The 60,063-nt window shown below is 32.5% G+C and overlaps 2 protein-coding genes and 12 non-coding genes across 19 annotated transcripts; 2 read left to right on the top strand and 12 right to left on the bottom strand.

The window, feature by feature from the left end:
• The first annotated feature begins 227 nt into the window (after nucleotides 1–227).
• Nucleotides 228–9,620, top strand: LOC138324738 (uncharacterized). Its single transcript, XM_069269849.1, has 12 exons — nucleotides 228–328; nucleotides 1,358–1,390; nucleotides 1,744–2,198; nucleotides 2,473–2,856; nucleotides 3,104–3,514; nucleotides 3,769–3,875; nucleotides 4,197–4,534; nucleotides 4,855–5,704; nucleotides 5,997–6,018; nucleotides 6,624–6,956; nucleotides 7,265–7,540; nucleotides 7,905–9,620. Coding segments are annotated over exons 2-12 (3,204 nt in total). The 5' UTR covers nucleotides 228–328; nucleotides 1,358–1,388; the 3' UTR covers nucleotides 7,931–9,620.
• Nucleotides 9,621–11,861: 2,241 nt separating this feature from the next.
• LOC138324739 (calcyphosin-like protein) lies at nucleotides 11,862–31,274 on the bottom strand. 6 transcript variants are annotated; one of them, XM_069269851.1, is made up of 6 exons: nucleotides 31,156–31,274; nucleotides 30,915–31,062; nucleotides 29,808–29,985; nucleotides 28,788–28,997; nucleotides 19,943–20,068; nucleotides 11,862–14,090 (listed from the first exon to the last, which is right to left on the bottom strand). In XM_069269851.1, the coding sequence occupies exons 2-5, from the start codon at nucleotides 31,046–31,048 to the stop codon at nucleotides 19,967–19,969; spliced, it is 624 nt and encodes a 207-aa protein (XP_069125952.1). In that variant the 5' UTR covers nucleotides 31,049–31,062; nucleotides 31,156–31,274; the 3' UTR covers nucleotides 11,862–14,090; nucleotides 19,943–19,966. The 6 variants fall into 6 exon arrangements, with proteins under 6 accessions (XP_069125952.1, XP_069125953.1, XP_069125954.1 ...); XM_069269852.1 differs by having other exon boundaries at nucleotides 11,862–13,277; XM_069269853.1 differs by lacking the exon at nucleotides 19,943–20,068.
• A 1,778-nt stretch (nucleotides 31,275–33,052) lies between these two features.
• Nucleotides 33,053–33,126, top strand: Trnat-agu (transfer RNA threonine (anticodon AGU)). Its single transcript has one exon. It is a non-coding gene; the product is annotated as a tRNA-Thr (tRNA).
• Nucleotides 33,127–37,029: 3,903 nt separating this feature from the next.
• Nucleotides 37,030–37,103, bottom strand: Trnat-agu (transfer RNA threonine (anticodon AGU)). The gene has a single exon. It is a non-coding gene; the product is annotated as a tRNA-Thr (tRNA).
• A 779-nt stretch (nucleotides 37,104–37,882) lies between these two features.
• On the bottom strand, nucleotides 37,883–37,956 carry Trnat-agu (transfer RNA threonine (anticodon AGU)). The gene has a single exon. It is a non-coding gene; the product is annotated as a tRNA-Thr (tRNA).
• A 2,137-nt stretch (nucleotides 37,957–40,093) lies between these two features.
• Nucleotides 40,094–40,174, bottom strand: Trnat-agu (transfer RNA threonine (anticodon AGU)). Its single transcript has one exon. It is a non-coding gene; the product is annotated as a tRNA-Thr (tRNA).
• Nucleotides 40,175–41,477: 1,303 nt separating this feature from the next.
• Trnat-agu (transfer RNA threonine (anticodon AGU)) lies at nucleotides 41,478–41,551 on the bottom strand. Its single transcript has one exon. It is a non-coding gene; the product is annotated as a tRNA-Thr (tRNA).
• Nucleotides 41,552–42,330: 779 nt separating this feature from the next.
• On the bottom strand, nucleotides 42,331–42,404 carry Trnat-agu (transfer RNA threonine (anticodon AGU)). Its single transcript has one exon. It is a non-coding gene; the product is annotated as a tRNA-Thr (tRNA).
• A 2,136-nt stretch (nucleotides 42,405–44,540) lies between these two features.
• Nucleotides 44,541–44,614, bottom strand: Trnat-ugu (transfer RNA threonine (anticodon UGU)). Its single transcript has one exon. It is a non-coding gene; the product is annotated as a tRNA-Thr (tRNA).
• Nucleotides 44,615–45,366: 752 nt separating this feature from the next.
• Nucleotides 45,367–45,440, bottom strand: Trnat-agu (transfer RNA threonine (anticodon AGU)). Its single transcript has one exon. It is a non-coding gene; the product is annotated as a tRNA-Thr (tRNA).
• A 2,373-nt stretch (nucleotides 45,441–47,813) lies between these two features.
• On the bottom strand, nucleotides 47,814–47,887 carry Trnat-agu (transfer RNA threonine (anticodon AGU)). The gene has a single exon. It is a non-coding gene; the product is annotated as a tRNA-Thr (tRNA).
• A 2,989-nt stretch (nucleotides 47,888–50,876) lies between these two features.
• Nucleotides 50,877–50,947, bottom strand: Trnat-ugu (transfer RNA threonine (anticodon UGU)). The gene has a single exon. It is a non-coding gene; the product is annotated as a tRNA-Thr (tRNA).
• A 744-nt stretch (nucleotides 50,948–51,691) lies between these two features.
• On the bottom strand, nucleotides 51,692–51,765 carry Trnat-agu (transfer RNA threonine (anticodon AGU)). Its single transcript has one exon. It is a non-coding gene; the product is annotated as a tRNA-Thr (tRNA).
• A 2,380-nt stretch (nucleotides 51,766–54,145) lies between these two features.
• Trnat-agu (transfer RNA threonine (anticodon AGU)) lies at nucleotides 54,146–54,219 on the bottom strand. The gene has a single exon. It is a non-coding gene; the product is annotated as a tRNA-Thr (tRNA).
• Between the last annotated feature and the right edge of the window lie 5,844 nt (nucleotides 54,220–60,063).

Below are 60,063 nucleotides of genomic sequence, written 5' to 3'. Positions count from 1 at the left end.
TGGTCTTTTCTTTTGGCAAAGGAGTTTGGCGTTTTGTCAATAATATATAGTATACATATATAAAAAAATACCCCTATATATTATATATATAGTATATAGGGGTATCTTTTATATATGTATGCTGTACTATATATATTAACAGAACGTCAAACTCCTGTGCTTTTGGGTCCACATCCGTCATGTTATCGCAGGTACCCGTCTTTATACGGGTGTTTCGGATTCCGAGTTGCCTCCCCTGTCGTATAGATTTTATCGATTGGACAATGCATGCAATAACATGAATAATGTAGATTGGACAGAATGGACTGGTTAGGCTGACCATATGTTGGTAAGTTTATTTACATTACTATTGGCTGGGTGCAGAGTGTAATACTGGTACTAGTTATGTAATTACGGTCATATTGATGTATCATCCATGTATACTACATGAAGTTATTATTTCTATAACATTCCTGCTTTCATTCTTATATATAAACAATGGCTTGCGACATATCAGAGATCCATGATATGTCTATCTATATCTGTTCCTATATTGTTAGGTTGACATGGAGTAAGATCGCAATATGCAAACAAAAACTTTTAATCTGATCGTGTCAAATTATTTACAGAATATACGAGGAATCTACCTATAAGTAGTAAGAGGTTTTCTTTGGTGTAGGGGGACGGTAACGTTATTAAAAATTCTCTACCGTTTATGCAACAGAGAGTAATACCACCTTCCTTAAAATAAAACTACCCCTGTATTGATTCAATATTTGATGCATGCTAATAGCGAATAAAATCGATCCATACATAACGGTTTTTGAAAATCAGGTAACACTATACACATATGAAGTCTTTAAGATTTTCGGTGTATCGCACACAAGTACACGGATATAGTTTACTAGATCTATATTACTTGTGGTATGTCAACAGTTGGTAGATTTAAATACCTATATGTGTATGTCTGGTCCTGCCTGAGTGAGTATTACCTCAGACAGGTATATGTGTCTTTGTATAAGCACCAGTTATATGTGGTACCCGGTATTCACGGGTAGCTTTAATTTACCATAAATACTTTTATTTGTAGGCACCTAATGACAGAACATGTCAACAGGTTTCGTCTTTCTCAGAGATCTTATTTATTTGTCGATGAAAAGACTTTTATATTCAAATTGACATGCCTATGCATACACTATATAAGTAAAGTAAAATAATAAAGGGATTTGGAAATAAATCAGCATTTTTCAAGAAGGATACACAACAAGAATTTGAATTGTAATTAAGAGAAAAAAAGCCAAAAATCCCAATTAATCAAAATGCTGGTTTAGAATGATTGTATTGTATTATCATTCAGTATCTTTTGTTTTTGTTTTAGATTCAAAGATAACCTCAACGCCATCTTTAACATGTGAGTGCTTTTGAAACACAGCCTATATTGAATATATCCAAGTCGCGACATATCCAAACGGCGTGTATTCGGTCGTTCTATTGTCTGTATACCATGTCTTTATTGTTCATCGACTCAAGACTGAATAAAATAAATATAGATTATACCAAAAGTACGATAGAATTACACAATAATTCGGACTAGACGTAAAAGTAACTTCCGGCAGTAATACGATAAACAAATACGGCTGGACTACAATTTTGCTTATTTAAGTCCAAATACTGACTCTGTAACGTTTTTGACCATGGAAGGCATGTGTCTGCTCTCAATAAATTCTCTTCTAAATTTTCAAATTTCATTTTCTTTCCATTTAGGGCCAATGAAAATTATGCAAGCTCCCTTCTGACGTACCAAGAACTATGGGATGCTGTCCGGTTCCGTGATATGACGAAAATAGACACATGGGTCAGTGAAGGTCGTGACCTGTACGATGACCGCCAGATGACCATCTATCACATTGCATCACAGTGCGGGAGCGTCGACTTTATAGAGGAGCTTGTCCGGAGACATCCGTCCACCACGCACCTGATCACGCGCGGCAGTAAAGATGGTGCCGTGACCAGTCTCCATTGGTGCTGTTGTGTGACCGCCAATGAGAAGGACGACAGTAGCTATAGTGTAGGCATCCTGGACGCTCTCTGTAGGGCCGCCGGCCCGGGGGTCGCGCTCTACGGTACAGGGAATGAAGATGTGATAACATGGACGGATTGGGCAAACGATGACGAAAAGCTGAAGGAATATATCACATGGCGAAGAAATAATACTACTGGTGCGTTATTTACAATAATTGACACCATTTTAATCTCATTGAGACATAGTAGAAATATTAAATTGTTTCGTTGCATTTAGATACTTTATTTTGTATCGTTCCACAAAGAATTTACAGCGTACTTTTTTGAAACAGCGATACAATAGACCTACATGTCAGCATCTGCCTACTCCTCTTCGCCTTTGCTAGCAAATATGAGCTTCCAAAATCACGAAATGATCCTTTAGTTCTGTAACTCAATCATTGTGTTTTACCAAATTACATTTTTGTGCAGGTCTGCCTCCAGAGATCAGACGACTGGACAACAGGTCGATCCACCAGTACATACAGACATTCGGTAACATGGGCAGTAAGTCTGTCGAGAGATACAAAGAGGCCATCCAGGGCCAAACAGAAACTTCCTACTGTATACGACTGGTCTTCCTGGGACACGAAGGTGTTGGTAAGACAACACTTATGTTACGGATGACTGACCAAGATCTAAGTAAACTAAAACCCACCAATCAGCTCGATGTCCTCCTCAATCTGCTGATCATTGACCGTATCACCAAGCAACGAAGACTGCTGCAGCCAGGGATGGAACAGGAAGTTACCCGCCAGAGGCTCAAAGATGTCATTGCAGACTCGTTTCTCACAGAAGACTCATCAAAGACAGAAAGTATGAAGTGTTCTAATTATTCAGTTTTATTACTTTTCTGTGCTGTATTTTTTTATTATACTTTAAAAACTGCTTTGTAACACGATGACATTTCAATGTTATATACTTTATTCCTGGATCATGTTTTATGACATTAGTGGACTATCTCTTCATTTTCTTAAAATGAAATAGATGAAAATACAATGTCCATTTTGTATTGTGTAATACATGCATATACACTTTTACTATACATTTTTACACATTGCAGCACCGAATGACGCTACAGAAGCTACCAAGTCACAAGACAGCCCACTGAGTGTCCTTATACCCGACCAGAGTACCGCCACCACCGCCAACAGAAGTGCGAGATCCGTCCCTTTGACACCAGTCACTCCTTCAGATGTCAACTTTTCTCTAGCCTCGCCTGTAACACCGGGTGGAATAGTCCTAACCATGCCACCTACACCCACCGCAGCTGTTCACACAGAAGCCGCTGTTGTCATGACAACCGGACCAACTGAAGATTTTGGACAACGAGGACACAAAGCTTACGTCAGTGTCTTTGACTTTGGCGGGGAAATGATGTTTTCTTCTTTCCAGCACATTTTTTTAAACACGAATGCTGTAATACTTCTCTGCTTCAGTCTTCACGATTGCTTCCATAACGACGCCATTTTAGGTAAGCATAATAGTCCAAAGCTGCTGATTAAATCTAAAATAAGGAAATTGATTCGTGGCTTCGAAATAAATCTTTGTCTTTCAATTCATGAACACGAGTAAAAAGGTTGATGTATAACGCAGCATACAATGAACTTTCAATCAATGTCTGTAAAGCAAGGCATCCTGCGACTCCAGGTTATAGGGTTCCGGTAGCAAATCACTCTTCATTTGACCGAATTAACACAGATATTAGTTTTACATTAATGATTGCAGAACGAGTGTATTTCTGGCTGAAGTACCTATCTACTTTTTCTGATGCCAACACCAGATACCAACCTCCAGTGATCCTTGTAGGAACCCACCTCGACCTAGTGGAGGAGGTTAGGACCATTTCTAAATGTCTTCTTCATTTTGAAGGTTACGGTTGATAAATTTTCGGTCACAGTTACAAAACAATGTTAAAATATTTCACATTGTTTTCACAACTAGTTTCTGGATTTACATAGTTTGGTCCTTGATAATGCACATTTCTCAGTCGATTGAAAACGTTTTCATTTGATGGTGTTATAACTTATACCGATTAATAAAATTGAATTCGAAAGTTTAAACAATTCAAAATAGGTGGCAAGATACCAGAGGTAAACGAAATGTATTTTAATATTTATAATGTATTAATCTCATTTCTTAAACTGTGTCTTCAGAGTCAAAGAACATCCATAAGACAAGTGGTCCGAAGAAAAATCAAGAGTGATCCCAAAGTTGCTCGAGCTTTTGACCGACACGTTGTAGAGTTTGTGGTCGTTGATAACACGATTGGTGCGCTGTCAACGTACGATAGACTCTGGAACCTTGTGATGGAGGCTGCCGCTTACCAATCACAATGGGGCCAGCTTCTTCCCGCCTCGTGGATCACGCTCGAACGTGACCTGATGCTTCTTAAAGGTCAAGGGATAAAAGTCATAACTTTAAAAGAGGTCGAGGTCAGAGCTAAAAACCTTGTGGTGCCATTGGATGAACGTGATGTTCTTGCAATGCTCGAGTAAGTAGTGTGATATTTGTATTATAATGTTTTATACAGTTTTTACAGTTAAGGAAAGGAAGATATGATTTTTTTAAATAATCATTCATGGGAATATAACTGTTATTGATACGTCAATAATATTTAAAGTCTTGAAGTTATATTGGTTTCATTAAGTCAGTTTTCTTTTTAGTCATTGTTCGGTCGGTATTTGAATAAATGACACCCTGTCAATTTCGTGGAGGCTTAGCGTTTCCTATGTCATTTTGTAATTATTTGTTTTCGCTGTTTACCCTTTCATTTAAGATTTTAACTAACAAAGCTTTTCATTATTCTTCAAGATATCTTCATGTAATACGAAGCATTTTAAGTTTCCAACTGGAGAATCCGGAATCCCGGATAGTGTTGGATCCCCAGTGGCTGATCAAGGCGTTCAGACTGATTGTCACTACTGTGAAGTTCCGACAGGAAGGATGGGATCCAGTCCTCATCGCGGAATATGACAGTACCAGGAGACTGACCATACCGTTCGTCGATATGGTATGGACAAAGGGCAGTGTGGACGGATTCATGGAATTCAGAGACACCATCTTGTTTTATCTTGACCGTCTAGAGTTGATAGTGAAGCCGCTACCAAAAGAGGATGAATCGTCAGTGGATTACTATATTGTGCCGTGCTTACTAGATGATCCAAGCCCGGATCAAATCAGACCATTATTGGAACAGAACGGAACAATCAAGTCCTCAACGCTTTGTTTCGAGTTCCGTGGTCGCTTCATTCCTCCTGCATTGTACAACAAAATTTTAGCTTCTTGCATACATCGTTTCGAGGTGATGCGAATGTCTGACCAGGAGGACAAACTGTATCTACAGCAAGGACTGGCTTGTTTTGCTGTTACTGCTCGTCTGAACATGGTTATTCATTGTAAAGACTCCCAAATGAAGATAACACTATTTTCTAATGTCATAAAAAAGATAGAAGAGGGAGATGGATACATGGTTCGAATAATTTTGGAGACTATCGTCCAAGGCACAATGAAGCTATCCCAACAAGGCCACCTTACGTTTGATTACTATATGAGTAAGGACTTCCAGGTAAAAAATTCCGAGAATATGATTAAGGTGATGATCACAAAATCCAAGTCTCGATTTTCTTCAGAGACGGCTGTTTGGTTCACAGAACGGAAAAAGGTAAGGGATCGTTTGAAATGAATGTAAAATTTCTTGGCGTTGTTACTTCAACTTAGGCTATTTTACATGTTTCATATTAATAATGCTATTGATATTGTTTTCATTTTTGTTTAGAAAACGCTGTGTGTCACGACAGACATAAGTGAAAATCAGGAGTCAGAGGCAAATTAGTAGCTTTTGGCGAAATGCAATCATAAAGTTGTTAGCCTTTCCTTCAAAGAAAAGTGTAAATATATAGCATACCAACAACTTTTTATCTTTATCAATTTTATACTTATTTTTCTGTTAACAGGTCGCAAAGCCTTCCTTATCAGGTATGGGATATCTTTCTTGCCTTGTTATCAAATCTTTGTTTACTGTATATCAACTTATTTAGCGGAGACTTATTTTCGTGTTTTTCTGTCGTATGACCTCTTCATGACGACCCTTATTTCGCTATTTAGACTTCTCTGGTTCTACTTTACTGGTATTTGAACCATTTTCGCGAAGATTTATTTTTGCGATGTCGTATCGTCCGCAAAATACATGAAGATAAATCGCAAGCAAATATAAGTTGGTATAAAGTAAAAAAATTCTGTCACATACGTCCGTCTTTTCAGTAGTAAATATAGCAGTATGATGAATGTATTTATGTAAGGGGGGAATGATTAACAAATAAGTTGATTTTTATCATTAAATGATATCAGAATTTTACGAATAAAATACCAAACATACATGTAAATCCATTGCAAAATTTAGTTTTCACAAAGTACAGGCTGTAAAGTTGTTTATTCATACTGCACTTTGTCCTATTTTATGGTCATTTTTCTTAAATCGTTACAAGAAATGTAAATGAGGTAATATATAATTACTGGTGATTAATTGGTCCTCTTTTTCTAATTCCAACGTTAGAATAACAATTAATCTATTATTTTTCCAGTTCCGCAAGCAGAGCGTGCTCTTCTCAGAAGATGTCCTTTGCCGAGGGAGATCATTAGAATTGCCAAGTATGTCGGAAATACGTATACCTTGTTCTTTGGTATGCTGGGTATGAATGAGGTCAGAGTTCAACAGCTGCGAGAACAATTTGAGACTGGACAGCGACTTGACTTTCTTTCTGTGATTGCCAGGATAACATTCGCATGGAAAGACGAATTTGGAGACAAAGCAAACTTTATGCAAGTAAAAAATGCGTTTGAGTTTTGTGGACTTGACTTAACCGGAATGTTTGAAGAAATAGAGCAGCTTAAAACTGAGATAATATCTCCTAAAGGTATACATTTTGTTTTAAAAAGATTGAGTTTATTGAGTCATAGACAAAAACGGCAGAACATTCTTTAGACAAATTAACAGAAAGACATTCTTCATATAACTCGAATTTCTAACCAATAGAAATTAGTGCAACATATGAAATCAAATTATTAAGGTATATTATGATTTTCATTTTTCGTTTTTACAAAATTGATATAGGTTAAAAGGAAATTAACTATTCTTTTTCTTATCCCTACCGAGAATAAGCATAGCTCAGTTTCGAAGAAAGATTTTGATAGAAATACCTCAAAATCTTGTTTTCTGTTTCAGATCTGGAAATTCCTGTCCGTGTTCTTCATTCATGTCCAGTTGAAGATGAATTGTCGAGTATCTCAATGATCATTCTAAAGGGATATTTCATTGTCTTTGTGGAATTAAATGTAACCATAGACACAATAGAATTGGCCGAAATGGATAACAATAAGGCTATGGATTTAATACGATATCTTCTGGAATATTGGATGGAAACATTGGGCGATGAAGCTACAATTTTGAAACTTTATTTTGCTCTGAAGGAATGTAAAAGAAACTACACTAAACTTATTGGTAAGTTGTCAGGTTAAAAATACTACTTCTTTCTTTTAAAATCACAAAGCAAATCTACATACTTTGTTCATATTTTTCTATAAAACAATGTATACATTTACTTAACAATGTCTCAAGCAATCTTTTAGACATGGATATTGCCATGATATAAATATTTCGATTAACCATCCAAATATTTTTTTTATTTCATTTTAAACTGCAGTAGTCCACACACAACCTGTATCAATGTAGCATAAGAACTTATATTTGGCTGTAAATTTATCATTACATGTAGTTTATTGAAAGGTTTTTCAAAATGCCAAGAAATTCACCATTCAACTCGATATTGTGCAAGTAATGTTGTGATTCTATATTTCATTTGCAGATTTGATGAAAAAAAGAATACTTTGAAAAAGAAAGGAAAATATCCATACCCCTGTCGAATTATAGAGGGATCGCTTTCTACAATGTGTGATTTCATTGACTAAAAGAGAATAAGTGAATAACTTTTCCTCGATATTCCTGTCAGGTTTGTCGCGTTCAATGCTGCAAGTAGGCTTCTCTGCAGACTTATATTTTGTTCTGCCTGTGCTCTGTTCAAAGTCATATCTTATTTCATTAGTCTGGCTTTGATCGTTTTACCAAAAAGCTGTTTTGTTATGTCAAAATGCTGACTATTGACTCCATTTTGAAATGAATTATTCAAGACCTGTACATATCCAATTAACATGGGAAGATGGTGTGATAACACCATATAGCCGATTATTTTCGCAATTTCTAGGGATTGGTGTGATTATGAAAATTTCATCCATGACATATTTAGAAATAAACTTACACAAATCGTGAAAATACATAGCCGCTAAAATTCCATTATCTTACTTGTACTTTAAATCGCGTAAATAACCGGTTATACGTTAGTAGCTTTAACTTACGAGGTACTTTACTGTACTAGTATATACTAGATAAAGTAAGGATACATAGTCATTGTTTTGTTATTCTGAGGAAAGTCTAAATAAGGTTGTGAAATAAATAAAAATTGGAGCAAATTCAACGATATCACAATTTTTAATGTCAATTAATGAGAAATAAACTTTGGTAAGGGTTCACATACTCGGCGATAGGAAACACTATAACAAACAACTGGAATTACGAAAATAATACATATACATGTAACATTTACTTCGACAATGGACATACAGACACAAACTGGGACTACGAAAATATCACATTCGCCATTTAATTGAAATATACATCTACCACTATTTACTTAACACGTTATGTAAATTATCGAACATGATACAATATCACCCAATAGAAAATTATAGTAATAAACAGTGACAAAATGATTGATGCCGCTTCTGATATCACAATTTTTATGTTTGGCTTTCTGAACTTCCGTCGCACTCGAGACAAAACATATTTGGCTTCCTGAACTTTAGTCGCACTCGAGGAAAACTTTGTTTGGCCTTTTGAAATTGCGCCTCATTCAAATATATAGCTCTCGTATTTGAACAAGGTTTTTGTGTTATTGTGAAAATCTGCATAATAGTGCTCAGAATTTCTGATGTTGGACACTAACATTCCCGTTGTCATCCAATTATTTGAGATTGTAAGTACTCCGCATCATCAAGTCGAAATAGGCATCGCTGTCAATGGAAGCGCTAACTCCGGCGTAATACGAAGTGAATTCACGCCTTGTTATCTGTAAAACAAAAATTGCATATATGTCAAATTATAAAAACAAACAATTGGGTGTTTGATTTCTAGAGTGTACAACAATAAAAAAAGAAACAGTCCATCTGTACATTTTTGTCACTAACGATTCAATATAGATCTTACTATCCACTATTGAATGTCATGCCTCGATGGAACTCTGGTTAGGTCACACCAATTATTATCAGCTGCTGATGGTGCACAAAGTAGACAACAAAGTTCAACACAAAAAGAAACCCAAAGAAGAAAATAAACATTAACCAAACAATCAAAGAAGATCTAAAAAAAAACTTTTTAAAAATATATAGTATTATACTTTTATTGTTTCTGTACCGATATGAAAGTGGTGATTGGTGGTCGTAGGGCACCAGGTGTTCCTAATGCAATAGCATTTTCAACACCTGTCACTCAAATCTTGATCATAAATGGGCCAGATCACGACCCTAAATGAGAACACAATCTTTCTTCATTAATGTCATCTGCCGAACCCATGTGTTGGTATATATAGGAGGTCAACGTCGATTCGTTCATTCTAGACTGAATTTTTATTATCAGACTATGCCTGTTCATGCACGTGTATGTTGTTCATTTTGAGGACAAGCATTAGGATTTCTCGTGAAATCAATTAATATCTCCATAGAAAAAAGAGAAGTAATAGAAATATGTCAGGTAAATATCACATCGTTATAATCGTTAAATTTCAATTAAATAAAATCTTATGTCGACCGTATAAAAAGTTTAGACTTTATAACACTTGAATAAATAAGATTAAGTTTCAAATCTAAAAAAATATAAAAAGAAAACGATTTTCCCCAAAATGTCTCTAAGTTTAGCACTATGATGTAGAGCTTTTAATATCATTTAGTCGTATAACCACAAAACTATAGTAAGTGGAGATTTTTAAACAATTTACCCACTTACTCAAAACGATTCCATGTAAAATGAGACGTCACTTCCTTTCACATCCTTTACACTCTATGGGTTACTATCACTCTCGTTATATCTACCCTTGTACTGATAGAATGAAAGGTATTTCAGACAAAATGCCAATTACAAGTCAAGAGAGCATTCTTTGCAAATTACAAAGGAGCGACGCCTAGATTTAAAGCCAATTTGGTCCCTGATGATGAACACCAAAGTACATTATCTCATACATAAGTTGTCGCATAAAGAGCCTTCAGGTTTACTATCGCATAGTCCAGTAGTGGATATGACAACAGTGATACAGATAGTAACCCCTGAAATATCAAGGATGTACTATTGAAGATTATACATTATTCTAAGCATCTAAAGGACCTCTCCTCGATATCATTTACAATATGAAACGTAAAATAAACTTGTGATATAGGTGAATAAGACAGAAAATAAAAGATACTTACACTAACTGTCAGTGAACAACTCCACAACCTTCCCCACATCATGCGGTGACTGCTCCAATACAATGATGGTTTTAAATGTGAAATAACGAAATCAAAAGTGAGAAATGAACATTTACTGCATGCTGTGAATAAGGTATCATTACAATACTCCTTCTGACAAGGATCTTCTAAAGCCATGTCGTGAACTCGTCCATTCTAGGACCTACTACAGTGTAACCTGTCTAAACCGGATGGCATAAATCGTCGGTATATACAGACAGATGTCCAGATTGGATAGGTTTCAAATACTAACAATTTAGAAGAAAATGTCAAACAATGTTTAGACAAGTTATACCGTAAAACCACGTGGTCATGAAATCTTCCATGCATATTTTGAGCAATATCAAGCTAGGACCTCTTTAAACCATGCTATCCTGGAGTCTTCTGTTTACTTTTGATACGTATTTGTTGCGTTTTCTACACAACAGTCCCACTTAAGTGTAGCTTTCTAAAGAAGTTAAAGATGCTCACGTATTTACGATAAAGTTACACATGCATGTTTTAACCGACTAAAACTAAGCATTATATATATTCCAGATGAAGGTTTTTTATTATCTCCATGTCGATTATAAACTTCTACCTAGTATAAGTTATATTTGTTTAATTTCAATTTTGCTCGTAATATCCGAGAAAATTTAACGTAGTGTTATTTTAACTTTGTGTAATTCACTTAAACATAGCACATACTTTAATAAATCGATTTTTCGAACGTATTAATATATGTATCAAATACATCGCATGCAGTCGTTATTACAATATATATATTATCCAATATAAGACATTGGTCGTAATGAACTGAGTAAGTTATAATAGTTCGGGTTTCAAGGAACGGAATTTATTTTATATAAAGGATCTGGGAAGAAAACTTGAAGTGTTAAAATTAGAATTCTGAACACGGAAAGAAACTACGGAAGAGTATCAGGCTCGTGTAGGAACACTTTTCAGGATATAAAAATGTTTTCTTTGTCTGTCGCCATGCAATTACAAAATTATAGAAATATTATATGGCAACCGCCACTTAATCGTTCTATAATTGATATGGCGGCCGCCAAAACATTTTCGTTTTCCTGAAAATATGATCCTATGTGAACCTAAAGCGCTGCCGTACAGTATTGCAAAGTGATATGCGCCAGTTCAGATAAGGATTTTACGCAAGTTTGTTTCACTTGTATAAATACAGTTTTATAGAAAAAAACAACAAACAAATTACAACAAATTTCATATTTTAATCATAAATAGAAATTCTAAGACATTAATTATCCATAAAACTAATTTACATCTTTAAAGGTAGATTATTAAAAATAAATGTTCGGGAAAAATTGTAAGATCAAAATGATAAACCTAAAACTACTGGTCCCAAATTATTAAAATTACAAACTGACGACATCGGTAAAAGATCTCGCCGAGAAACTAGAAGATAATGTTTTCATCACAGAAGACTACGAACATAATCTCTATTACTAAAAATATAAATATATAACATCTCATGGCTATTGTAGATATACTCAAATACCATTTTCTATAGGATTATTATCATATGGAATGATGTTTTGAAAGCTTTAGTCCGAAAACCGCCCAAAATTGCCATTGAATTGAAAATTGGGAAATCAAAGTATGCCTCCTATTTTATAAATAGATTAGTTGTTAATCTCAAACAAGGTACAATAAAATAGCTTCTTAATCAACAACATTTTGATATCAGTATATAGATATAAACAATATAAATTAGAAATACATCCACATGCATCTATAAGTGCAATAAACGTCTTTTCTTTTCATTCAAAGTGAAATCACATACATTGTACACTAATGAAAATCCTATCACGAATCATGATATGCTTTAGATCCCTGAACAAATTCCCAGAAAACAATATACAACATATCATTTCCATGCCACAGTGCATAGCCAGCTCACACATTCCCATCATGCAATTCGAATAATGATAAATCTCGTATAAACTATAATTTTGTAATAAAGTTCACATCATCTTATAATGAAAGCAACTCACATTATGTACTTAAGCATCTCTTAACATAGTATACTACATTAAAATCGTGTGCGAAGTAACGCTAATTGTCCATGTTATTGTCATGAAATGATGTGACCATGAAGTGAAGCTCGCGTGTTATTGACATATGATACTTTGAAAACTATTTCCCATGCAATTATATTATTGAACATGAACAAAAACCATCTTATTGGTTTTTGTGTTACAAGTCCATAGCTTAAAACAGAATCATGTCACGATTTGTATCGCTGCTTTTGATTGGCTAAGAAATAAGATGCTGGGTCTATGTGACTGTGCTGTACAATAGGCAGTATATATATATATATAAATTATAATCTAACTATGAAACTATATCTATAGAAGACTTGACAAAGAGACTTAGCATCATGTAGATGAACATTGAATCCATCCACATCGCAGAACATAAAAATGGGTTCAGCTTTCCGGTATTCAGATCATATTTCCTACACTTGATGTCTATATAATAATGTGTGTTTTTCGGAACATGTCATTTTTTCACACGCCCCATGAATTTTTCATCATCAAAGCGAAATACATGTCATTGTCAATAGACGCGCTAACTCCGCTGTAGTAATTGATCCACTCGTCCTGTGTTATCTGTAACCAACATAAACAATCACTTTATCGTATTAGTCTGACACAACGTAATGAACTAGTCCAATCTATTCAAAACCTAGGTCACACACACTCTATAGCACTGCAAGTGCATTATAACACTCGTTAGCCAAACATCATTATCATCATCCTCATATATGCTTAATGTGAATAGTCTTTACATTCAAAAATAGAAACAGTTCACAATATGTAACATGAATCGTGAAGAATGCACACAACAGTTTGTGATAGATGTAAGTGGTTCTGCATGGTGATAATTCTTCTTCCGGTGGACGTCGGTCTTCTGCGTCCATGGTCTTTGTGAGAGAAGTGTGAATCACTCGGGGTTGCGTGCAAAATGTGTAAAGTATTGAGCTAATAGAAGTCTTTCATGAAGACAATATCTGAGGGAAATATCTTGTGCAAAGAAAAAGAGCTTATCTTTGGCAGTGAAAACAGCAAATTTCAAGAAAAAAATCTAGATGGACAACAGGAGAGGTTTGCTTTAGAAGTGAATATATGAATTATAATCAGCACTACTTGACAGTTGATGTCTTTAGGAAGGGAAGGTCTTCAAGGAAACTATAGAATACTACAAAGACAACCAAAGTTAGGGTCAAAAGACTGTTCTTCGATGTGAGAACAATGTTAAACAAACATTTCGAATTGATGATTTTTTTAAAATGGATACTAATTGTTAATTAATAGAGGTATTCAAATTTTCCATGCGTTTTTCATCATTAACGTGAAATATGCATCTGAATCGATAGAGGCGCTAACTCCTGAGTAGTAATTCACAAACTCATCTTGTGTGATCTACAACAAATAACGAATCTGGATATCAGTGTCACGTGAAAACAGTGTATAATGTAAACAATTATCACAGTTAATGGCTAGACATCAGTCTAACGTGGGAACAATATATAATGTATATATCTATCACAGTTAATGACTGGAGACCAGTGTAACGTGGGAACAATATATAATGTATATATCTATCACAGTTAATGACCGGAGACCAGTCTAACGTGGGAACAATATATAATGTATATATCTATCACAGTTAATGACCGGAGACCAGTGTAACGTGGGAACAATATATAAATGTATATATCTATCACAGTTAATGACCGGAGACCAGTGTAACGTGGGAACAATATATAATGTATATATCTATCACAGTTAATGACCGGAGACCAGTGTAACGTGGGAACAATATATAATGTATATATCTATCACAGTTAATGACCGGAGACCAGTGTAACGTGGGAACAATATATAATGTATATATCTATCACAGTTAATGACCGGAGACCAGTGTAACGTGGGAACAATATATAATGTATATATCTATCACAGTTAATGACCGGAGACCAGTCTAACGTGGGAACAATATATAATGTATATATCTATCACAGTTAATGACCGGAGACCAGTGTAACGTGGGAACAATATATAATGTATATATCTATCACAGTTAATGACCGGAGACCAGTGTAACGTGGGAACAATATATAATGTATATATCTATCACAGTTAATGACCTGAGACCAGTGTAACGTGGGAACAATATATAATGTATATATCTATCACAGTTAATGACCGAAGACCAGTGTAAACGTGGGAACAATATATAATGTATATATCTATCACAGTTAATGACCTGAGACCAGTGTGACGTGGGAACAATATATAATGTATATATCTATCACAGTTAATGACCGGAGACCAGTGTAACGTGGGAACAATATATAATGTATATATCTATCACAGTTAATGACCGGATACCAGTGTAACGTGGGAACAATATATAATGTATATATCTATCACAGTTAATGACCGGAGACCAGTGTAACGTGGGAACAATATATAATGTATATATCTATCACAGTTAATGACCGGAGACCAGTGTAACGTGGGAACAATATATAATGTATATATCTATCACAGTTAATGACCGGAGACCAGTCTAACGTGGGAACAATATATAATGTATATATCTATCACAGTTAATGACCGGAGACCAGTCTAACGTGGGAACAATATATAATGTATATATCTATCACAGTTAATGACCGGAGACCAGTCTAACGTGGGAACAATATATAATGTATATATCTATCACAGTTAATGACCGGAGACCAGTCTAACGTGGGAACAATATATAATGTATATATCTATCACAGTTAATGACCGGAGACCAGTGTAACGTGGGAACAATATATAATGTATATATCTATCACAGTTAATGACCGGAGACCAGTGTAACGTGGGAACAATATATAATGTATATATCTATCACAGTTAATGACCGGAGACCAGTGTAACGTGGGAACAATATATAATGTATATATCTATCACAGTTAATGACCGGAGACCAGTGTAACGTGGGAACAATATATAATGTATATATATCTATCACAGTTAATGACCGGAGACCAGTGTAACGTGGGAACAATATATAATGTATATATCTATCACAGTTAATGACCGGAGACCAGTGTAACGTGGGAACAATATATAATGTATATATCTATCACAGTTAATGACCGGATACCAGTGTAACGTGGGAACAATATATAATGTATATATCTATCACAGTTAATGACTGGAGACCAGTCTAACGTGGGAACAATATATAATGTATATATCTATCACAGTTAATGGCTGGACATCAGTCTAACGTGGGAACAATATATAATGTATATATCTATCACAGTTAATGACCGGAGACCAGTGTAACGTGGGAACAATATATAATGTATATATCTATCACAGTTAATGACCGGAGACCAGTGTAACGTGGGAACAATATATAATGTATATATCTATCACAGTTAATGACCGGAGACCAGTGTAACGTGGGAACAATATATAATGTATATATCTATCACAGTTAATGACCGGAGACCAGTGTAACGTGGGAACAATATATAATGTATATATCTATCACAGTTAATGACTGGAGACCAGTCTAACGTGGGAACAATATATAATGTATATATCTATCACAGTTAATGACCGGAGACCAGTGTAACGTGGGAACAATATATAATGTATATATCTATCACAGTTAATGACCGGAGACCAGTGTAACGTGGGAACAATATATAATGTATATATCTATCACAGTTAATGACCGGAGACCAGTGTAACGTGGGAACAATATATAATGTATATATCTATCACAGTTAATGACCGGAGACCAGTGTAACGTGGGAACAATATATAATGTATATATCTATCACAGTTAATGACCGGAGACCAGTGTAACGTGGGAACAATATATAATGTATATATCTATCACAGTTAATGACCGGAGACCAGTGTAACGTGGGAACAATATATAATGTATATATCTATCACAGTTAATGGCTGGACATCAGTCTAACGTGGGAACAATATATAATGTATATATCTATCACAGTTAATGACCGGAGACCAGTGTAACGTGGGAACAATATATAATGTATATATCTATCACAGTTAATGACCGGATACCAGTGTAACGTGGGAACAATATATAATGTATATATCTATCACAGTTAATGACCGGAGACCAGTGTAACGTGGGAACAATATATAATGTATATATCTCTATCACAGTTAATGACCGGAGACCAGTGTAACGTGGGAACAATATATAATGTATATATCTATCACAGTTAATGACCGGAGACCAGTGTAACGTGGGAACAATATATAATGTATATATCTATCACAGTTAATGACCGGAGACCAGTGTAACGTGGGAACAATATATAATGTATATATCTATCACAGTTAATGACCGGAGACCAGTGTAACGTGGGAACAATATATAATGTATATATCTATCACAGTTAATGACCGGAGACCAGTGTAACGTGGGAACAATATATAATGTATATATCTATCACAGTTAATGACCGGAGACCAGTGTAACGTGGGAACAATATATAATGTATATATCTATCACAGTTAATGACCGGAGACCAGTGTAACGTGGGAACAATATATAATGTATATATCTATCACAGTTAATGACCGGAGACCAGTGTAACGTGGGAACAATATATATAATGTATATATCTATCACAGTTAATGACCGGAGACCAGTCTAACGTGGGAACAATATATAATGTATATATATCTATCACAGTTAATGACCGGAGACCAGTGTAACGTGGGAACAATATATAATGTATATATCTATCACAGTTAATGACCGGAGACCAGTGTAACGTGGGAACAATATATAATGTATATATCTATCACAGTTAATGACCGGAGACCAGTGTAACGTGGGAACAATATATAATGTATATATCTATCACAGTTAATGACCGGAGACCAGTGTAACGTGGGAACAATATATAATGTATATATCTATCACAGTTAATGACCGGAGACCAGTGTAACGTGGGAACAATATATAATGTATATATCTATCACAGTTAATGACCGGAGACCAGTGTAACGTGGGAACAATATATAATGTATATATCTATCACAGTTAATGACCGGAGACCAGTGTAACGTGGGAACAATATATAATGTATATATCTATCACAGTTAATGACCGGAGACCAGTGTAACGTGGGAACAATATATAATGTATATATCTATCACAGTTAATGACCGGAGACCAGTGTAACGTGGGAACAATATATAATGTATATATCTATCACAGTTAATGGCGGAACAGTGTAACGTGGGAACAATATATAATGTATATATCTATCACAGTTAATGACGGAGACAGTGTAACGTGGGAACAATATATAATGTATATATCTATCACAGTTAATGACCGGAGACCAGTGTAACGTGGGAACAATATATAATGTATATATCTATCACAGTTAATGACCGGAGACCAGTGTAACGTGGGAACAATATATAATGTATATATCTATCACAGTTAATGGCTGGACATCAGTCTAACGTGGGAACAATATATAATGTATATATCTATCACAGTTAATGACCGGAGACCAGTCTAACGTGGGAACAATATATAATGTATATATCTATCACAGTTAATGACCGGAGACCAGTGTAACGTGGGAACAATATATAATGTATATATCTATCACAGTTAATGACCGGAGACCAGTGTAACGTGGGAACAATATATAATGTATATATCTATCACAGTTAATGACCGGAGACCAGTGTAACGTGGGAACAATATATAATGTATATATCTATCACAGTTAATGACCGGAGACCAGTCTAACGTGGGAACAATATATAATGTATATATCTATCACAGTTATTGTACTATTAAAAATTCATCTTGAAAAGTAAAATTGCATATTTCATTACATAATTTACTTGTGAATTTAAAAGCATGTTATTAGTGATTATAATATGAATAATTGAATAATGTTGTTACCGATCACGATATATCACAAATGTGCTATTGTTTTCAAGCAATGAACTTCTTGGTTATATTTCTAGCAAAACTAAATAAATATCAAAAGAAGGAAAACGACAATATTGCTTTTAAGAGGGAATATCACAATATTGCTCAAATTGGTGATTACATAGGATTTGACACTGAAGCGGAACAATTGATAACAATTAAAAGGAAAACATGCAACATTAAGTGGTTAAAATCAGATTCATTCAAACTCTTAGTCTGAAATCTTGTCCTGTTAGTTAAACAACGAACAAAATATTAGATCAAACAATTGTATTTGTAAGAAGTATTGAAAAGTTAGTTCAAATAATGAAAAGGTTTTAGATTTACTATCATTCATTTTAAGACGTCTTGAAAATTAGTTTAAATGGTTAAAAGGTTTCAGATTTGCCAAAAATCCTTGTTAGAAGCCTTGAAACATTACTTCAAATTACGAACATGTGAATATGAAAAAAAATGGAAAATGTTCAAGTATGAAAACACTACAAAAACAGATATGCAGATAACAACGGTTGAATCCATTAATTTACGATGTTTTGAATGTCTGTCAACATGCATGTTCTTCATGCAAATTACGAATAATCCAATTATTGCATTCATGGGATATACTTGATTCCAGCATTTTGTTGTGCAAGAGTAATTGTCTTCCGTGTTCTGTACATGAGTGATTCATCATGTATACGCCATTTTGTTATTTGAACATACAAAATAGCAAATCGTTGACCACAAAGAACTTATATGAAAGTTGGCGTTAATCTTTACACGTGTAAAGCAACTGTATTTATGCATAACTGGCAAAACAAACAGAAACATTGTTGACGTCATATTGGCGAAGGGACCCAAAGCCCTGTTCATTATTCAGTGTGTGTGTTTTTGTTTTTATTTTAGCGGTTGAACATCATTTGGAATATCTAGGATCATGCATGAATGTGTTGTATGACCTACTTGACAGTTTGGTTGTTTGCTTGGGTTTTGTTAACATAAATCTATGGGACAACACAGTAAGAACAAATTAAGCATCAGCATGATTGATTTGAGTCATGCCATCAGTCAAACAAAGATGTCAAACCTAGAAAGCCAAAATATTTTCAAGCATTAATATGTTGATTACGTTTCAAAGATACCAAATACGATTAAAGGTTCACCGCATTTAACCCGTGGTTATAATTAGCCAAGTAGAGTACTTGGAAGCAGCACGATTGTTATATCAGATAAATAAACGGTAAAAAAACCGCAAGCAATATCAAACGTTTCACCGTACGTCTTGGCCGCGCTATTCGCCAGATTATAAGTTCCATGCATTTGTCATCATCAGTGAAAAATAAGCATCGTTATCTACAGATGCGCTGACCCCAGAGTAATAGTTCATAAATTCGTCCTGTGTAACCTGTGTGTGAAAAAGATATATACTCTTTGATTGAAGAAAATTACAATACCATTAAAGGCCCACTACCTTTCTTAATTTGACTTTTGATTTTTTAAATGGGAACGTAAAAAGAGAATTATTAACTTAACGTTGATACTACACTTATCAACTCCTAACCAATTAAATTAAAATTAATTAAATGTTAATTTTCAAAACGCGGGCCGTATTCTGTTTTCTTATTGCCACACGATAGTTGATTATTACTGAACCAGACGGAAAAACACGAAATGAATCTTCGCTGTAAACATTGACTACGCGGGGAAACATTTGTTTGGTGTTGTAACCTTATCTTAGGCCATCAATATATATGTTATGTTATTATTGTTGCTAAGGAACTTTTATTTTTTGTTTTGGAACGGTAATGGACCTTTAAGGTGTTCTATTGATATTCACGTTTTCACGAATTAAACGTAAAGCATACAAGCATGAATAGATTACATATTTCTTTGATTTCTACTTTCCTATTTTCCTTTTTTATTAAATGCGCTTTCGGCCTGGTTTTCAATTTGATAATATCTATTTACTAAGTAAAATTTATCGTGATGAATATAAGTTGAAAATAATCATTACAAATTATAGCACAAATCATCAGTTCTGTACACATTATTTCAATTCAAATCTTTGCGAAATTATTGTGAAAAAGTCATTCTTCGTCAAGTAAAATAAAATTTTGATAGTTTAATAGTAGATAAATTTATATTGAGCAACAATCCACTTAATGACACCGAAATTGGAAAACACCATACAATACCTGACGTATTATATTGAGAGAAAAAAAAAGAAAGTTTTCATGGAAAGCGTCAGAAGTATATATACATAAGCACATTGAGATTAAAATGTTTGAAGATCATAATATGTTAAACTGTAGTTTAAAACTTAACACATTATTACTTGGAAATCCAGAGGATACTATTTGCTTTCTCAATCTGCAATGTTCACATTCCAACCCCATTTACTTCTTCATCTATTCCTTTCTATTTTACTACATAACAGTTTTATTTGTTCCATGAACGAGTAAATTCGATCATTGAAGTATTCGTGAAGATACAATTTTAAAGATATAGGTATTCAAAAGTTTTAAAAACAAAACTTAACACGATTTCAGCTACTGCTTTGTTATTTAATACCATCAATTAAAATGCTTAACTAAAACAAAATAACTTAAATAAGCTTATATTAGATATATATTATTTCTAACGAGTTACAATGACTATCGAATGAATTCATAAAACATATGACAGCAATGATTTCTATCATGAAAAATAAAACTTTCAATTATAACATTGTTGGCCTTTTTACAAAATCTCGCTACCATTTTTTAAGACAGCACACATGTGATCTACGCTGAAGCTCACGGACTATATATCTGTTGTTCTACAGATTTTTACTTTGTGGCATACATGTTTTTCAGTCTTTGTTTCACTGTTATAAAATGGAATAATCCAGCTAGACTCCCCACGAGTTTTTCATCACCAGACAAAAGTAAGCATCATTGTCTACTGAAGCGCTGACTCCACTGTAGTAATTCATAAATTCATCTTCAGTGATCTGTTGGAAACACAGTAAATTGCAGGCAGTGTTTGATAATGTTCTAACTATTATCTTGTTTTAAAATCATTCAAATTTCCTTTGACAAATTTGAAGGAATTGACAGACCCTTGTATAAATTCTAATAATAAAAATAAATAATATTTTTTTAATAATTTACTTAATTTAATTATTTTGGCAAGAATCTACAATGTTGTTAATTATCAAAATGTAATATAAAAAGTAGAAGGTTATATAAATTATATTAATAAAAAAACATTTTTAAAACACTCATATATATATAATAATAATTTATGACAAATTATAAATAAAATGTTGTTACTGGAAAAATAGAATGTTAACTACTGGAAAAAAATATTAGCTCAGAAAATAAAATAAATACTGTTATATACTTTTCATACTAAAGCTAATCAAATGTAATGGTAGGACAGTTGGTTTTTTTATTGATTTTATCAAAATTAGGAAATATAAATGGTGCCATAACATACTTAGTTCAGTAAAACACCAATAATATAGAACAAAAGGAGTATACTATTTATAGAAAATTAAACTTTGTTACAGAAAGAAAGGTTAATATCGCTCATCAGGATCAAAAAATGCAATTTATTTATTTATGGGATTTAAATGGAGGATATTTCGTAACATCATCTTCATTATCTGTGACAAAATGATGGTCTATGTTATAATGTATTATGATTCTTGATTATGGAAAATATTCTTAGTTATCAACTCATCTATATTTTTCTCCTGTGTCAAGAGATAATACCCAATTATGTACAAAGGGTGTGACGACGAACATGACAACAGTATTACGATTTAACCCAAAATTTGTTTGAAGTATGTACATGTGTTTTAATGCTTAGGTAATAAAGTACAATGTACTATGTTTTAGAAACGATTGAAAATGTCCGCACGAACACCAATTTATATGAAAGTATCTTTGATTATGTTTAAAAACATTGTTAAAATGCAACCCAGTCTAATGAAGATTAAAAACTAGATAATTGTAGTATCTGCAATTATACACAAACAAGAATGAGTTTTTGTACATATGTACATTTTTTATTTTATAAATAGGTAATATATATTTAAAAGAGTAAAAATTAATGGCAAACTGAAATATGTACATCTTTGCTGCATTATAGGACATGTATTTTTTTTTGTAAATATATATATAGGGATAAACCTGCTCAATGTGTATTAGGATGTAGACTAAAGACTAACTCTAGTGAAGAAAGCAATATATATGATATCTTGAGATATTCTAAGATCAAACAAGTCAATATTTTGAAACTCCAATCCACGATGCAGGTATGTGCAATAAAACTGCTATTTCTATCGAATGAAACTTGAGTAACTGCAAATGATCAGCATCGCTTTCTCTTTGTTAAAACAAGGCAAAGACATATGTTATCTTCTACATTATGATATACTAGACTTATCTCCCTTTTGTTTTACTCTGTCAGTACTACATGAGTGATTTAAAGGGAAGTAACCCAGGTAGATGAATTCCTAATGCTACCCTACTAACAACTTAGTGTTTTTCTCCGTCATTTATCATCTTGTTCTGGTCCACTAAACCAGTGTTTTTACCAATTGGCTATCACAGTTACCTTGAAATACTCATCACTTGGAATTATTTTACCCTGAACACATTGGCACACAATTTATATAAATATGTTCACTAAATTAACTTTAATCTGTAAAACATGAGTTTGAATTTTTTATATCCTTACAATAAAATAACAAAATAGTTTTTTGTGTAAAACTGGAACAGTTTAATGGTTAGTTTCTGAAATGCCTAACATCTTCAGCTAATGTCATTACACCACAATGAACCCCCCTCCTCTTTTTGAATCAAGGATTTACACCAAAATGGACCCTCATTTTTGGCATCCATCTGCCGTCCTATCTATTACAGACAGAATTACGTCACACGGACACCCCTCTTTTGGAATCAAGGATTTACACCAAAATGAACCCCCATTTTTGGCATTCATCTACAGTCCTATCTGTCAAATGACCAAATTATGCCACGCGGACCCCCCTCTTTTGGTATCGATCTGCGCTCCCATCCAAGTTCCAGGCATTGTTCATCATAAGTGTAAAGTAGACATCGCTGTCAATACTGGCACTGACTCCAGAATAGTAGTTTACAAACTCATCTTGTGTGACCTGTAAAGGGGAGGGAAAGCAGGTTAGCAAGGAAGTAAGTCAAGTGATGATGATGATGATAATTATGATGACAATGATGATGATGATGACAATGATGATGATGGTGACAATGATGATGATGGTGATAATGATGGTGACAATGATGATAATGATGATAATGATGATGACAATGATGATGATGGTGACAATGATGATAATGATGATAATGATGGGTGGAATAAGGATCTGTATTCAAGTTAGATTGAAAACATCTGCTTTTCCTTTAAATACATTTATCACAGAATGTTTTACTTTGAAAATGTGAAAACAAAAAACTATGATTTAAAATGCAGAAATTACAACTTTCATTAGGCTTTCCAACATTTCTGTCAAGTGAATTATGTATTCGTGTAAAATTTAAACTATTCATAAGAATTATAAAAAAAATAATGATGCCATTCTTCGGATAAATACAGGGTTCTAGATTAGCCGTTCTAAACTTTATATGTACATGCTATAGTTATGATATATAATACATGCAATAACATTCATCATGGTACCAATCTATTGCTGGAAAGGCTTATAATGGTAATCTTCTAGCCATACTTTCAATGGGACTAAGTCATGTACCACATGATCCCCGATAACATATGTGTGGGAATAGTATCTCCAGTGGTGATGGAATGTAACTCTTTGTAATTTTCCAGCTGAAATGTTTTCTTTAAGCGTCATTCCATCACCAATAGAAACAATAGTCCCACACAAATGTTATCGGGTATCATGTAGCGTGTAATTATAATTATGGCAGTATCCAAGGTAAAAATTGGAACAAATGTACTTTGTATTTGGTAAATATTGATTAAAAACTTCAAAATTTACTTATCTTGTAAACTTTTCAACTAATCTTTTTTATTGATTTGTGAATTGACAATAAAAAATAATTGAACTCCATGTTAGACTAATTTCACATCTTGCTTTGTGTACCTTCCTGTGGGAAAGGTTGGGTGCAAAGGCCTAGAACTATCTATGAGGATAACTGACTACATACTAGCTGAACATGCTTGACGACCTAATGCATTCACCCCTAGAACACATTTGAACTCTTCTGATTCAAAGACTCCGGGAAAGTTCATTATGACTTTTCAGGGGTGAATGAGTTTAATAGGTTACTTATACATGTATATTTCAAATGTAATACCCTTATTTGTTTATTTCTTTGGGAAAACACAAACACATAACATGTTTGCATATATAGTATCAACGATTCAACATTGCTTGAAATAATGACTGAATATTCTACTTACCGTATGCATATAGTTCTTGGTGATGAGAAGACCATGTTTAACTCTGCATCTTGTTAGACTCATGAAATTGGATATCCAGTGGTATACTTCGTGAAATATGTTAGCGTGAGCTGCTACATGGGCTACTATTATTGCAATAAGTATTTGTACATATGATGACTGTACATGTTCTTTGTTCTACTTGTCTCCCAATCAATTTGGAGTGATGCGTTAGTCATGTTTCTAATATTTTAACCAGGTCAGGCAAAATATTAAGGTTGGGTGATAAAGGTGGCAGTATACATATATAATATGGTTATATTCTAAGTAACATAACCGCATGCAATTTTTCTCCTATTATATCTATCTACAGTTGTTAATATTGCTCTTATGTCCTCAAGCTGACAATCAATTCCATGGCCTATCCATTAAAGAGCCACTATCTTTCCGAAACGCCTTAGATTTTTAAAATGAGAACGTAAAACGAGATTGATAATTTTGTAGTCTCAACAGTTATTAACTTAACGTTCATACTACACATATCATCATTTTCTGAACATTTTTATCAAAATAAATCAAATATTAATTTTCATAACGCGGGTCGTATTATGTTTACCGCTGTCGTCCTAATTACTGTGTGTTAGTCAATTATCACTGTGCTAGACAGCGAAACAGCGAGATGAATTTTCACTGTTAACATATATTACACAAGGAAACTTTGTTTTGTGTTGTATATTCATCTTCGACAATCGATATAATATTTCTTACATTGTTTTTAAGAAACTTTATTTTTTGTTTTGGAAAGGTAGTGGATTTCCATATAAACGACTTCTTCTCTGAAACCAAGCATGGGATAGCACCCATAATGCAATGGTAGCATCCTTATAGGGTGGGGATTCAAAATTGTACAAATGATGGGGCTGACCCCCGGGGGCCTGAGGGGCGGGGTCAAATGGGTCAATTTGCACTCATAATGCAATGGTAGTATCGTTATAGGGTAGGGATTAAAAATTGTACAAATGATGTGGCTGACCCCCCGGGGGCCTGAGGGCGGGGTCAAATGGGGTCAATTTGGCTATTTCCATATAAACACTTTTCTCTGAAACCAAGCATTGGATAGCACCCATAATGCAATGGTAGCTTCCTTATAGGGTGGGGATTCAAAATTGTAACAAATGATGGGGCTGACCCCCGGGGGCCTGAGGGCGGTCACACAAAATTATTAACTTTCCGTTAATACTACATTTATCATCACCTTTTGAACGATTTTATTAAAATAAATAAAATGTTTATTTTCATAACGCGGGTCGTATTATGTTTCCCGCCGTCGTCCTAAATACCGGGCGGTAGTTGACTATCACTGCGCCAGACGGCAAAACAGCGAATTGACTCTCCACTGTTTTCATATATTACGCAGGAAATCTTGCATATGTTTGGTGTCGTAACCTTATTTTAGGTCATCGGTACGCATTTTTCTGATGTTATTAATGTTTTTAAGAAACTTTTATATTTTGCTCCGGAAAGGTAATGGGCCTTTAAGGAAAACGCCATGTCGTAACCTATCACGGTTTTCTGATTATTTAAAGGCCCACTACCTTTCCGAAACGGCCTTTAAATTTTTAAAATGGGAATGTAAAACAAGATCGATAATGTTGTAGAGTCACAAAAATTATTAACTTTCCGTTAATACTACATTTATCATCACCTTCTGAACGATTTTATTAAAATAAAATAAAATGTTTATTTTCATAACGCGGGTCGTATTATGTTTCCCGCCGTCGTCCTAAATACCGGGCGGTAGTTGACTATCACTGCGCCAGACGGCAAAACAGCGAATTGACTCTCCACTGTTTTCATATATTACGCAGGAAATCTTGCATATGTTTGGTGTCGTAACCTTATTTTAGGTCATCGGTACGCATTTTTCTGATGTTATTAATGTTTTTAAGAAACTTTTATATTTTGCTCCGGAAAGGTAATGGGCCTTTAAGATAAACTATAAACTTTATTTATTTTACATCGTTTGCAAAACATGTTATATAGCTTATACAAATCATTTTTTATGGTCCGGATGTAAGCGCACGAAGGGTCTTAGAGCGGGAGAAAACCGGAGTTCCATGGATAAAATCATGTGATTAGGAAGTGACCCTGACCTCTTGATGTTCGTGCCAGGGATTGAACCATTGCCACTTTGGTAAAAGGCAACTACCTGGTACATTACCCGATCACATTAAAATTACATGGTATATTTTAATGATATTTTGGTCACAAAAAAACCCACAGGTAAATCATGTAAATGTATGTGAACTTATACAGAGTTGCTTCCCTTTAATGTACCAGTTATCTCCCTTCCTTCCATACACCACTTTCTTTTCTCGTTAAGAGTGTGTTATTAGCTTTTAAGTATTTTTCTAGACACATGGGTACTACTAATGTTACCACTATCTAGCAACTGGTTTAAAAAATAACATGAAATTAAAGCTTAACATCTTATATATCATAGATAAGACACTCTTGGTAGATTCAGTAATTTTTAGTTAATTTTTGACATTAAAGTAATTAATGAAATAAAGTGAAACCAAAACACATTTATGTTATTAACAAGATAAACTTTTTCCTAAATATAAATGTGACTATTAATTTTTTTAATATGCTATAATGTCGTTAATTTTGCTGTTGAAAAAATCTTTGGTTTTAATTTCATTAAAATAAGGAGAAATTTTTTTTAATCGTAATTTTGTTATACAACTTGTTTATTATACTTAGATTTATAATTAATCTGGGTTTTTTTGCTCATTAGATTGAATAGGGAGAAAGTACTCACTAGTCAGTCGTTATTGTTTTTATTTCTTATAAATATATATATATGCCTTGAAAATTGACAATTTTTTCCCCATACAATTTTGAAACATTTCATATAAATATAAATATAAACTTTGTTTATTTTACGTCAATTATGAAACAAATTATATAACAAATGCAAATCACTCTCGATGGCCCGGATGTAAGCACGTGAGGGATATTAGGGTGGGAGGAAACGAGAGTGCCCGGAGAAAACCCAAGTGATCGGGCAGATGACCCCTAACCTTTCACATCCGTTCTGGGGATCGAACCCCGGCCAACTACACCATCTGATCACCCTAAACATTTTATAACAATGTACAAAATATAATTTGTACACCTCTAACATCAAATCATATTTCAGCACAGACAAAAGTTTTTACCATATTTCGCAGATTATTTAAATAGACCTTAGTGATGAGCTGCTGGAAGTATTATGGTTCAGAATACCTCACATGTGTTTGGCTTAATACCATATTAACAGCCATTAAGGTAGTGCCAGGTTCAGAAGATGGAGGAAAGCCAAAGTACCCAGACAAAACCACCAAACTGTGGTCAGCGGAAGTGGTCAGTACCTGGAAACTGACCCACATGAGATTTAAACTTAAAACCCAAAAATAGAGGGCTTGTGGTAATATGTTAGTAAATCTTAACCACACGGCCGCTGCAGCCCTCCTCTGAAAGAAATAGGTTCTGTATACCTAACATATCATTAAGACTTTATGATGAGCCTCTGAAAGGAATATATTCAGTAGATCTACAAGACTACAGATTAGTGCTATGGGATAAGCAAGGGATTTGGGTTCAAAGCCATGCAGTAAGGTAAATACACAGAGACGAAAAAGAAAACATACCGTTCCATCCTTATCGTCCGGGGAGTCAAATGAATCCAGAAATTTGCGTAGAATTTGATCCTCTGTCCATTCACCGTTTATGTACTTGGGATGTTTCTTACAATTGTAAACACCTTTGAGATCCTCAATTGTGATGACACCATCTCCAGTTTTATCCAATTTACGAAATGCTTGTTTAATCAAACCTCTCCTTGTGGCGTTCATGGGAGGCTATCAAAAGCAAAGAATAGATCATTTATTTTGAAAAAACATGTGTTATCTAATTTCCATTAATAAAAATCATGTGTTTTGTTCCTTATTTTCTACTGATAAACATCATGTTTTTTATTTCCTCTGTCAATAAGCATCATATTGTAGTAAAATATTCTATTGAAATATGAAATCAATTAAATGGTGGGTTTTTTAAACATATTTTTTTTTTAAATCATATTGATATTACAAATGATCATCATAATTATTATTATTCAATATAATGTAATTTAATATGTTTTTTTCTGCATTCAAATTTTCACACATATATCCATGCATGCATGTGAACATACCGGTATGTATATACATACATACATACATACTTATATTTACATGATTACCTACCAATTAAATGTTCTTTATTTTACAGTTAACATTGAAAATGATTATAATTACAGTTGAAACAATATAGAAATAATGACTGTCATATATTTTTACATTGCGGATTCACAACATCAAATCATACAAAAAATCTTATCATTGGCACTCTTAAATACTGTGAAATCATTATACTTCATGGCAGTATAATTTTTGTGGTTTTCGGTATTTTATCTGAAGCAACGAAAATATGACCCTGCGAAATCTTATCTATTTAAAAAGGACATGCATGAACATACACTATGACACAGGTTACAGTGTTAGCTTAGTTAAACAATTGGAACATACATATTTTCAAAATCATACCGGGTATCATATATTTTAATTGAAGCAAAGTTTGATGTTAAAGTAATGTAGGTTATTATATAAAATTAAGCAGTTCATAAACCATACCCGTAATGCTGCTAAGAACTCGTCGAAGTCAAGTACGCCAGAATTGTCCTTGTCTAACAATGAAAATACCTCTTCCACTTCGCTTTTAGACATATCAACCCCAAAGTCATTGATGCCTTTGGCGAATTCTTTTTTATCAAGCGATCGACTATTGTCATCATCCATGATTTTGAATTGCCTGTATTGAAAAGAAACATTGCACAAAATACATTTGTTTGTGTAACTTAATGCAATGGCATAAGCTTTCCTAATAGAGCTTTTATATAATTAAACTTGATTAAATTTAAAATTCCTGTTAGGAAAATTTTTAAAAAGAGACAATTTTATCTCATGTTTGACAACCTAAAGATTCTTTTTCCTTGGGTTTAGTTTAAACCATAGTCACATTGCATGTTTGCTTGAAGCCAATGTCATTGTTTAAATGTATTTTCAAAACAGTTTGCCTAAGAAAATTTTATATAAAAGTCTGTCAAGAAAGTCTGGATATCTCTTCCTGTGTTATGAATTGGAGTGGGTCAGTAGGACGGTTGCTGTGTGCTTACCAGCTAAAAGGTTCACGAAATAACCAAGCATTTGTACAAATAATTTTACATTGTACTCTTGAAGTTGAATCATGGGTATGTAGAGAGGGGATGGGATGGGGATTCAATACACCCCCAACCTTAAACATGATAATTTTCTTTGAAAATAAAGTATACATAACCACTCAAAGAAATTTTGAAACCCTAAGGATTGCTCTCTGAATCCGCTTCTGCATTGTTATTACATCAAATACGGTATCGACAGACTGTCATCAGTAGCGTTCTATTCTTATTAACGATCGCAAACATCATTAATAATTCATCGATCTAGCAATGTCAGAAGGGATTTGATTCGTGAATGTTATACCATATCTCATATGGCCATTCCTTAGCAATCGTGTCATATACATGATGTATCATTCAGCTATACAAATCATCCGAAGTAAAAATTAAGTAAAGTTCTATAATTCATGATCAGACTTGCCGTTTATACAACTCCGTCTGTTTACATTTAAAAATAGCAAAGTGCTGTCAGTGTTTATACGTCTGTTTCTGTAACGTATCTGACATTACAAGACATACTCACCTTCCGATTCCTTTTATTCCCGATGCTCCGCGAGACAAACATTTTAAGCGTAACCTTTCAACGGGATCTGTACAAGTTTGAAGGGCCGCCTTGGATTTTTGCTGCAATTCTCGGTTTCCTCGCGCTGTGGCCATGTTTGCTGTTTAAGCTACAAAGTACAAATGAAGCATTCAAATAAAAGCTGTTTCAATTAAATCAAGTTCATTCGCTTACTGATTTTAGTTCTCTCAAGTGGTCTTACTTTTATAGAAGTACTATGAAGAATGTTTAAACTCCTTAGGTCTGGCGCGGACAGATCGAAACGTGTTTATGTGTGTCCGGAGTACTTCCGCCAATACTTGCGTGGTCTGTATGTTATGCTGTTGCTATAGGAACCAGGGGAGCAGTTGTTATTTCAATTAAGATAAACACCAATTAGCACCTTTGTACGGAATAGATGTTGGTTTAATTCACTGAGCTTTATCTAAGTGACTAGTGTTAACTTCATGTGTAAGCTACAGGTGTCAGATTGTTCTTGATTATTAGGAATATCCGTTAGCAAGCTAATTACTTTTGTACACTACTAATTAGTTCACTATTACATCATGTAATTTCATTAATTCATATTAGGTTTTACATGATTATTGGCGTAATATACAAACTTTATATTCATTTTTCAATAATGACTCAATATAACTTTGTCATACATTGTATATGAATTTGTATATTGTTTTAAATTACATAATACTACACTGAACATATTATTCTACATTGTACATGTACATGCAATGTAAAAAATACATTGTATATATACAACATTTTATATGTTCAATATTGTAGAAATAAGTTTTTTAAAAAAAAGACAGGTACTGCCTCTCTTATCTTTTTTATATTAGTCTACTTAAAATACGTACTTGTATTTTGAATCGAAAAGAAGTTATCGAGAGAAAGAGAAACAGTTGTCTCTCTTTCTTCAGTATTGTAGTTAAAATACTATTTTTGGCTTCCTATAATGAAAATGTGCGATGAAATTGTTGACGTTTTGTGTTTTCGTTTAGGTGTAGACTACATACACTTAATTTAGTTTAAGTAAAAATAATTAAAACTTATGTATTTGCCAAATTCGTGTAAGCATATCTAGAATAACACATGAAATTATTTCTCAATTGTAAATTACGGCGCTGCAATATTTCCTTTGAAAAGACCTTCATATGTATATGTAAAAAAAGTCTCGCTCTTAATTCAAAATTCTATACGGTTCAGTTTTATTGCCTAGTAGGTAAGCGATATAAAACAAGTACGATAAAATGCATACACACGTTTTAATAATGGTTTGAAGTAGTTCTAAAGACAACATCATTTTCTGTCAAAACGTCTTTTGAGCTACAATATTGCAGCTAAAACCCCGGCTGATTCTATAGACCAGTACTTTTTTCAATAGACCCATGACACATGGCACTTCCAGAATCTTACAGAAGACTCCAGAAGGAGTCGAACCCTCGACCTCCAGTTTACTAGACTGGCGCTCTAACCTATAAAGAGGCGGTACTCTAACAAATGAGATGGATTAGCTTCATCATATGATTAGTGAAATTTCCATTTTTCATTTACTGCAAAATTTGTGATTATATCTTCACTGAAGTCAGCAAGCAGATAAAGAATGAAGTTCTTAAGAATTTTGTAAAATTTGTTTTACTAGAAAATTATTTTATCTCAATTTCAAAATTGTAGTTAAATTGTGGTTAGCCTAATCACCTTTTGGATAACTTGGCTCAGGAGATTAGCAATGTATTATCGTTTTAAATATATTATTGGGTTAAATTAATTGATGACTACATTTGTTTATAAATGGATTCATTGGGACGCGTTTGTTACGCCATCTTGATACTATAAGAATAACTATCCAGTGCATGCTTCAATAATATTTCTCTATGGACATTTTATTTCTGATAGTACATATATATCTGTATCTTAGAAGAGAATAAATCGAGTAGACGAAATTCACATTATAAGAGTATAAACATGTCTGTAACCCGATTTATGTTCCTAAAATATATATTTGGTAAAACCCTACATACATGTCCCTATATATAAATAAGATAACAACAAGGAAGTAAATATTGATGATATATAAAGATATTTCAACAAATAGATATGTCGGCTCCATAGCTCAGTTGGTTAGAGCGCCAGTCTAGTAAACTGGAGGTCGAGGGTTCGACTCCCTCTGGAGCCTTATTTTATACCAGTATCCGTTTTGTTCCCAGGAAATCAGGACAATCGATACATAATTAAATTTCATAATTATGTTACATTCATTTCTATTAATAAGAAGTTTGAGGTTATTTTCCCAAATACCGAAAGAATTGTACATCGTGTATTATGACGTCATACACGAAGAAAGTGTTAAAAGCGACACAGCAAGGATTTATAAGTGAAACTCATATACGTCCTTGGACACAGTCATTGTACAGTCATTGGTCAAAGATTGGCTAAGATATCAATGCACCCAAAATCAATTTGTTTTTATTGTTAAAATTAAATAAAAATACGCTTATCAATGCCTAATTAGTACCGCTATCGAGTTTCCTCCCACTCTATGAGCCCTCGCGCGCTTTCATCCGGACCATCGAAACAAAGTGATTTGTATATCCACATAGTTTTCATTTCTCAGTTAGAGTGCCATTCTAGTAAACTGGGGGTCGAGGGTTTGACAAAGAAACCTGTGGATAAAAGGGGGTACAGTCAAACCTCGATGTTTCGAAGTTCAAGTGACCGATATATAAATAATTTACATATAAATAACTTCGAAACATCGAGGATTGACTGTACCTCCTATCAACAGACCGATGGATAGAGAGGTTTCGTTTTCAAACCCTCGACCCCCAGTTTACTAGAATCATTCATGCCAGACATTATATTAGTGTTTTCTTGACCACAGCTTATTCTTAATGGTCCATGAAAAATGTTCGATACATTGAAAGCTTCGAGTTACAAAATTTCGACTCATACATAATAATGCAGTTTGTTAGTAGGAACCAGGCAAAAGCCAACACTGTAGGAAATTCGAAGTTCGAATCATACAGGTTTGACTAAACTAAACGTTCACTGTCAAATACACTGTATGATATAAATGAAAAAATGAAAGATATACCGGCGTTAACCACCTGAGTAATGGCGTTTAATAGATATTACAATAGAATGAAACACATGTAAGAATCAATTGCAAAACATCAGGCAGGATCCAAGTATGAACTAAAGCCTATGGCAAGCCAAGTTGCCATTTACTTACAGAGCATGATAGATCCCAAATAAATGCAAATGATTGGATCAACAGTGTTCCACAATGAATCCACATATACAAGGCAACCCAACATTCCATAACAAAACACACACGCACAAAGTCCCTTGACGAACTTTGCAAACAATCAGAGTAAAACTGATCATGGACCAATATCGACTACAGGTACGAGTTGGCAGGGATTTAATTTACCAGGAACTTTGAATTACTTACAGGGATGATGGGAATCGCGGTCAAACGAATGGACAGTACTGAACTTCAATACAGGGCATTTAGGTAATGGTAAAAATGCTTTACAGAGCTAAGTATAACTAGTAACTCAGTTACACAATATTTACTCTCAGTCTTGCAAAATGTTTTACTGTAGTAGCAGATAATTCATTCATTTCCTTCCTGCTTTTGTGATAATACAGTCCCTAACCCATTGTCACGAGTATCAGTATCCAAACATCTCCATCTGCCGTTGTTTTATAATTTCTCGATATGCCATATGCTATTGAAGAAATTGACACAACAAGGTACAACATCTATCATGACGGACTTCTTTTAAATCTGTTTCAACAGGATTATTTTCATCACCTCCTAACTCCATCCTTTTCTACATCTTTTCTCTTCCCCACGTCCTTGTGTGTGTAAGTGAGTGCATGTATAGAAGAACTAGTTATGTCTGTTCGAGAATGTCGATTGGTTTTTTTGGAAAGATTATGGAAATTAAATAATGATATGACGATATTGCTTAGCAATTTTTTTAATTTTTCGGTTTGAATCCATTTTATTAGCTGTGAGCTTTTGTTATTTCTCACCAGTTTCTCATCAGTCCAACATAAATGGAAGACCTAAAAGGCTTGTAGCAATATATTGAAGTATTTAGATTATTAGATATAGATGACCTTGTTGAATCTTAAATTCATTCGGTAACATAGTTCAGATATCGACTGTGTTGCGTTATGGATCCTACTTATTGCCCCCCCCCCTGCAACAATGAGAATTTTCACCGACCACAAAATTTCTTTCAGATCTTCTAAATGACCATTAAAGAAGTGAACGGTATGTAAATTAACAAGGCTTCAAAGAATATAAGAAAGACCTATCTGAAGGTAAGCGTATTCACATTCATTTGAAAAATGAAATTTTAACTGAATTATAATGCGATTGTGTAAACTCAATATTTCTTTACCATACATCTGTAATCTATTAAGAAAATTAATCTATACGTTTCTAAAAAGAAGGCTCCAGAGGGAGTCGAACCCTCGACCTCCAGTTTACTAGACTGGCGCTCTTTTTTATCTTAAAAATATGATTTTAATTTCCCAGACATAGGGTCGCAGGGGTTGGGGCCCCTGGGGTTCCTCACATTGCAAGCACTACAATCTATTCAACATAAGATTAATACAGGCATCAACAAGATAAAATATCAATATTAAAATATCACAGTTGTGACATCATATGTCAGTAAGCTAAATATCACAGACATTGTACAAACAATGAAATCATTGAAAAACTAGACTGGCGCTCTAACCAACTGAGCTATGGAGCCGATGTGAAAAGCTGTATGTCCAGCGTAACTGATCCCATCCGTATCTATCAGTGTTACGATATTTAATGAAAAATAATTGATGTCATGTAATTTTATGTATTTTTAAATCTTTTTTTTCATCATCTCCAAAATCTATTTAGCATCATCCTCGATATTCCATTACGTATTAGTATCACTACCGTTGTGGATATAACGACAGTGATAGTAACCCCTGCAGTATCTGGGATGGTTTTGTATTAGAAAATATATTTATAAAGATATGGCATCTTTGATGAAATGTTTTCGAATATGACTTATATATGTTACAACAATGTAATATAGTGGAAGTGTCATTAACATGTGTCTGTTTCTCTACCGCTTTCCTTATATTTTCAGAAATATTTCTGAATTCTTTAAAATACAGTTTGCTGAATATGAAGTATCAGTGGATGTTGTCGATGAATCAGAGGACGCCTGATTTTCTGAAACCACTGGTTCTAGTCCACATGTCCTTTTCAATGAGTTTCCTATATACACAAATATGTATCAACATTTCATACATGTATTTTCTTTCCTTTTTTGTTCAAATATAACCGATCATTGTCATTTAAGGTACATTCGACGAAGAACAACCTATATCCTTTTCCATCACATATGCTATTCGATATCCGGCGATGTCTACGACTTGTGAAACATATGTCACCTTCTCACGTGCCATTTACGATGTACGAGGTTGTACTGTTGAATTTTGTTATCATTGTCTTAGTTTGTTGTTGGTAATATGTTCAATTTAGAACGATAAATATATATTTTGATTCTTGACACTTCAATGAGAAAGCAAACGGTAGATTAGTCAAACGTTAGTAAGAAAACTAACTATTATTTGTTTTCCGATATTTTGAATGCCCAATTAAGAGTTAGAAATTTTGAGAACACGTTATAAGAAACGTTAGAAATGTCCGACTAAAAATCGTTCTTAGTTATCAATTTTATTTTCAAACAATTTGATTGGTCGGTTTTGGTTATCAGGTTTATTTTTAATCCATTTGTGTAGCTATGCATATCATATAGTTCATTTATTTATAAAAGTTTCTACAAAGGCGAAGATCAGCTCTTTATACTGTTTATCGAAGCGTTTTAAATATTTTCTTACTGATTATTATCATAATCTATTGAGTTTGTAGGACACATTGTGCTTGATATCAAATTATAAGTAATATGTAAAAATATTGACATAAATATGTGAAGCAAGGGTTTACATAAGTCGTTCACATATGTCTTGGACATTCTATGTCATTTAAAAATGAACCAGTTTGGAAACAAGGCTCCAGAGGGAGTCGAACCCTCGACCTCCAGTTTACTAGACTGGCGCTCTAACCAACTGAGCTATGGAGCCGATGTATGTAGTGATATATAATTTCATATTATCCTTATCTGATGAATGTTAACACTTCAGTAACCTTAGGGAAATTCAATAAGTAGTAATGTATAGCAATTATGCAATACAATTTAATGTATTTATTTATCTTGTAATAATACATTATGTTTCCTTATTTATATTCGTTATATGAATGATAAAAAATCAAGACTGATTACATCAACAATTACCTTCAGTTTCTTGTCATTAGTTTAATGGGCACTTTTGTCTTAAGCCTTATCCTTCACAACCCTCGGAGGTTTTCAATTAGTCAGGTAACATCAGTGTGTATTCCAAGCGATTTTGTGTAATTTCCTTTTTCATTTTCTCAACACAAGTCCTAATTTTCACTTATGATATGTCAGTTGATTATTAACGATTGTGTCATATATATTCTGGAGGTTTTGTACAAATATGTTGATGATATTTTGTAGAATGGAATATTTACTGACCATTTTCTTCGAAGATAACATGATTGCAGCATACAAAGTAAAATGTTTAAGGGCATTTAAACATATTTTTTTTATTTAGAATAAAGGATAAATTAATCAGTGAATAAAGATAGTTTCAACCAAATAAAAGTGTCTAAGCGTATTAAAATCATTTGTTTTTTTAGAATAAACAAATTAGCAAGGAATGTTTTCAAATGATATAAAATATAAAACATTATGCTTAGGTGAAGACAGGTGAAAACGAGTAAGAAGTTATTTTTTATATAATGTCAAGTGTTTAAATAAAAATAGGATGGTATGAATTCAAGGCTCCAGAGGGAGTCGAACCCTCGACCTCCAGTTTACTAGACTGGCGCTCTAACCAACTGAGCTATGGAGCCACCGTTACTCGTTATTTCAATACACTGTATTTATCCTTATCTCACTTCGCCCTCAGAAATTTTCAATAGACTGGTAATGTTAGTGTATGAGTTCTAAGTGACTTTGTTTAATTTTTCATTTTTTTTTCATATTGTCGCATATATTATAAGAGTGTACAATACACATTGTATGTAAATGTGTATGGAATGTTTCGTACAAGTATATTGACGATATTTTGTATTTAAGTATCGAATCTCTGTTGACCGTATCGTTTAAAGATCACTTCTACATATTAGTATTAATGCAATAATGAAGTTTACATCAAAATAAAGTGTATTTAAAGAGAACTTTGTTATTAAGAATAAGCTAGTAAAGTTATTTCATTAAATCATTATAACTGTAAAATAGGAAGATGAAGTAGAGGAAAGTTAAATCAATGAGAGAGTTTATTTGACATTTTGTCTTTTATTTACAAATGTTATTTATTTTGATAAAAATAAATGGATTGAAAGCAAGGGTCCAGAGGGTAGTCGAACCCTCGGTAATACGTTGCCTGCAGTCTCTTTAATCCGATATATGAAAATGAAAGTATCAAATTTATATCTGATACACAGAAAGATAAAGAGAAAATAATACATATATATATATATATATTTTTTTATTTTTAGAAATGTCAATCTTTCATAGTTATAAGATTCCTTGTAAAACAAACTACACATAGAAATAGAAAAATAATGATAAAAACGTGTTCCTAAAGATGATGATTTTGAAGTATGTCTCCTTCCCTTAATTTGAGGATTTAAACTAGAATGTACACATAATTTGGATAATCATAATATAATATCTATAATATAAAGCCATCTTATGACTATGACGTCACAGTATGTATCATATGGGTTGTAAATTTAAATGAAGGGGTTGTTTTGTAAGTTAGAAGTAACTTGTGCCGAATCCTGCTGCTAATATGTCAATAAAATATGTTTAAATTATGAACATGAATTGTGATTTGAGATACTGATAATGACTGGGATTCTTTTCCACGACATCGAAATAGAGTTGCGGGGGACCTCTATTTCGGATGTTAAATCTACCAATTCACAATTTCTAGATAAAACATCTGTCATTGTAATGATATTTGAATATTTCTATGACTTATAAAACAAATACAGATAGCTCACATCATCAATGAATGTGGAATATGAGACCTCTTTTTCTCCAAGTGAACTCAATGCTTGTTGTTATGGTCAGATAACTCTCCAAAGCACGTTTTAGATGTCGGTACTTAAAAGCTTTTAAAAATCTCGTTGTAAATTTTATTTCTTCGTTGATGATACGTTTCCTTAAAGATGCTCCACCGACGACAGAGCATAAATGATATTAATCATTTGAACAATGATTGGTGTATAATCGTGTATATATATGCCTAATTAAAAAAAAATAACATAACATAATTTGTTTCGCCTTTGGTGCATGAGCAATCAGTACTTCATTCCATATAGGATGTAGTGCAAAGGAATTTTTTTCGGGATGCAATTAATTATTTTTCATATTTTTAACTTGAAGTCAAATAAGATGCTCAGACTTTTCAATGGTGTTAATGGTGTAAACTAAGTAACTTTTGTAACTGAAGAAAAATACTAAATCGTCTGGTCCTGTTTTTGATAGAGAAAAATTATCATTTGTCAGCGGTGGAGCATCTTTAAGTCTCTTTAGTCTGATAGAAAATATATATGAAAATGATATTGAATTACATCTTATACACAGAAACATAATACGAACACAAAATAGATATAAATAATTCTTGCTACCTCACTTCCAACAAACAGCTTACAATGCATTTTTGATAAAGACACTACATTGTACTACCAATCTAGCTAAACGTTAACATTCATTCAAATCATTGGAATGGCCAGTGAAGAAGTAAACATTTTCAGAAAATGTTTTAATTTCCTTCTAAAACAAACTAACATGCCAGCTTCAAAAAGTGAGCTATAAGACATATCTAAGCGTAAGGTATTAATTTGCAAGTAATTCACATTCATTATGAAAAATGAAATTTTTCAACTGAATTATAACGCGATTGTGTAAACTCAATATTTCTTTACCATACATCTGTCAAGTTTATTAAGAAAATTAATCTATACGTTTCAAAAAGCAAGGCTCCAGAGGGAGTCGAACCCTCGACCCTCGACCTCCAGTTTACTAGACTGGCGCTCTAACCAACTGAGCTATGGAGCCGATGTGAAAAGCTTTATGTCCAGCGTAACTGATCCCATCCGTATCTATCAGTGTTACGATATTTAATGAAAAATAATTGATGTCATGTAATTTTATGTATTTTTAAATCTTTTTTTTTTCATCATCTCCAAAATCTATTTAGCATCATCCTCGATATTCCATTACGTATTAGTATCACTACCGTTGTGGATATAACGACAGTGATAGTAACCCCTGCAGTATCTGGGATGGTTTTGTATTAGAAAATATATTTATAAAGATATGGCATCTTTGATGAAATGTTTTCGAATATGACTTATATATGTTACAACAATGTAATATAGTGGAAGTGTCATTAACATGTGTCTGTTTCTCTACCGCTTTCCTTATATTTTCAGAAATATTTCTGAATTCTTTAAAATACAGTTTGCTGAATATGAAGTATCAGTGGATGTTGTCGATGAATCAGAGGACGCCTGATTTTCTGAAACCACTGGTTCTAGTCCACATGTCCTTTTCAATGAGTTTCCTATATACACAAATATGTATCAACATTTCATACATGTATTTTCTTTCCTTTTTTGTTCAAATATAACCGATCATTGTCATTTAAGGTACATTCGACGAAGAACAACCTATATCCTTTTCCATCACATATGCTATTCGATATCCGGCGATGTCCACGACTTGTGAAACATATGTCACCTTCTCACGTGCCATTTACGATGTACAAGGTTGTACTGTTGAATTTTGTAATCATTGTCTTAGTTTGTTGTTGGTAATATGTTCAATTTAGAACGATAAATATATATTTTGATTCTTGACACTTCAATGAGAAAGCAAACGGTAGATTAGTCAAACGTTAGTAAGAAAACTAACTATTATTTGTTTTCCGATATTTTGAATGCCCAATTAAGAGTTAGAAATTTTGAGAACACGTTATAAGAAACGTTAGAAATGTCCGACTAAAAATCGTTCTTAGTTATCAATTTTATTTTCAAACAATTTGATTGGTCGGTTTTGGTTATCAGGTTTATTTTTAATCCATTTGTGTAGCTATGCATATCATATAGTTCATTTATTTATAACAGTTTCTACAAAGGCGAAGATCAGCTCTTTATACTGTTTATCGAAGCGTTTTAAATATTTTCTTACTGATTATTATCATAATCTATTGAGTTTGTAGGACACATTGTGCTTGATATCAAATAATAAGTAATATGTAAAAATAATGACATAAATATGTGAAGCAAGGGTTTACATAAGTCGTTCACATATGTCTTGGACATTCTATGTCATTTAAAAATGAAACAGTTTGGAAACAAGGCTCCAGAGGGAGTCGAACCCTCGACCTCCAGTTTACTAGACTGGCGCTCTAACCAACTGAGCTATGGAGCCGATGTATGTAGTGATATATAATTTCATATTATCCTTATCTGATGAATGTTAACACTTCAGTAACCTTAGGGAAATTCAATAAGTAGTAATGTATAGCAATTATGCAATACAATTTAATGTATTTATTTGTCTTGTAATAATACATTATGTTTCCTTATTTATATTCGTTATATGAATGATAAAAAATCAAGACTGATTACATCAACAATTACCTTCAGTTTCTTGTCATTAGTTTAATGGGCACTTTTGTCTTAAGCCTTATCCTTCAGCAACCCTCGGAGGTTTTCAATTAGTCAGGTAACATCAGTGTGTATTCCAAGCGATTTTGTGTAATTTCCTTTTTCATTTTCTCAACACAAGTCCTAATTTTCACTTATGATATGTCAGTTGATTATTAACGATTGTGTCATATATATTCTGGAGGTTTTGTACAAATATGTTGATGATATTTTGTAGAATGGAATATTTACTGACCATTTTCTTCGAAGATAACATGATTGCAGCATACAAAGTAAAATGTTTAAGGGCATTTAAACATATTTTTTTTATTTAGAATAAAGGATAAATTAATCAGTGAATAAAGATAGTTTCAACCAAATAAAAGTGTCTAAGCGTATTAAAATCATTTGTTATTTAGAATAAACAAATTAGCAAGGAATGTTTTCAAATGATATAAAATATAAAACATTATGCTTAGGTGAAGACAGGTGAAAACGAGTAAGAAGTTATTTTTTATATAATGTCAAGTGTTTAAATAAAAATAGGATGGTATGAAATCAAGGCTCCAGAGGGAGTCGAACCCTCGACCTCCAGTTTACTAGACTGGCGCTCTAACCAACTGAGCTATGGAGCCGCCGTTACTCGTTATTTCAATACACTGTATTTATCCTTATCTCACTTCGCCCTCAGAAATTTTCAATAGACTGGTAACGTTAGTGTATGAGTTCCAAGTGACTTTGTTTAATTTTTCATTTTTTTTTCATATTGTCGCATATATTACAAGAGTGTACAATACACATTGTATGTACATGTGTGTGGAAGGTTTCGTACAAGTATATTGACGATATTTTGTATTTAAGTATCGAATCTCTGTTGACCATATCGTTTAAAGATCACTTCTACATATTAGTATTAATGCAATAATGAAGTTTACAACAAAATAAAGTGTATTTAAAGAGAACTTTGTTATTAAGAATAAGCTAGTAAAGTTATTTCATTAAATCATTATAACTGTAAAATAGGAAGATGAAGTGGAGGAAAGTTAAATCAATGAGAGAGTTTATTTGACATTTTGTCTTTTATTTACAAATGTTATTTATTTTGATAAAAATAAATGGATTGAAAGCAAGGGTCCAGAGGGTAGTCGAACCCTCGGTAATACGTTGCCTGCAGTCTCTTTTATCCGATATATGAAAATGAAAGTATCAAATTTATATCTGATACACAGAAAGATAGAGAGAAAACAATACATATATATATATATATATATTATTTTTAGAAATGTCAATCTTTCATAGTTATAAGATTCCTTGTAAAACAAACTACACATAGAAATAGAAAAATAATGATAAAAACGTGTTCCTAAAGATGATGATTTTGAAGTATGTCTCCTTCCCTTAATTTGAGGATTTAAACTAGAATGTACACATAATTTGGATAATCATAATATAATATCTATAATATAAAGCCATCTTATGACTATATCGTCACAGTATGTATCATATGGGTTGTAAATTGAAATGAAGGGGTTGTTTTGTAAGTTAGAAGTAACTTGTGCCGAATCCTGCTGCTAATATGTCAATAAAATATGTTTAAATTATGAACATGAATTGTGATTTGAGATACTGATAATGACTGGGATTCTTTTCCACGACATCGAAATAGAGTTGCGGGGGACCTCTATTTCGGATGTTAAATCTACCAATTCACAATTTCTAGATAAAACATCTGTCATTGTAATGATATTTGAATATTTCTATGACTTATAAAACAAATACAGATAGCTCACATCATCAATGAATGTGGAATATGAGACCTCTTTTTCTCCAAGTGAACTCAATGCTTGTTGTTATGGTCAGATAACTCTCCAAAGCACGTTTCAGATGTCCGGTACTTAAAAGCTTTTAAAAATCTCGTTGTAAATTTTATTTCTTCGTTGATGTAACGTTTCCTTAAAGATGCCCCACCGACGACAGAGCATAAATGATATTAATCATTTGAACAATGATTGGTGTATAATCGTGTATATATATGCCTAATTAAAAAAATAACATAACATAATTTGTTTCGCCTTTGGTGCATGCGCAATCAGTACTTCATTCCATATAGGATGTAGTGCAAAGGAATTTTTTTCGGGATGCAATTAATTATTTTTCATATTTTTAACTTGAAGTCAAATAAGATGCTCAGACTTTTCAATGGTGTTAATGGTGTAAAGTAAGTAACTTTTGTAACTGAAGAAAAATACTAAATCGTCTGCTCCTGTTTTTGATAGAGAAAAATTATCATTTGTCAGCGGTGGAGCATCTTTAAGTCTCTTTAGTCTGATAGAAAATATATATGAAAATGATATTGAATTACATCTTATACACAGAAACATAATACGAACACGAAATAGATATAAATAATTCTTGCTACCTCACTTCCAACAAACAGCTTACAATGCATTTTTGATAAAGGCACTACATTGTACTACCAATCTAGCTAAACGTTAACATTCATTCAAATCATTGGAATGGCCAGTGAAGAAGTAAACATTTTCAGAAAATGTTCTAATTTCCTTCTAAAACAAACTACACATGCCAGCTTCAAAAAGTGAGCTATACAAACATTATTTGTCTAAGCGTAAGCTATGTTATCAAAACATATATAAAATATAAATAAAATTCAGATTCAGTAAAGACATGTTAAAGCAAGTAAAATATTCATTTGAGATTTTATCATTTTCTGTCATAGTTTGTTTTGACAAAAATAGATGAATTGAAAAAGCAGGCTCCAGAGGGAGTCGAACCCTCGACCTCCAGTTTACAAGACTGGCGCTCTAACCAACTGAGCTATGGAGCCGATATTTTAAATTAGTACATGTACTAATATAGCGTGAGGTAATTTGATCGTTTGCTCAGAATATTTTGGTAGACAGGTAATCATTATTGCGTCATGGAATTTTGTGTGTAGTTTTTATTTTCATTTTTACGATGGAAGTCCTGATATCTACTTCTTATACTTAATATGATAAAATGTAACTAGTTTATCACATTTGTGACATAGGCGAAGTTTTTGAATTAGTGTATTGACGAATCTTTATTGACCATTTCTATAGAACTTTTACACGGTTTGAATAAAGTAAAATTAGGGAACAACCAAACAACCAGGTGAATAGGACAAACAGTTGTTTTAAGAGATATATCTTAAAATTGTTACCTCCCTTCCAATAAACAGCCTACATTGTATCTTTGATAAAATATACTCATTATAGTACCAATTTATATAAATAAAAAATAACATTTATTCATATCTTTGGAATGGCCAATGAAGAAGTAGACATTTTCAGAAAATGTTCTAATTCTAGATATGTCAATCGTTCTTAGTCATTAGATTCCTTCTAAAACAAAATACACATACCAATTTCAAATAAAAGCTATAAACACATAAGCATAAGCTGTTAAGTTGCAAGTTATGTTATCAAATCATATATAAAATATAAAAAAAATATGGTTTAAGTGAAGACATGTTAAAGCGAGGAAAAGGTTCATTTAGGATTTTATAATTTTTGCATATCTAATGTGTTTACTACAAAAATAGATGAATTGTCAACCAGGCTCCAGAGGGAGTCGAACCCTCGACCTCCAGTTTACTAGACTGGCGCTCTAACCAACTGAGCTATGGAGCCGATATTTTCATCTATTACATGTGCTAATATACGTTGAGGTAATTTGAACATTACCTCTGATTATTTCGGTAGACAGGTAATCATTATTTGTGTAAATATAGTTTTTATATTGTCATTTTTACGATACAAGTTCTGATATCTACTTCTTTATTGCTCGTTTTCCACCGAATGGCAAAGAGTGTAATGCCAATGGTTATTGAGAGATATCCATCTTGCTAAATATCAATATTTATTCAAATCTTTAGAATAAAAAATAAAGAGCTAGATATTTTCAGAAAAAAAGCTTTATTTAAGAAATGCATATTGTTCTTAAATTTCGCATACCAACTTCCTGTATTCTGAAAACAAAAAACCGTTTTAAGTTAATAAGTTTTAAAGTTTGAAAGTCAATTTTCATTAGAGACTGGTATAAAAAGGGAGTTATAAATATAAAGGATTGAATAAGAGACTATGATTCTGGTAGATTTTATACTTTTGAAGAATTTACTCAAAAATATCACATAGAGACTAACTTCCTTCAGTATCACAGTGTTATTTCAGCAGTAAAACAATTTAATCGCAATCCAGGTTTTCCTAAAACAGAAATACCTTGTCCATTTATTCCAATATATTATGAGCAAATGTTTAGCAAATCTAAAGGTTCCAAAGTATTTTATAATAGTCTGATAAAAACCAATATTGTACCATCAGGACAAAAGAAATGGAATTCAATTTTCGATTTGAGTAATATATCATGGAAAAATGTTTTTAAGCTTCCATTTATGATTACAAAAAAACACAAAATTTCAGTGGTTTCAATATAGAGTTAATCATAATATTCTGGCAACTTATTCTTTTTTATTTAAAGCTCGAATTGTTCCGTCGCCTATGTGTACACTTTGCAACTCGGAATATGAAACTATTACACACTTGCTTTGGGAATGTCAAGAGGTGCAAAAACTTCTTGTGAGTCTTGAAACTCTTTTAGACACTCTTTTTATTGAATACCTTGTAGTTTCAATAAAGAATCTTTCTTTTTTGGACTTCTTCTGTTCTGTTATGGAGGATTCTTACTTCCTATACTTAATATGTAAACAGCTGATCAAAATTACGAGTTTGTGATAGAGGCGATTTTTATTAGTTTTTGTATTGACAAATGCCTTTTCGTTCGAATATAACATATACAATGTACGTGGTTTCAATAAAACAGTATATTCTATAGTCCATATTGGCTTTCATCTTCTGGTTTGAGAAAAAGAAAGAAAAGACAAATCTTTCATTTTCAAAATAAAAATGTTCCGTGTTCACCGATTTTCGACAAATAACAATTTGCATCAAAAAGAAAGAAAAATATAATGTTGATTACTGAAATGTGTTCCTAAAGATGATGATATCGCCATTTGGTTTCTTGATTAGTTGTTTGGCCAATACATAAAATACTTAGTTGATATAAATCGATGCTCTGAAGCAACAGGTTAAAGCCCTTTGGCACTATCATTAAGATGTAATATGTCTCCATCACTTAATTTGCATATAAACATTTAATGTTATGAAGGATACCACTGGTTCTAGTCCACATGTCCTTTTCAATGAGTTTCCTATATACACAAATATGTATCAACATTTCATACATGTATTTTCTTTCCTTTTTTGTTCAAACATAACCGATCATTGTCTTTAAGGTACATTCGACGAAGAACAACCTATATCCTTTTCCATCACATATGCTATTCGATATCCGGCGATGTCCACGACTTGTGAAACATATGTCACCTTCTCACGTGCCATTTACGATGTACAAGGTTGTACTGTTGAATTTTGTAATCATTGTCTTAGTTTGTTGTTGGTAATATGTTCAATTTAGAACGATAAATATATATTTTGATTCTTGACACTTCAATGAGAAAGCAAACGGTAGATTAGTCAAACGTTAGTAAGAAAACTAACTATTATTTGTTTTCCGATATTTTGAATGCCCAATTAAGAGTTAGAAATTTTGAGAACACGTTATAAGAAACGTTAGAAATGTCCGACTAAAAATCGTTCTTAGTTATCAATTTTATTTTCAAACAATTTGATTGGTCGGTTTTTGTTATCAGGTTTATTTTTAATCCATTTGTGTAGCTATGCATATCATATAGTTCATTTATTTATAAAATTTTCTACAAAGGCGAAGATCAGCTCTTTTTATACTGTTTATCGAAGCGTTTTAAATATTTTCTTACTGATTATTATCATAATCTATTGAGTTTGTAGGACACATTGTGCTTGATATCAAATTATAAGTAATATGTAAAAATAATGACATAAATATGTGAAGCAAGGGTTTACATAAGTCGTTCACATATGTCTTGGACATTCTATGTCATTTAAAAATGAAACAGTTTGGAAACAAGGCTCCAGAGGGAGTCGAACCCTCGACCTCCAGTTTACTAGACTGGCGCTCTAACCAACTGAGCTATGGAGCCGATGTATGTAATGATATATAATTTCATATTATCCGTATCTGATGAATGTTAACACTTCAGTAACCTTAGGGAAATTCAATAAGTAGTAATGTATAGCAATTATACAATACAATTTAATGTATTTATTTATCTTGTAATAATACATTATGTTTCCTTATTTATATTCGTTATATGAATGATAAAAAATCAAGACTGATTACATCAACAATTACCTTCAGTTTCTTGTCATTAGTTTAATGGGCACTTTTGTCGTAAGCCTTATCCTTCAGCACCCTCGGAGGTTTTCAATTAGTCAGGTAACATCAGTGTGTATTCCAAGCGATTTTGTGTAATTTCCTTTTTCATTTTCTCAACACAAGTCCTAATTTTCACTTATGATATGTCAGTTGATTATTAACGATTGTGTCATATATATTCTGGAGGTTTTGTACAAATATGTTGATGATATTTTGTAGAATGGAATATTTACTGACCATTTTCTTCGAAGATAACATGATTGCAGCATACAAAGTAAAATGTTTAAGGGCATTTAAACATATTTTTTTATTTAGAATAAAGGATAAATTAATCAGTGAATAAATATAGTTTCAACCAAATAAAAGTGTCTAAGCCTATTAAAATCATTTGTTATTTAGAATAAACAAATTAGCAAGGAATGTTTTCAAATGATATAAAATATAAAACATTATGCTTAGGTGAAGACAAGTGAAAACGAGTAAGAAGTTATTTTTTATCTAATGTCAAGTGTTTAAATAAAAATAGGATGGAATGAATTCAAGGCTCTACAGGGAGTCGAACCCTCGACCTCCAGTTATACTATATAAAATTATACTAGACTGGCGCTCTAACCAAATGAGCTATGGAGCCACCGTTACTCGTTATTTCAATACACTGTATTTATCCTTATCTCACTTCGCCCTCAGAAATTTTCAATAGACTGGTAATGTTAGTGTATGATTTTATTTTTTTTTCATATTGTCGCATATATTACAAGAGTGTACAATACACATTGTATGTACATGTGTGTGGAAGGTTTCGTACAAGTATATTGACGATATTTTGTATTTAAGTATCGAATCTCTGTTGACAATATCGTTTAAAGATCACTTCTACATATTAGTATTTATGCAATAATGAAGTTTACAACAAAATAAAGTGTATTTAAAGAGAACTTTGTTATTAAGAATAAGCTAGTAAAGTTATTTCATTAAATCATTATAACTGTAAAATAGGAAGATGAAGTGGAGGAAAGTTAAATCAATGAAAGCGTTTATTTGACATTTTGTCTTTTATTTACAAATGTTATTTATTTTGATAAAAATAAATGGATTGAAAGCAAGGGTCCAGAGGGTAGTCGAACCCTCGGTAATACGTTGCCTGCAGTCTCTTTTATCCGATATATGAAAATGAAAGTATCAAATTTATATCTGATATACAGAAAGATAGAGAGAAAACAATACATATATATATATTATTTTTAGAAATGTCAATCTTTCATAGTTATAAGATTCCTTGTAAAACAAACTACACATAGAAATAGAAAAATAATGATAAAAACGTGTTCCTAAAGATGATGATTTTGAAGTATGTCTCCTTCCCTTAATTTGAGGATTTAAACTAGAATGTACACATAATTTGGATAATCATAATATAATATCTATAATATAAAGCCATCTTATGACTATGACGTCACAGTATGTATCATATGGGTTGTAAATTGAAATGAAGGGGTTGTTTTGTAAGTTAGAAGTAACTTGTGCCGAATCCTGCTGCTAATATGTCAATAAAATATGTTTAAATTATGAACATGAATTGTGATTTGAGATACTGATAATGACTGGGATTCTTTTCCACGACATCGAAATAGAGTTGCGGGGGACCTCTATTTCGGATGTTAAATCTACCAATTCACAATTTCTAGATAAAACATCTGTCATTGTAATGATATTTGAATATTTCTATGACTTATAAAACAAATACAGATAGCTCACATCATCAATGATTGTGGAATATGAGACCTCTTTTTCTCCAAGTGAATTCAATGCTTGTTGTTATGGTCAGATAACTCTCCAAAGCACGTTTCAGATGTCCGGTACTTAAAAGCTTTTCAAAAATCTCGTTGTAAATTTTATTTCTTCTTAATGATACGTTTCCTTAAAGATGCTCCACCGACGCCAGAGCATAAATTATATTAATCATTTGAACAATGATTGGTGTATAATCGTGTATATATATGCCTAATTAAAAAAATAACATAACATAATTTGTTTCGCCTTTGGTGCATGCGCAATCAGTACTTCATTCCATATAGGATGTAGTGCAAAGGAATTTTTTTCGGGATGCAATTAATTATTTTTCATATTTTTTAACTTGAAGTCAAATAAGAAGCTCAGACTTTTCAATGGTGTTAATGGTGTAAAGTAAGTAACTTTTGTAACTGAAGAAAAATACTAAATCGTCTGGTCCTGTTTTTGATAGAGAAAAATTATCATTTGTCAGCGGTGGAGCATCTTTAAGTCTCTTTAGTCTGATAGAAAATATATATGAAAATGATATTGAATTACATCTTATACACAGAAACATAATACGAACACGAAATAGATATAAATAATTCTTGCTACCTCACTTCCAACAAACAGCTTACAATGCATTTTTGATAAAGGCACTACATTGTACTACCAATCTAGCTAAACGTTAACATTCATTCAAATCATTGGAATGGCCAGTGAAGAAGTAAACATTTTCAGAAAATGTTCTAATTTCCTTCTAAAACAAACTACACATGCCAGCTTCAAAAAGTGAGCTATACAAACATTATTTGTCTACGCGTAAGCTATTAATTTGCAAGTTATGTTATCAAAACATATATAAAATATAAATAAAATTCAGAAGATCAGTAAAGACATGTTAAAGCAGGTAAAATATTCATTTGAGATTTCATCATTTTTGTCATAGTTTGTTTTGACAAAAATAGATGAATTGAAAAAGCAGGCTCCAGAGGGAGTCGAATCGACCTCCAGTTTACAAGACTGGCGCTCTAACCAACTGAGCTATGGAGCCGATATTTTCAATTAGTACATGTACTAATATAGCGTGAGGTAATTTGATCGTTTGCTCAGAATATTTCGGTAGACAGGTAATCATTATTGCGTCATGGAATTTTGTGTGTAGTTTTTATTTTCATTTTTACGATGGAAGTCCTGATATCTACTTCTTATACTTAATATGATAAAATGTAACTAGTTTATCACATTTGTGACATAGGCGAAGTTTTTGAATTAGTGTATTGACGAATCTTCATTGACCATTTCTATAGAACTTTTACACGGTTTGAATAAAGTAAAATTAGGGAACAAGCCAAACAACCAGGTGAATAGGACAAACAGTTGTTTTAAGAGATATATCTTAAAATTGTTACCTCCCTTCCAATAAACAGCCTACATTGTATCTTTGATAAAATATACTCAATTTATATAATTTATAAAAAAAAACATTTATTCATATCTTTGGAATGGCCAATGAAGAAGTAGACATTTTCAGAAAATGTTCTCATTCTATATGTCAATCGTTCTTAGTCATTAGATTCCTTCTAAAACAAACTACACATACCAATTTCAAATAAAAGCTATAAAAACATAAGCATAAGCTGTTAAGTTGCAAGTTATGTTATCAAATCATATATAAAATATAAAAAAAATTATGGTTTAAGTGAAGACATGTTAAAACGAGGAAAAGGTTCATTTAGGATTTTATATTTTTGCATATCTAATGTGTTTACTACAAAAAAAGATGAATTGTCAAACCAGGCTCCAGAGGGAGTCGAACCCTCGACCTCCAGTTTACTAGACTGGCGCTCTAACCAACTGAGCTATGGAGCCGGTATTTTCATCTATTACATGTGCTAATATACGTTGAGGTAATTTGAACATTACCTCTGATTATTTCGGTAGAACAGGTAATCATTATTTGTGTAAATATAGTTTTTATATTGTCATTTTCACGATACAAGTTCTGATATCTACTTCTTTATTGCTCGTTTTCCACCGAATGGCAAAGAGTGTAATGCCAATGGTTATTGAGAGATATCCATCTTGCTAAATATCAATATTTATTCAAATCTTTAGAATAAAAAATAAAGAGCTAGATATTTTCAGAAAAAAAGCTTTATTTAAGAAATGCATATTGTTCTTAAATTTCGCATATCAACTTCCTGTATTCTGAAAACAAAAAACCGTTTTAAGTTAATAAGTTTTAAAGTTTGAAAGTCAATTTTCATTAGAGACTGGTATAAAAAGGGAGTTATAAATATAAAGGATTGAATAAGAGACTATGATTCTGGTAGATTTTATACTTTTGAAGAATTTACTCAAAAATATCACATAGAGACTAACTTCCTTCAGTATCACAGTGTTATTTCAGCAGTAAAACAATTTAATCGCAATCCAGGTTTTCCTAAAACAGAAATACCTTGTCCATTTATTCCAATATATTATGAGCAAATGTTTAGCAAATCTAAAGGTTCCAAAGTATTTTATAATAGTCTGATGAAAAACCAATATTGTACCATCAGGACAAAAGAAATGGAATTCAATTTTCGATTTGAGTATATATATCATGGAAAAATGTTTTTAAGCTTCCATTTATGATTACAAAAAAAACACAAAATTTCAGTGGTTTCAATATAGAGTTAATCATAATATTCTGGCAACTTATTCTTTTTCATTTAAAGCTCGAATTGTTCCGTCGCCTATGTGTACACTTTGCAACTCGGAATATGAAACTATTACACACTTGCTTTGGGAATGTCAAGAGGTGCAAAAACTTCTTGTGAGTCTTGAAACTCTATTAGACACTCTTTTTATTGAATACCTTGTAGTTTCAATAAAGAATCTTTCTTTTTTGGACTTCTTCTTCTGTTCTGTTATGGAGGATTCTTACTTCCTATACTTAATATGTAAACAGCTGATCAAAATTACGAGTTTGTGATAGAGGCGATTTTTATTAGTTTTTTGTATTGACAAATGCCTTTTCGTTCGAATATAACATATACAATGTACGTGGTTTCAATAAAACAGTATATTCTATAGTCCATATTGGCTTTCATCTTCTGGTTTGAGAAAAAGAAAGAAAAGACAAATCTTTCATTTTCAAAATAAAAATGTTCCGTGTTCACCGATTTTCGACAAATAACAATTTGCATCAAAAGAAAGAAAAATATAATGTTGATTACTGAAATGTGTTCCTAAAGATGATGATATCGCCATTTGGTTTCTTGATTATTTGTTTGCCTATACATAAAATACTATGTTGAAATAAATCGATGCTCTGAAGCAACAGGTTAAAGCCCTTTGGCACTATTCATGAAGATGTAATATGTCTCCATCACTTAATTTGCATATAAACATTTAATGTTCTGAAGGATACCACTGGTTCTAGTCCACATGTCCTTTTCAATGAGTTTTCCTATATACACAAATATGTATCAACATTTCATACATGTATTTTCTTTCCTTTTTTGTTCAAACATAACCGATCATTGTCATTTAAGGTACATTCGACGAAGAACAACCTATATCCTTTTCCATCACATATGCTATTCGATATCCGGCGACGTCCCACGACTTGTGAAACATATGTCACCTTCTTACGTGCCATTTACGATGTACGAGGTTTGTACTGTTGAATTTTGTTATCATTGTCTTAGTTTGTTGTTGGTAATATGTTCAATTTAGAACGATAAATATATATTTTGATTCTTGACACTTCAATGAGAAAGCAAACGGTAGATTAGTCAAACGTTAGTAAAAAAACTAACTATCATTTGTTTTCCGATATTTTTGAATGCCCAATTAAGAGTTAGAATTTTGAGAACACGTTAGAAGAAACTTTAGAAATGTCCGACTAAAATCGTTCTTAGTTATCAATTTTATTTTTAAACAATTTGATTGGTCGGTTTTGTTATCAGGTTTATTTTTAATCCATTTGTGTAGCTATGCATATCATATAGTTCATTTATTTATAACAGTTTCTACAAAGGCGAAGATCAGCTCTTTATACTGTTTATCGAAGCGTTTTAAATATTTTCTTACTGATTATTATCATAATCTATTGAGTTTGTAGGACACATTGTGCTTGATATCAAATTATAAGTAATATGTAAAAATAATGAAATAAATATGTGAAGCAAGGGTTTACATAAGTCGTTCACATATGTCTTGGTCATTCTATGTCATTTAAAAATGAAACAGTTTGGAAACAAGGCTCCAGAGGGAGTCGAACCCTCGACCTCCAGTTTACTAGACTGGCGCTCTAACCAACTGAGCTATGGAGCCGATGTATGTAGTGATATATAATTTCATATTATCCTTATCTGATGAATGTTAACACTTCAGTAACCTTAGGGAAATTCAATAAGTAGTAATGTATAGCAATTATACAATACAATTTAATGTATTTATTTGTCTTGTAATAATACATTATGTTTTCCTTATTTATATTCGTTATATGAATGATAAAAAATCAAGACTGATTACATCAACAATTACCTTCAGTTTCTTGTCATTAGTTTAATGGGCACTTTTGTCGTAAGCCTTATCCTTCAGCACCCTCGGAGGTTTTCAATTAGTCAGGTAACATCAGTGTGTATTCCAAGCGATTTTGTGTAATTTCCTTTTTCATTTTCTCAACACAAGTCCTAATTTTCACTTATGATATGTCAGTTGATTATTAACGATTGTGTCATATATATTCTGGAGGTTTTGTAACAAATATGTTGATGATATTTTGTAGAATGGAATATTTAATGACCAATTTTCTTCGAAGATAACCATGATTGCAGGCATACAAAGTAAAAGAAATGTTTAAGGGCCACATGCCATTTCCGCATGCAAACATAAGGTTTTTTTAACATCAGAAATAGATATACCGGATAAATTAATCAGTGAAAGATTTGTAAAGATTAACAGTTTCATTTCAACCAAAGATAGTCAAGTATCGGCATAACGTCGGCGGGGGGGTAACATTAAAATCATTTGTTATTTAGAAATAAACAATCATGGGTAGTTAAGGAATGTTTTGCTGACTCTAGCAATTAGATATCGTTTTTCTTTCCAAAAATATAAAACATTTCGGAAGGTGCTTAATAGGTGTAAAGACTAGTGTCAACCAATGAAAGTGGACGATGTTTATTAGTATAAACTAATAGAAGGAATGTAAGAAATGATTAAAATTTTATGTTAGGTGAAATGAAAACGAGTCAAACGTTAGTTTAAATAAAAATAGGATGGAATGAATTCAAGGCTCTAGTGGGAGTCGAACCCTCGACCTCCCCAGTTTACTATATAAAGTTATACTAGACTGCGCTCTAACCAACTGAGCTATGGAGCCACCGTTACTCGTTATTTCAATACACTGTATTTATCCTTATCTCACTTCGCCCTCAGAAATTTTCAATAGACTGGTAATGTTTTCTAAGTGACTTTGTTTAATTTTTTCATTTTTTTTTCTATTGTCGCATATATTACAAGAGTGTACAATACACATTGTATGTACATGTGTGTGGAAGGTTTCGTACAAGTATATTGACGATATTTTGTATTTAAGTATCGAATCTCTGTTGACCATATCGTTTAAAAAAGATCACTTCTACATATTAGTATTTAATGCAATAATGAAGTTTACATACAAAATAAAGTGTATTTAAGAGAGAGCTTTGTTATTAAGAATAAGCTAGTAAATGTTATTTCAATTAAAATCTTTATAAACTGGAAAATTGGATGATGAAAGTGGAGAGGAAAGGTTAAATTCTCATGAGAGGAGTTCATTTGAACATTTTGTCTATTTATTTACAAATGTGTATTGGTTTGATATTAAAATTACATCGATTGCACTAGTCAGGCAGTGTCCTAGGGAGGGGGGGTAATATGTCGAAGACCTCGGGTAATACGATTGCCTTGCAGTCTACAGTTTATTACGATATTTGGTAAATGCAATGTGATCGAATTGATATTTGATACACAGTGAAAGTAGTGAGCAAATTACTTTATATATTAGATATATATATTTTATTTTTAGCAAATGTTCAGAATCTTTCATAGTTATAAGATTCCTTGTAAATAAATCAAACTACTATTTGAAATAGAATAATAATGATAAAAACGTGTCTCTAAAAGTTGTTGATTTTGAGAGTATGTCTCACTACTCCTTAGATTTGAGGACGCGCTTAAACTAGAATGTACACATAATTTGGATAATCATAATATAATATCTATAATATAAAGCCATCTTATGACTATGACGTCACAGTATGTATCATATGGGTTGTAAATTGAAATGAAGGGGTTGTTTTGGTAAGTTAGAAGTAACTTGTGCCGAATCCTACTGCTAATATGTCAATAAAATATGTTTAAATTATGTACATGAATTGTGATTTGAGATACTGATTATGACTGGGATTCTTTTCCACGACATCGAAATAGAGTTGCGGGGGACCTCTATTTCGGATGTTAAATCTACAATTCACATTTTCTATGATAAAAATCTGTCATTGTAATGATATTTGAATATTTCTGCATGGACTTATAAAACAAATACAGATAGCTCACATCATCAATGAATGTGGAATATGAGATCTCTTTTTCTCATAGTGAATTCAATGCTTGTTGTTATGCTCAGATAACTCTTCCTAAGAACAGTTTCAGATGTACTAGGTTACTTAAAAAGCTTTTTATAAATAGCTCGTGTGTAAATTTTATTTGTTCGTTGATGGATTACGTTTCCTTGTGAAAGATTGCCCTCACCGGACGTACAGTAGCACTATTTGTATATAAAGTCTTTTGAAACGCTAGGTCTTGGTGTATAATCGTGCTATATATATGACCTTAGTATAAAAGAAATCAATAATCTTAAATTTGTTTCGCCTTCTGGTGCATGACGTAATTCAGTAACTTAATTCCATGTAGGAATGTAGTGAAAAGGATATTGTTTTGCGGGATGCTCAGTTAATGATTTTTCATATGTTTAAAACTTTGAAGTTAACATTAGAAGCTACAGGACTTTTCAATGGTGTTAATGGTTGTATGTTAGTGATCTTTGGTTTTTCATTTTTTGAACTTGAAGTAAAATAAGTAGCTCAGACTTTTCAATGGGTGTTAATTGATATAAAGTAAGTACTTTTGTAATGAAGAAAATAACTAAATCGTCTGCTCCTGGTTTTGATAAGAGAAAAATTCATCATTTGTCATGCGGTGGAGCCATCTTTATGTCTCTTTAGTACTGATAGAAACTATTATATGGAAAATATGATATTGAATTTCTTCTATAATAAACAGAAACATATATTACGAACACGGAAATTGATATAAATAATTCTTGCTACCTCACTTCCAACAACAGCAGTTTACAATGCATTTTTGATTAAAGGCACTACTATTGTACTTACCAATCTAGCTAAAACGTTAACATTCATTCACAAATCATCTGGAAATGTGCCCAGTGTAAGAAGTAACATTTTTCAGAAAGAAGTGTCTAATTTACTGCTGTTCAATCTATAAACTACACATGCGTCTTCAAAAAGTGAGCTATTACAAACACTTATTTGTCTAAGCGTAAGCTATTATATTTGCAAGTTATATATCAAACTATATAAAATATAATATAACAATTATATGGATACAGTAAAGGACATGGTTAAGCATAGTATAAATATTCATTTGTGATTTTGGATCATTTTTTGTCCATAGTTTATGCGACAAAAATTGATGAATTGAAAAAAGCAGGCCTCCAGAGGGAGTCGAACCCTCGACCTCCAGGTGTACGCAAGACTGTGGCGCTCTAACCAACTGAAGCTATGGAAGCCGATATATTAAATTATGTACAGGTGTACTAATATGAGCGTTGAGAGTAATTTGATCGTTTTGCTCAGATTATTTTGGGTAGGACAGCGTACTCATTATTTCGTCATGTAATTTGGAATTTGTGGGTAGTTTTTTATTTTTCATTTGTTACAGTATGGAAGGTCAATGATATCTACGTTACTCGAGCATTAGTTATATGAGTTTAATTGTAAACTTAGTTTATCACACATTTGTTGACTTTGGCGAAGTTGTTTGAATTTAGTGTAATTGGACGATATCTTTATTGAACCCATTGCTTTTGATCTTTTACTCGGTTTGTTGAATAAAGTAAAATTAGGGAACTACCAAACAAAAACTAGAGTGATATTTGGAACAAAAAGGTTGTGTTGAAGTGTTATTTCGTAAAATCTCGTATACCTCCCTTTCAAATAATACAGCCTAACATGGTATCTCTTGTTAATATACTCCAATTTATATACTATTCATTAAATTAACCATTTCATATTCACTTTCTTTTGGATATGGCCAAGATGAAGGAAGCTAGTAACTTTTCAAGAAATGTGCTCTCAATTATATAGGTCACAACTCGACTCTTCGTCATTTGGACTTCCTTCTAAAACAAAGTACACAATACCAATATCAAAATAAATGCTATCAAAACCATAAGGCATAAACTGTCAAGTGGCAAGGTTGATGTTATCAAGTGTCAATACTGTTAAATATTAAGAAAAAAATTTATGGTTTTAAGTGAAAGACATGATAAAGCGGGAAAAGGTTCATTTAGGATTTTTTTTAAATTTTTTTTGCATATCTAATGTGTTCTACATACAAAACAATAGATGGAAATTTGTTCAACCAGGCTCTCCAGAGGGAGTCGAAACCCTTGAACTCCAGTTTACTAGATCTTAGCAGACTCTAACCATACTGAGCATATGGAGCCGGTATTCTTCTTCTATTTAATTGTGCTAACTAATACATTTGAGGTAATTTGACGTTTAAATCTATGGAATTTATCTTCGGTATAACAGGTATTCATTATTTCGTGTAAATATAGGTTCATTTATATTGTCCATTTTTATCGATGAAAAGTTCTTGATATCTACTTCTTTATTGCTCTCGTTTTTCCAACCGTAATGGCAAATAGTGTAATGCCAGTGGTTATTGAGAGATTATCCATTCTTGCTAAATATCAATATTTGATTCTCAACATCTTTTGAAATAAGACAAATTACAAAGATGCTAGATATTTTCACAGAATCTTCAAATGCTTTTTTTTAAGAAATGCAGATTGTTCTTAAATTTCGCATATCAAATTTCCTGTAAGAGACTGAAACAAAGATAAAAAACTGTGTTAAGTTTATATGTTTGAAAGTTTGGGAAAGGTCAATTTTTCATTAGTAGGACTGGTATTCAAAAGGGAGTTATAATTAGTATAAGGATTTAATTAAGAGTTACTCGCATGATTCTGGATAGATTTTATTACTTTTGAAGAATTATTACTCAAAAAATATACACCTAGAGATTCTAACTTCCTTCAGTATCACATGTGTTAATTTCAGCAGTAGAAACAATTTTATCGCAATCCAGGTTTTCCTAGTGATCAGATAATAACACTTGTCCAATTTATTCCAATATATTATGGAGCAAATGTTTAGCAAATCATAAAGGTTTCCAAAAGTATTTTATATTAGTCTGATAACAACCAATATTGTACCATCATGGACAAAGATAAATGGAATTCAATTTTTCGATTTGGAGTAATATGTATCATGGAAAAATGTTTTTATGCTTCACATTTATGATTACAAAAAAACTCAAAATTTCAGTGGTTTCAATATAGAGTTATCATAATTTTCTGGCAACTTATTCTTTTTATTTAAGCTCGATTGTTAGTAGCCTAAAGATTTAATGCTGGCATAACACTTGCTGGTCCTTTTTTTATTTGCAAAAAAATTTCTTGTTGTCGGTCGCTCTTTACAGTTTTTTATTGAATACCTGCAACTAAAAATAAAGAAACTTCTTATTTGGAAATACTTCATCTAGTTGGCAAAAAATTCTTGTAATTTCCTTGGAACTTCAAAAAAACAATTTCATTTTATAAGACATTTAAATTGTCTTACCAAAAGCAATTCAAATTTTAAATTGCACAAATGCCTTTGATTCGAAATATGCAATTCAAGAAGTACAGTACATTTTCAAAAATGAAAACAATGTATTCAGTTTTCCAACTGCTTCGAAAGGAGAAACTGTATCAAACATTCTGTTCATTATTAATAAATTGATTTGCAATTGTATATGTTATCAGTGGATCATATATAAAAT

Source organism: Argopecten irradians, chromosome 6 (assembly GCF_041381155.1).
Source record: "Argopecten irradians isolate NY chromosome 6, Ai_NY, whole genome shotgun sequence".
Taxonomy (NCBI): Eukaryota; Metazoa; Mollusca; class Bivalvia; order Pectinida; family Pectinidae; genus Argopecten; species Argopecten irradians.
This window is presented reverse-complemented; position numbering and strand designations above follow the sequence as displayed.

Coding starts and splice junctions, on each gene's coding strand:
- LOC138324738 (XM_069269849.1), top strand. Junction 2,199..2,472: donor GCGAAGAAATAATACTACTG/GTGCGTTATTTA, acceptor ATTTTTGTGCAG/GTCTGCCTCCAGAGATCAGA. Junction 6,957..7,264: donor TGAGATAATATCTCCTAAAG/GTATACATTTTG, acceptor TTTCTGTTTCAG/ATCTGGAAATTCCTGTCCGT.
- LOC138324739 (XM_069269850.1), bottom strand. CDS start 31,048: ATGGCCACAGCGCGAGGAAACCGAGAATTGCAGCAAAAATCCAAGGCG. Junction 29,986..30,914: donor GGAATAAAAGGAATCGGAAG/GTGAGTATGTCT, acceptor TTTTCAATACAG/GCAATTCAAAATCATGGATG. Junction 23,831..28,787: donor CGGACGATAAGGATGGAACG/GTATGTTTTCTT, acceptor TCCCCTTTACAG/GTCACACAAGATGAGTTTGT.